The 55,087-nt window shown below is 36.7% G+C and overlaps 1 protein-coding gene across 1 annotated transcript; it reads left to right on the forward strand.

Annotated features, from left to right (window-relative positions):
• The first annotated feature begins 6,453 nt into the window (after positions 1–6,453).
• On the forward strand, positions 6,454–30,865 carry LOC128529781 (Fc receptor-like protein 5). Its single transcript, XM_053503302.1, has 17 exons — positions 6,454–6,484; positions 12,929–12,964; positions 13,112–13,360; positions 13,493–13,765; positions 15,678–15,938; positions 17,546–17,731; positions 18,359–18,673; positions 18,839–19,114; positions 19,206–19,523; positions 19,843–20,109; positions 22,713–22,961; positions 24,199–24,306; positions 25,837–25,923; positions 30,013–30,054; positions 30,175–30,249; positions 30,597–30,674; positions 30,779–30,865. Exons 1-17 carry the CDS (start codon positions 6,454–6,456, stop codon positions 30,823–30,825), a joined length of 2,898 nt encoding a protein of 965 aa, XP_053359277.1. The 3' UTR covers positions 30,826–30,865.
• Positions 30,866–55,087: the final 24,222 nt, after the last annotated feature.

Here is a 55,087-nt window from a genome sequence, read left to right on the forward strand (position 1 = left end):
GGCTTCGGCCCTGTTTGTGTGTGGTGTGTGTGTGTGTGTGTGATGTGTGAAATTAGGCTGAATTGAAGGTCGGTTCTTGGTGAAATGTGCTGCTCATACTATACATGTACATGAACCAAATAGGTACCATAAGCTAAAGCTATTCAAAACAAAGTGAAATACATTATAAACATTTATACCACAGCTGATACAACCATCTGTAATGAAAATAGTGTGTGGGCATGTCCTGTCTCAGGTCATTATCAGATAATGAAGTGTGGTAGAAAGACTGTATGTCTCTTTAGATTTATATGGGTTAAATAAACTCAGAATATTTATTTTTGATTAAGCTTGATTTATTTAAAATTAGACACTTTAAGCTTTCTATATATATATATATATATATATATATATATATAGATATGTGTGACCCCATGATGCTGGTGCTGGTATGCCAGTCACCCTGTTGATGCTGGTGCTAGTGACCAGCATTATAGCACCATGATGCTGGTGCTGGTATTCTGGTCACCTTACTGATACTGGTCCCCAGCATACCAGCACCAAAACACAACATATACTGGTGACCAGCTATGATGGTCTATGCTGTTTTTTCTTTTTTTAGTTTTTAAGTGATTTCAATTGATTATTTTTTTTAATATGCATTTATTACCAGTGCATTTATATAAAAAGGTTTGTGTTGTGTGTTTAGGCAACCAGCAGATATTTAATAAATGTAAAATAATGTATTTACATGTTTTTGGTGAAAGGATTATTTTTGTGTCTTGTATGTGAATGCATTTAAAGATAATACACAGTCCATGCATTTACATCACACACTATTTTCAGTACTAGCTATTAAAAAACAAGATAATGAGTTAAAATGGTAACCAATTTTAACTGCAAAAAACATTTCTTGTGGCCCAGTAAAAGTAGCTATATCTTGTTAGAACTTCAACTTCTAAACCAGCACCAAACCGTCACTACTATTTCCTGCATTTGATAAACATTCCCTAATCACAAACCCAAATAGGAAATATCTATTCGCAAAGGACGAACCATTACCGGTGTCAAATGCTGTAAATGTCAGCCCAAGATTTACCTTAGAAAGTGTACTTGGAAGTGTAGTCCCCGGGATCGTCTGTTCCCGAACTCAAAAAAAACTCACAGCTGCTGCACAGTACTGGGGGTACTGACCTCACAATGGGAGGCAGTCCTTTTTTATTTTATATTACAATCAATTACAACTTCAGCAAAGAAAAGCAATATATCGTAAACAAGTATAACTAAGCAAAGGGTTCAAAGGAAAATAAAAGAACACAAAGCCATGTGAACTTAAATTACCAATGCCTGGTAGGACTGCCAAAGAACATTATTGAAGTACAACAGAACTTTTTTATACTCTGGTCCTGTGACACATGTTCTAACAGCCTTACCCTACTAACCAATTAGCAGGTTCTAACCTTATAACGTAAATACTGATGAACTAAGCTGCTCTCTACTGGCTCTAAATAAATTTAACATAATCAGCAAAATACATTTCCTTGTATTGTGTCTTACTAACTGCCAGACATTACACCACACAATGCATATTAGGTGTGAAGAACATCGCTGATAACATTAGTCTCGCTCCCGGCAGCCTTGCATATGTCAACTGATTCTTTCTTCACAGATGTTGCAGCAATGTCTGGTAGAAGGGTCTTTGCAGCATTTCCTCTTGCCTGTGCTTTGCGCAACTTCTTAAGATGTCGTCATTTTTGTCGAGCTGCGACTCACCCTGCTTTGATGTCTAGAACATTTTTAGCTACACCCATTACATTTCCTATAGTGAGCTAAGACATATGACAACTTAAACATTAGCACATTCCATAAAACCACCCAGCAAGACCGATGCTGGTGGTAAAGTTTCATCAACGTAGATATGCTTCCATCAGCTATACTGGTTCACCAGCTAAACCAGCATCAGACCAGCACTAACCAGTATTAACCAGCACAGACCAGCATATAAATAATGCTGACCTATGATGGATTTTTCAGCAAGTGGGCAAGTTTTCTTAGCTGAGCTTTGAAATGTCATCATGGTTTGATTCCAATATGTCACGAATGAGTACCATTTTATCAATAATAAAGTCTGTAAGAGAGAAATTGTATGCCATCCTGTCTGAGCCTCTCAATAACGACATTGAAAAACTGTTACTGTGTCTTGGCATTCATGAACTGTCGCTACGGGACTGCATGCACGAGCTCCATAATTCCAACTCTTACTGAGAATTAGATGTGATCTTGCAGTCTTATTTGTTGATGAAGACAAATTGTACAATTGTGCATATTTAAGCACTTCTCAATTTTACAATGGAACAGTATAAGAGGAAGACATTATTGTTTTCCTTGCACACACACTGTTTGCTGTCCTACTCTTATACTACTTGCTTCTATCTGGTTTCTATTTGCTTTTGACTGAAAATAAGATGACACTGGAATTCTTAAATAAACCAAGGATTCAGAATCACAAAATACAACTGAGCCACATATCACTTTAATGAAATTAGGCACCTTGAACCAAACAATAAACATGATAACTATTCACGTATTGTGATGGTCACTAATTATAATTGTATCACACATGTTTTGAAGCTGTACAGTACATGGTCTACATTTCAAGTCTCCTGATCTCATATGTTTCATTTCAGTAACCTGTACTAATTAATCAGCATGTTATGCATCCTAAGCACAGAATGTCTATGGTATACTATAGCAAAGAAACTCCAAAATTAGACCTCATGTTAATCTCTTCTTTGTCTCCTAGACAGAAATGAGCTGTCTTTGAGACTTGAATCAGATTTAGGCGTTTTTTTGCATCTCCTCAAAGGTGTCTCAAATGTGGTTCATTACCTCTAAATCTCAGAGATGGTTTATATTTGTCTTCTGTGCCACTCAAATTTTTTTCCCCAAAGCAGTGTTTCCCACACATAAAGTATACAGTGTTTGTGAACTGTTCATGTACTGTAGGTTTTCTGATATTAATATAAAATTTAACTCATTACTTAAAAAAATACATTTTACTACCATTGGAATGACAATGCAAAAATGTAGAACTCACAAATGCGCATAGTGATATATATTATGTCCTTGATATAAAATGTACATTTTCATCACAAGAGGGTTTTCATCACGTCACTATATTTTAGACTTTATAGTTAATGCATGCATTCTTCTTCTTCTTCTTCTTCTTCTTCTTCTTCTTATTATTATTATTATTATTATTATTAATATGGTCAATAATCTTATAAATCTGTTCTATTTCTTGCCAACATGATTCTTTAATTTTTCTTTGCTCAGTCATGTGTGTATAGCTAGTTAAAATGAAATAAAATTGAGTTCTTTATATTAAAAAATATATTGTGCTAAAAAAATGGCATTCTATATTTTACAATCCTTATCCTTTACAGTATATTTATTAAAACATAATACTGCAAAGAATGGCTAAAATGGTTTGGGGTTTAAGGGCTAGAATTCTCTGACAAACAGTGCTATCTACACTAAAGAGTGTTTAGTATTTTTTTATATACTTAATCTTACTCTTCACATACGAGTAGATGGAGGGGAGGGTTAGTAGGTTGGATCTTTGGAATGTGAAATTAATAGAAAATATAATAAATCAAAATATTACGTTAAAGGTCATATATATTTGTTGTTTGTTGTGTACAGTAGACCACTTTTGTGCTGCAGATACTGCAGCCTGCTCCACTGGCTACCGCCACAGGTATATTTCACACCTGTGGGAAACACTGCAATGTGCAATTTATTTGAGCTTTCTGCTTTAGATGAAGCTCTGAAGGTGAATGCATACTTTCACTCTAGGGGTCAAACAACTAAAAATCAAGTCAAGAAACTTGGGGTGATTCTGGAGACAGAATTTAGTTTCAGTAGCCATGTCAAAGCAGTAACTAGATCAGCATACTATCATCTTAAAAACATTGCAAGAATCAGATGTTTTGTTTCCACCAGCAGGGTGGATTATTTTAATGGTCTCCTCACCGGCCTTCCCAAGAAGACCATTAGACAGCTGCAGCTTATCAAGAACGTTATGTTCCAGATATGCTCACTGAATATAAACCTAACAGACCACTCAGATCGTTGAGATCGAGTCAGTTAAAATACCAAGGGATCACACAAAACAAGGGGAGTCCGCCTTTAGCCATTATGCTGCCCGCAGTTGGACCCAGCTTCCAGAAGAGATCAGATGTGCTAAAACTTTAGGCCAACCCTTAATTGGCCAACCCAATTAAGCCTACAGTACATGTAGATTTTAATAAAGACATCATTTCCCACAATTTCTCTCACACATTCTCTAAGCCTGCAAATGTTTAAGTGGCCAGTGTGTTAGAGAAATGTGCAGGGCATCGCCAGGCCTCAGTGTCAAGTCAGAAAAAAAAACACTTAACCAAGCATAACCAGACCTTTAGGTGGCGGTAGCGCACCACCTACTTTGCCTGCCGCAGATCAAATGAAAAAGAATACCAAGAAGAAGACAAAGCAGGAGGTGAAGGAACTTTTTCGCGCCAAATTTAAAATGAAGTGCGTAGTTATTATTGACAAGAAGTCAGAATGTAAGTTAAAACCACAGAGTCTGTGGTAAAAAAAAAGTCTGTGGCATGTTTTAGCTGAAAAATACACAGCTTATGTTTATTCTAAAATTGCAAAAAGTTAATTTAAATGTTACCTATGGTTTAGCATGTGGATTAGCATGTCTAGGTAACTAGCACAAGTGAGGTTGAAAGTTGTAATTTTTTTTTTTAAATGTTGTTGTTGTTTTTTTGTTTTAATGGTAAAAATCAATTAGCTGGTTACAGTATTATTCTTAGGCTGGTCCTAAGTTAATCAGTGTAGTTCGACATATTAAGTTACTTTTTACCTTTTTTATAGTATGTTAATGTTATCGCATAATCAGTTTAGAGAAAACAGTAGTTTTATTATGAAGTGTATAGTGTTTAACAGTACTTACCAAAACATCTAACTTTAGAAACATTAGTTATTTTCTATGAATAAAGACCAATATGTTTGTTTGTGGAATGGTTATCTTGGTAAGTATATACACTTTAACTGGGTTCTTTTTAGAAGCATGCCACCTCAGAGACCTTTGAGGAGAACAAGAATCTCAACAATGAAACTGCAGGAAAATGACTCAGGAAGGAGTCAGCACCCCATCATCAGTCAGGTATGCACCAGCTTCTTGAACAAGCTCAAGCCCACCTCGCAACCTTCAGAAAGTTGTGAATGGAGCAGCTGAATAGTGTTTTGGTAAATCTTAAATGCTTGAATGTTTTTTTTTTTTCATTAAATACTAAGCAACTTCAGGAGTTTGGACAAACTTGTTGGACATCTACCACAAGAGAAGACTGATGTAGCTGGTGAGAAGGAATGTTTCCAGGCATTGACCCATTCTTGTAGCCCTTACATACAGCAAGCAACCAAATTTCCTTTAAAATTTTCATCTCCTTTTTGACTGATTCTTTTCACTGGAGGATTGTCACAATGCTGTGGACTTTGTGTAACTTCTGTATGAATCATACTTTGAGTTAAGCAGCGTGACAATTAATATCTTTGTCTGGTTGTGTGACAATTTGCCAGATTTTTCTGGAGTCTGTTAAATTACACATTAACAGACATTAACAGTAGTACATATATTACAAATTAGTGGTAATAGTAAACTGTAATATTTTTAATATTGCTAACCTGCTGATTTTAATGTTGTGGTGGACAGAGGTCAGTATGGACACTGACTAGTCTCAGGTAGTGCTAGTTGTGGCTTATCACTGTATGCTGTTAATTGAGGATTTTTGTTCAATGTTCAATAAAACTATAATATTTCTTATTTATGTTTCATGCATCCCATTTATATCTGACTTTAAACTTTTAATGGTCTTATATATGGCTCATTTGCTTGTCCTTCAAATGTGAAGTACTGTTTCTCATGTACATCTCAGAGTTATCAAATGTTTCTTAAGTATGTCTTGGTGGTAATTAATTTAATAACAAATACGTTAACCAAATATAATTAACTAAATTATCTAATGTTAAAAAAATGTTGATTCTTTTATCATGTTGTTAATATTATATTATTTTTCTATTGTACAGTATTTTATTTTTATTTTATGGCATCTAGTATCGTATGGGCAATACCATGAATCTAGTTCATGGGTGTAGTGCCCGGAAGTGCACTGGAAAGAGCATGAACATAACCTCTACACAGCAAGGTGCGCCTCAGTGCAGCTTGAACAAAGTTGAATAAAGTTATGCTTTATATATTGTTATTTGTTGTTAGAATTTTTAGGCTAATAGATGTAGAGTTCACATGACAAATGTACATCAACGTGGACATAAAGGGAAGTATTTCTGTCTGCATGTAAGAATGCAGGAAGTATAGTGGCTTTAACTTAGACCACTAATCAGTCAGTCAGTCATCAGTGTGACAGGATGGAGATGCAACCAATTTGTGTGATGATTTGTGAGTAAATGTTTTTTTTTTGTCTTTACTAACTCAAGTAGTAAGTTAAAACATTTATTTAAAAATTAAATTTTATGTATTGTGTAATGAGATTAATATGTGTTCAGGACATTGACTTTATCAAGATCACTTAGTCATATCAGCGTTTACCCATATCAGATAAGTAAAGCAGATCAGAAGAAAAAGAAGTCTTTAAAATTAGTTATTGAAGTTAAGGCTTACATGTGTATAAAATATCATCAATTATCTGCATTAATAAAGTTATCAGTTCAAGTTTTTTAAGTTTCTTTTCTGGCTAAAGTGTAACACGCAAAGTGTACCCAGATAACTCAGACACAACTCTCCACTGCAGAATGGAGGCACCAGTATATCATATACTGCTTTTCCTGAATGTATAAATGTAGTGCCAGTAGGGCACAATCCACTAATATTATTGTCTTACATGTTCAAGTTTTCAAAAGTACAGTGCAATGACACTAGTGAAACACTGGTATAAGTGCATCAGTGTAGCAAGGGATTATATAGAGAATTAATATAATATGATATAACAGAGCATCCTGGAATTGATGGAGCTGGAAAGCTTCATTGTATTAATAGTAAAGGTCTTTGACATTGTTCCTCTCAAATGGAACCCTGTACAGCAGATCCATTTTTAGTTATTGAAACAAAATGCAGCAGAGTGGTGTATGATATGTGATAATTTGCTCTAATAGTTGATTTAGACAGATGGTTTTGTTTGCCAAAACTATATGGACAGATTCATTGATAAATAGACACATATTCCACACCAGGAGGTTGTTTGCTGTGTCTACACTTTTAAAATACTGTACCATCAAATACTTGTAAAATACTTGTAACATCAAACCTTTATTGTGAGTGTGTTTATAGATTTCTACCTTTTTCCTCACTAAAAAGCAGTCTAAATGTGTAACTATATTCGATTCCAAATGATGTGTAACAACTACACAGGTACAGTCTAGTCTAGAATAGAATGCTCAAGATTTAACTGTTATTTTTGGTGCCTTTTTAAATAAAGGTTTTGATGCTTTGAACAAGCATTCAGTTTTTTATGTTACTAAGAGTTGACTTGGCAACAATAATTTACATTGAAATAATGCAAAGTAAAACTATAGTAGTTTTATGTAACCTTATTATATGCTGTGTGTTTATTCAAATAAACTGGATTAAACATGTATGGTTAAATTTATTGTAATTATCATAATCTTGGAATTGCTTTGACTAATCAAATCTAGTTTGTATTTGTACACAGTACAGAGTGTAGCATCTTAACTCCTCATGGACAAAGGCAGACAGTCTGTGTTTGTGTGTGTGTGTGCATAGGTGCATGTGAGTGTGCATGCATGTTTGTGTGTGTGCCTGCATGTGTGTTTGTGCATGTGTGTGTGCATCCGTGCAGGTGTGCATGCATGTGTGTGTTTGTGCATGTGTGTGTGTGTGTGTGTGTGTACATGTGCTTTGAGCAGTTGTGGTTTGTCTTTGTTAGTTCTTCCTGGAAACAAAAATGCCTTAATGAAACTGTCTCAGCATTACCTCAGTCTCAATTCCAAAGTGCGATTTTTGTGACTATTATGGGCTGTGTAGCAAAGAAAGAACCTTACTAGCCTATTCAACTGCCTGTTAATGGTAAATGTTTGGACATGTGGACATGGTCAAGAAATTCTGCCAAGTTCAAGCATCAGAATGAGGAAGAAAGTTAATTTAAGTAACATTAAATGTGGCATGGTTGTTGGTGCCAGACAGTATTTTAATGGTGTGGTGGATTTCTGAAATTGCTGATCTATGCTCTGGAGTTTACAGAGAAAGATCTAAAAAAGGTTCTTTGGGTGAAAATGTCTTGTTGATGCTAAAGGTCACAGGAGAATGGCCAGAAATGGGACGGGGTGATAGGTGGGCAACAGTAACTGAAATACCATCTCTTTACATCCAAGTGCCACACCAAGTGTCGGTTCTGTCAGCTAAGAACAGCAAACCGAGGCTACAAATCACAATATTTAAAATAGGACAATAGAAGATTGAAAAAAATGTTGCCAGGTTTGTTGAGTCCTGATTTCTGCTGCAACATTTGAATGTTAGGGTCAGAATTTGGCATAAACAACATGAAAGCATGGAATCATCCTACCTTGTATCAACAGTTCAGGGTGGTGGTGGTGTAGTAGGGATGGTGGAGTAATGGTGTGGTGGATTTTTTTTTTGGCACACTGGGCTCCTTAAGTTAAGTACCAATTAAGTATCATTTAAATGCCACAGACTACCTGAGCATCATAGCTGACTATGTCCATCTCTTTATGACCATAGGAAACTGTAACTGGTTTCTTCAACGTGACAATGAGGTCACTGTACTCATATGGCCTCTACAGTCACCAGATCTAAACAGTGCACCTTTAGGATGTGATGGAATGGGAGATTTGCATCATGGATGGATGTGCAGCCGACAAATCTGCAGCAACTTTGTCATGCTATCATAAGACCAAAATATCTAGGGAAGCATTAAGGCAGTTCTGCAGGCAAAATGGGATCCAACCCAAAACTATAGCAAGGTGCACCTAATGAAGTGCCCAGTGAGTGTATTCTTGCACATATTCATATTAAAGATCTTTGACTTGTACGCTTTTCCTCTCAACTAGAACCTTGTAGAGCTTCTGCAACTTCAGTTGGTGTTAACTCAAGACACGGCACAGAGTCAATATACTAACAATATATGTAATGAAATTTTGTATAATCTGATGTTAGGATTTTTTTTCCAATTAAATGTAAAAATGTTGTTCTTGATTTGAGTGTCTAAGCAATGTGCAGAGTTTTGCAGTATTGTGATGTAGAATTGCAACAACAGAAAAAGTATAATATAGAATATAGAAAAAGGTATTAAGTAGAAAAAATGCATAAACATTTAATGCCTTTTTTGACTGATAATTCACTTTCAGTGAACTTTCACCTTTTGTGAGTAACATACTTTTTTTTTTACTTCTTCTTCTTCTTCTTCTTCTTCTTATTCTTATTGTTATTATTATTATTATTATTATTATTAACACAATGGGATGTTTGACAGGACATTTCTGGAAGCAAAAAGGATACCCTTTTGCTTATTTGGCAGAGTAGGATTTAGTCTATTTTAGATTATATGTGTAAAGTCTATGGATTAGCAGCTGAAAGTCTGCCTTAACAAGACTTGAGGTAGTACAATCAAATGCACTGCATATATGGAGTGGTAATTTTAGGACCATGGCCATTCCTGCTGTATGCATGCAAATAGGAGAGAAACATTTTATTGTGTGAAATATTCAGCTTGCTTTAAGCATAAACTGAGAGAGAGAACCAGTGTTTGCCCTGCTTACATGAATGTAAAAGAAAACTGAAAAGAAAGGGGTGCTATATTGGACAGTTTTTTTTTAAAGTGTCAATGATTTCCTATTATTAGATATTGCCCCTTCTAAAAGCTCAAGTCACTTTGTTATTTTTATAGATATGGATTGTAATTTACATCAGGATATTCATGATGGAAATGCTGACATTTCAAAAAATCTTCTAATTATTTTCATACATTTTGTTGCTCTTCTGATTTACAGATGACTTTGTAGATCTTGTGCCAGGTAAACTGTGGATTGTATGTCTGTGGTTTAAATCTAAAACCTGTAGAAGATTAATTGATGGACTCTGTATTTACAGCAGATATAAAAGCCATTTTAGGAGGAAATGAAGCACTAAAAAGTTAATTACAACCTCTGGTACTTAGATCCTACACTAAATAAACAAGCAAACAACTAATGCAAGGTCAGATGTTCTGGTCATGATTTCTTATGCCCAGTTCATAAATGGATAACTGGCAATAAAACAATACAGATGATTACAAAATAATCTTTAAACAAGAGAAAGTTTCAGGGTCAGTTATGCCAGAAGCTTGTTAAGAAGTACGCTAACAGAGGGAATTGTGGAATTATGCAAGAGTGGGAAATAACTGTTTTATTTGTGCAATACTCTTTCCTTTTCCCTATTCCCCTTGCAATATATGTCAATTCAGTCACGACTCACATGCTGTACCTACCTATTATTGCAATTTACCTGTTTACAGTTTTTTCTCTCTTCCCTTCACCTTTTTCTAAGTTATTCTAATTTCCCCTGTTTAATTTATTACTCTTTTGAAACAACAGAATGCAACTTTAAGTAAGACAAAGCACTTTCCCTCCGGGATTAATAAAGGTCTTTAAATCTTGAAAGAGGGAATGAAGGTAGACATCTTTTCTTCATACAATTTTTAGTTAAGATGAAAAGCATTTAATTAAGGAGCAGATTTCAACAAGGCAGCATAGCGGTGTAGTGGTTAACACTGAGGCCTTGAACTTTCAAGGTCGGGATTTGATTGACACCTTGAGTCTGTGTAGTTTCATATTCTCAACTTCCTGGTGGCCTTCCTCCCACATATCAAAGACAAGCAATGTAGGCAGATAGTAGTGTGTGTGTGTGTGTGTGTGTGTCCTGTAATGGATTGGCACCCCGTCCAGCATGATCCCTACCTTGTGCCCTAAGTGACCTTGGATAGTCTCTACAGTAGGCCTCCCTGTATAGCAGTGTTGTCAAAATGGATCCAGAAAGAGCCATGTGGGTGCAGGCTTTCATTCCAACCAACCAGACGCTACACCTGACAGTCCAGTGAAAGCCTGGCTTCTGTTTGATTGGAATGAAAGCCTGCACCCACACAGCCCTTTCCATATCCAGTTTAACACCCCTGCAGTACAGGATAGTGATATAGAGAATGAGTGAGTGAATTATCAAGTTAATTGGTTAAAATACATAGTGGGCTAATGACAAACATTTCCTTGCTTAAAACACTAAAGGCAGTTGCCCTGAGTGAATGGTAACAACAGCTATTTTTATAAATCATTTATGGCTTAAAAATGCAAACTTGTGTTCTTTCACTTCACTGAAAGGTTTCGAGCAGTGTTTAAGATGTAAAACCTGAGCATAGCATCAAAACAGGAACACTGGAATTGTGAAACAGAAAGTTCCCGACTGCACCACCATACCTCGAGTGCCACTAATATTTAAATATTAGATGAAACGTTCCACCGTGGCGCAGGGGTTAGCAAGGTTGCCCTACTCCTCCAGGGTTCAAATTTAGAATTTCTATATTCTAATTTTTTTTTTAACTGGCCATGTATTTTTACACGCAAGTGGTTATGCACTTGTGCCACACAGTGGGTTGGCACCCCATCCAGGATGTCTTCTTCCCTGTGCCATGACTTCCCTTTGTTGGCCCCGTGACTCTACACAGGTTACTCTGTATGTGGGAAATGGAAATAGGGGAACTTGATGAAACAGGTTTAATTTAGATTTCAAGTAATATCTACTTTCTCGAGTCTATATATTCGGGTCCTGACATCATCGTTACTCAGTAGTTGTTTATCTCCAGAAAAAAACACCTCTTGTAGGTTTACAGATGTATCTTTAAAGATGTGTTCGTCTAAAATACAGATAGTCCTGGGATTTGGTTTTAAACGAACCATGCACATGTAGTCTAAAGAGTTTTATATAATTGTATATGTCATGCGATTATCCCCTAAAAATATATTAAATAATGCATTTTAAAAAATATATATATTTTTTTCTCATTTCACTAATCACATGTAGTTTGTAGTTAGTAAATGTTTGTAAGATCAAATAAAAAAATTACACACTGTAACATTTTATTTCTATATTGCCTTGCAAAAAAACAGGCTCACATGTATATTGACAAAAGTATGTGTATGTGCGGTTGTGTGTGTGCACACATGCTTTTAGCAGTTGTGGTTAGTCTATACTGGCCTTTCATGAAACTATCTAAGCATTACCTCAGACTCACTGAGGCTCCTGACTCAAACCCAAAGTGCTGTTGTTGTAACTGTTGTGGATACGTATATCTAATAATGGAAACTTCAACACACATTTGTAAGTCAGTCTTGATAAGTGATTCTGCCAAACGCCTAAATGTAAATGATTATTATAGTCTGTGCAGCACATAATGAACCTGAATATCAAAGATGCAGTTACACTAAGCATCATCTCATTCTCTCTCAAACACACAAACACATACACACATTTTATTAACCTACTTCACAGACCTGGCAGCATGTGTTGTTTTGAGGTGGGAGGAAACCAGGCAACCCAAGTAAAAAAGCTCCTCACAGACAATGATCAAGCTCAGGATTGAACAGGGGATAATGGAGCTGCGAAGGTGAAAATGCTACCTCAGTGCTATTTAAAGAGACACTGCTATGCATTTTAACATGCTGTAATACAATAATTTCACAGAAGTGTAAGGTATCTGTGTAGAATACGGCTGCTAATCTTTATTAATTACAAATTTTAATGTTAAATTGAACTTTCTGAAAACTCACAAATGTGTAAACTGTCAGTGTTAATTCAAACTCTCTGTTCCTCTTCTCTTTTTAGTGTTTTTTTCACTTATCCCAGTCAGACAAGCTCAAGGTGACTTATACTGCAGCCTCCATATTTTATTTCATATGCTGTGTAGATGTTGGATGTTATTTAGTGGAAAAGATTGTGTTTGCAGATTGTCCTGCAGAAAGTAAGATATTTTTCACTGACACTGTGAGTGTTTGACTTTTCCTGCAGAGTTTAAACCAGTTCTGTCTGTGCAGCCGAATTCAACACAGATATTCAGCGGTGAGACGGTTACATTCATGTGTTCTATATTTGGAGATAGTGAACATTACCACTGGGTCAAAGATGACGTTACTGTTCACAGCTCTGCTGAAAACTCCTACACTATAAAAGTAGATCAGAGTCACAAATACAAATGTCAGGTGAGTAAGGATGGAGGACAAGTGGCATGGAGTAATGAAGTGACTCTCTCAGTGATAGGTACATGTCTGATCTTACACCCCTGTAACATGCACTAATACACATCATCTTTACAAAACACACTAATTAAATAACAGATGGTTGGAGAAGGGTGTGTGTGACTGATTTAATGTATTTGGTGTAACTGTACAGAGAGACCAAAAGCCGTTCTGACTCTGCAGCTTGATGGACAGATATTCAGTGGAGAGGAAGTCACTTTCACATGTGAAATACCAGGACATGCAGACACTGAGTGGACGTACAGCTGGTATAAAGATGGTGTCCAACTTTCCTCCTACAGTGTGAACAGGAAATATTCATTCAGTGCTGTAGAGTCTTCCAGCTGTAAATACACCTGCAGTGGACGGAGAAAAAACGACTCTCAGACCTCAGAGACCAGCAACACTGTTACACTCACTGTGTCAGGTGTGTGTGTGTGCGCGTGTGTGTGTGGCATTCTCTTTCTCCCACAAATGTTTGTTAACTCCATCATGCCTATGTGCAGTGTGGATTAATGTCATAATTACTTATATTAATTAATCGTTGATTAATTATGTAATACAGTTTTTCCCCAATATAAAATATTGAACAAAATTATAAAAATTATTTAATAAATTATGTGTATTTACATACAATTAGTGTTTTTGTTCAATTTTGAACAATTAATTAAATTGATTATTTCTAAAGTATAGTCATATCCTCCTGAGACCCGAAAGAAAAAAAAAGTTTTCATATTTACATTTTTTTAACATAACATAAGCCTGTGAGATGTCAGAAACATGTCTCACAGTTTTTTTTTTTTTAACTGTTATTTATTTATTATTTATAACATGTCCCTTGTAATGGACACTGGGTCTTGCTTTGTCGAAAGAAGTACAATAAATTTTAGTTCTGTTTAGTAATACTGTATATAATATAGTTATATAATTATAATATAATATAATAAGTAATAAAGTTGAAAGCAACAATAAGCGGGCCCTAGCACACTGCGCCATCACCACCCGGGCAAAGCTATGTCACTCAATGTGATGTCACTGAACGTGATGTCACTCAGTATGATGTTCAACAGAAGGTTCTTAACCACTTTTTGGTGTATGTTTAAGGAATCAGCACAGCTGACCAGTTCGGATCCAACTGTTTGTGGCAGCCAGATCAAAGCAACAACATAGGATGGTGTGGACAGTCGATTTCCTTGTGCAGCTTGACAGCGGATAGAGGCTGATCATGTGGTCCACTCCCCCCCATGTTTTTATTAAACTCTGTTACAACAGATCTAAAAAAGATGAAGACTCCTTTAAGCGATCTGGCACTTTGATAGAGGTGAAATACCGGTGTAGGTATAGGTGGGATCCTCCTGGTAGTGACCCTGCCATGCAAACAACAGCATTTCTTCCAATCCCCACCTGCTTGTCTTGAAATGTGTTTTGACTCCTGTAGACTTAAAAAATTAAGCACCAAACCACTGGGACTGGCAAACACAAAGGCCCTGCAACCTGTGAGGTTTGGTTTTCCAGGCTAACATTGGCGCACAGGACACTGACCTGTAAAAAGAATCATTTGCTCATTTTTGCCACCTTTGAGGGATCTTGATCAATTGAGGCAGCCTTGTTAACTGTTGGTTTCTGTTTAAAAGAGACCTGACCTTCCAAAGAGCATCCTCTTTTTTTCTCGTCATCCAGGATGGCAAGGTCATTTGATGGATCTGTCCCTGATTATTTCATTGGCAGTAATGGTCTTTCTGTAATGGCATTGTCTTTCCTGCCCAATACATATAAAGCTTAGTGTATTTGAGGGCAAGGGTTGAAAATGGGATAAAGCAAGTTCCACTGCCCCCTACAAAGGACATGGAGTAAAATGTGTATTTTGAAAACCTTAAAATTAGCATGCCCTTATAAAATTGTAATATAATGTAGTTAAAATCTTCACAAGTAAAAAACAATACCATAAGAAAAAATAACTACATGCTATATTAAAAAATTTAATTACTTAAACCTCATACTGCCATAGAATGCGCTTGCTACAATCGCCGGCAATTTAGAAAGACAGAACATGTGATCTGTTGGCCACACCCCCACTTGTGTGACATTAATAGAAAGCCCAATATGTATTCTTTACGGTACAGTACATTAGGAAACAAACACATTGCATGCATGGTGTTTTAAATAAAGACCACAGTATCATGTCCCCTACAGAGAAGAAAAAGGAATTGCTGGATCTCAGGAGGTTATTATAAGATATGAAATGTCTGTGTAATAAAGTGGAATAAACTGTAACTGCTTGAAAATTTAGTTATGTAAAGAAAACAAACTTTGATCTCATCATCATTTCATATCAACAGCAAAACTCAAACCGACTGTAAGTGTGATGTCTCAGAGCTCCATCTACACTGGAGACAGAGTTACTCTGAGCTGTAGTCTGCAGTCTACTGGATGGACTTTTCTCTGGTACAAAGATCAGCATCTTCTATCCCAAGTAGCTAAAGACACCAACACACTCCATGATACAGTCTCTAATGCAGGAGTAACAATGTATCAGTGTAAAGCACGCAGAGGAAACTACGACTCAGAGCTCAGTGATCCAGTTACAGTTACAGTCAGAGGTACGTCATGATCTTTACATAACACACAGATTAAATATCACACTGTCAGAGAAGGGTGTGTGTGACTGATGTGATGTATTTGGTGTAACTGTACAGAGAGACCAAAAGCCGTTCTGACTCTGCAGCCTGATGGACAGATATTCAGTGGACAGGAAGTCACTTTCACATGTGAAATACCAGGACATGCAGACACTGAGTGGACGTACGACTGGTATAAAGATGGTGTCCAACTTTCCCCCTACAGTGTGAGCAGGAAATATTCATTCAGTGTTGTAGAGTCTTCCAGCGATAAATACACCTGCAGCGGACGGAGAAAAGACGACTCTCGGTCCTCAGAGACCAGCAACGCTGTTACACTCACTGTGTCAGGTGTGTGTGTGTGTGTGTGTGTGTGTGTGTGTGTGTGTGTGTGTGTGTGTTGGCTTGTGGTATTCTCTTCCTCCCACAAATGTTTATTAAATCCATCATCACATCACTGCATGCAATGCAGATTATATTTATGAGATTGCTTTAACCCCCTGGCCTCTACATATACACAACAGTGTTTTATTTTACTAATTTTATTAATACTTAATGGTGCAATGCAATTATAATTGTCCCCAATTTATAATATTGAACACAGTTATGAAATTACTTAATAAAAAGTGTGTATTTATACAAAGTACAGCTGAGTGTGTGATCATCAGGAAGAGAATAATCGTTATAAGAGACATAATCTATCATTCGTGTTAGTCAGACTGGTATTTAAGTAATATCAGACTTGAGGTCATGCTGCTCAGCTAGTTATCATGTCAGCTGTGATGTGGTTGTACGACTAAATGTATAGTCAGAATGCCTGTAGGTTTTTCAGTTGTGATAATATTCAGCACAACAGCACGACCTTGATTGTAATATTGCTTTTATACAGCAGTTCCACAAAAACAATTTACAAATAACAGATAATCATTTATTTGTTTATTTAACCAGATATTTTGCTCTGCCAACACATATCTTTCCAAGAACAGTGGAAGTACTGTAACTAACCGAGACTGGCTTGGAAAATATTTCTTTAAAGTCTTAAATTTATACCGGTACTATATGTAGCCCAATGGCGGGGGGGGGGGGGGGGGGGGGTAGGGGGGAGTGGGGGGACATTAAGGTATTAAACAGTCTGTGCTATCTCATACATTTCTCTTTATACTTCCACCTACAGTATGCTGTTTTAGAATATCAGCCTTATTGTCTTCTGGGTTCTGCAGTTAAATCCCATATAGCATTTAATGGAAAGCTGGTGCACTAGAGTGTACAATCACTTGTTCAAAGAACAAAGTAGTGCCCTTGGTTATGGGTTACAAAAGGATTTGGGATTCAGCCTTCTGTTAGAAGTTAGATTTCTAGCTCGTCAGGGAATTCAGAATGACTTAAAAGCAATTATTAAGTATAATTTTTTTAAATAACATACAGTTACCACATGTATTTTCTTGCTAAAATGCATCTGTGACTGTTTTCAATGTGCATTTTAGTATGTAACTGCCATTTAGTGACAGACAGTGCTGAAACACTCTGTACAGAATATTCAATTATAATAAATATATAAATGTACAGTGTATTTCCTTCTCTTTGTACAGAACTCCCAAAACCTGTGGTGTCCATAGATCCAGATAAATGGGTGTACAGAGGAGAGAATGTCACTCTCAGATGTGATATACAGGATGAAGAGATATCTTACTGGAACTACAGCTGGAATAAAGATGGTTCTGGTGTCAGTAGTGAACAGGAGTACAGAATCAGTAGTGCTGAAATGACACACACAGGTAAATACACCTGTAGAGGAAGAGAGAGAGGAGGCTCACACTCCTCACACACCAGTGATGCTGTTACACTGACTGTATCAGGTGAGTGTCATCATCTCTTCAGTACTCATTAACCTCAGAATCGCCTCAGCAGTCAGTACTGATGTACAAAACCTAGAGATAAAGTGATAAAGTTGTGGTGATCAGTTTATATGTGAAAATTATAATGAAGTGAAAAATATATTTTTTCCCCTAATTAGCTTGAAGAAAATTCAAATCTTTTTTCGGATTAGTCTCACTAACAAGTGGTTTTCTTTTGAAATTCCAGCAATTTTAAATATCCTTCCTTTTTTGGGGTGGGAAAATTTTTGTTCTGGCCAATAATTTGACTCTCCTGCAGTAGTGATTTTTATTGTATAATAAATAATTAATAAATAAATATTTAATAAATAAATAAGGTATAATAAACTTTTAGTGTATAGTGTAATTTAACAGCTCTTCATGAATATTTTTTCTTCACCATCTATCTAGATACATATATATATATATATATATATATATATATATATATATATATAAATAGTTTACTGATTCTATGCAGCACATGAACACTGAATATCCTGAACTATATTTTAAAACCAACTGCAGAAAAAACAAAACCTGTGATCACATCAAGTCGTAAAGGAGACGTCCTGACAGGAAACTCAGTGACTCTGACCTGTACACTGAATGTGCAGTCTGCTGGATGGAAGTTTTACTGGATCACACCCACACAGAGCACTGAGACTGAAACTGCAGCAAACTACTACTCCTACTACTTCTCCTCCTACTCCTACTACTACTCCCATCACTACATCACACCAGTTAGTGTCTCTGATGGAGGTCAGTACAGGTGCAGAGCTGGAAGAGGAAACCCAGTCTACTACACACACTACAGTGATGCACTCTGGGTAAATGTTACTGGTGAGTAAATATGACTATTTCCTAACAGACTTTAGATTTTATCACACACATATACAGTATGCTGCTGTACAGTATCACTGATCAATTATTGCAGCAAGTTTAATATTAGAATGCTGGAAATGTGTTTGTAATTGGTATATTAATAATAAAATTATGTTCCTTCAGAGAGTCCTAAAGCTGTGGTGACCATAAAGCCTGAAAATCATGTGTTCAGAGGAGAGAGAGTGACTCTCAGGTGTAAAATACAGGGAGGAGGAAGCACTGAGTGGACATACAGATGGTATAAGAATGATTACACACAAAACCCATACCGCTTATTACAGAACTTCAGCCTCAGCTCAGTTAGAAATGATAACGGGGGTAAATACACCTGCAGAGGGAGGAGAAGCAGTGACTCTCAGAGCTCAGAGATCAGTGATGCTCTTACACTCATTGTATCAGGTGTGTGTGTGAGTTTGTTTTATCTTGTCAATAATTATATGTAACAAAATTACCACTATTTAAATTTATTTATTTATTTGTTATTCATCAGACCCAGCAGAGACAGTAGTGAGTGTGTCTCCACTGAGCTGGCTGACTGAAGGAGACTCAGTGACTCTAAGCTGTGAGGTTAAACACTCCTCTACAGGCTGGACATTCAGCTGGTACACAGATGTTCCCTACAGAGACAGTCAGGGTTCCCTCAGGTACAGGACAGCGCTCCTCTCAGACAGCAGCAGAGGATCTGGAGGCTCCTACACTCTCAGTCCTGTTACTCTGAATCACACAGGAGTTTATATGTGCAGAGCAGAGAGAGGAGAACCAGTCTTTCACACACACTACAGTGAACCACAGCCACTGTGGATCACTGGTGAGGAAATACTTCAACAACAATGTTTACAGTATATGGAGTCTTGCAAATGTGTATGCATGTTTAAATCTCAAATGGATAAATCGAACATTTAAGTTAAATATTATTTACTAAATATCTCTGCTAATATGTTGTGTAAGTAATATTTACATTTCAACTACATAGAGATGAATGTGTAAAACAGCTGAATGAGCATCTGAAAAAAATATTTTTATCCTTTTTTAATGTTTACACATTTATTTAAACTTTACATTGACAGAAAATCTTAATACATTACAATTCTCTGAATAAGATCTGAACAATGATGTGTATGTTTCAGCTGAATCTCCTCCAGTGTCTCTGATCATCAGTCCCAGCAGAACTCAACACTTTACTGCTGACTCTCTCTCACTGAGCTGTGAGGACCAGAGAGACTCTACTGGATGGACAGTGAGAGGATACACACACAGTAAGACACTGTACAATTGTCCATCAGTTTCAGGATCTACATGTAACATCAGCTCCCTCTCTACATCACACACTGGAGTTTACTGGTGTCAGTCTGAATCTGGAGGACGCAGTAATTCTCTCAACATCACAGTGCACAGTGAGACTTTAATGTTTTAATGAGTAATATATGTACAAAACACAAAATATATATTACAAAAAATATTGTTGAAAAGAATGTATGATATTTCTGCATAATGCTGTTTTTAGGGTGACAGATTTAAAGTTGGTTTAAAACAGAGACAAACTTCCCTTAGCTCGTGTGTGTAATGACTGATTAACATAATATCATACACAGAGCAGAACAAGCGTTACAATGTACGTAGTTCTCACAGTAAACACCAACAGTACTGGGAGTGAACTAACATCAGTAGACTGTACTGAAACATTACCATGAAAACAGACAGCAAGCCGAAATGTCTAGTCAATACTCGCACTTGCATTATTTCCAGCTAGGCTTGCAGCAGTATACTTTTTACATGGTAAACTGTGGTATGAAAACTGATGGTTATCATACCATGAACACTTGATTATTGCTAGTATTAAAGCATCTCTTTACCTCCTTGACTTCAGACTCAGTGGCACCACAGATACACATTCAGCAGAGAGAATAGCAGAGAGACTTGAGACTGAGATTACAAATCTTCATCCCTTGAAAAATAAATAAAAATCAGAAGCGTGAGATTACTTTTAAAAATGTGGATGGAAAGTGACTGCCAAAGGTGGAAACACATAAAAAATGTTTATCCCGTCCTCGATAACAGCATCGCTTCCTGCAGATCAATGGGATGTTTGCCTTTCATAATTTAATCCTTAATGAAAAAACATGCGAATGATTAGAATGCACTATCAAAATAATTTTCCACATCCCTGTTGTCTGTCCGTTTGTTAACATGTGACTACAGATGTTGCACATACTGTAAAGGAAGGTTGCAAACTTTGTATATTTTTTTTCCTAAGCAATTGTCAAGTACTTCAAGAATCGATAATCAATTAATCATTATTAAAAAAATATATATGGTAGTCTGATGTACATTTTCTTTTCAGCTCATGTTTATTTAAACAGTTCCACCTACAAAATCCAATGTTTCCCATACACTGATTTACTCATTTGTGGTGGTTCATCATAATATCAACAATGACCAGTACATTTTAAAGGTGCATTAATTGATTATAATAATGAACTGGGGATCTCTCCTCTTAGTTTGCTAGCTGTCTGATCTGTGTGTGTTGGCAAAAGACATGTCCTCTGCACAAGCCCTCGCCCTGTAAATGGAAATAAACATTCTATTCTACCCGAAAGGCTAAATGTTGTCCAGCCAATCAGCACTTGGGGGAGTACAGCACAGGACATGGAGAGGGGAGGGGGAAGTGAGAGAATACCCAGCAAATCATGAAATTACGTTTTGAGCTTCAGTCCCCACTGATTGTAAAGACTGAGAAATGGCTGAGAAACAGCTAAAGAGAAGGAAATTAGAGTGGCAAAAATAAGGAAAAAGTTATTAGATTAGTAGGAGAGACATTTCAATGATGGAAAGACCTCTGTTTCAGCTTCACATGTAATTTTAACTTTGTTTTTTTTCACATATTCCATAAGTTTGTAATATTTTTTCACTTCTTGTACAAAAATATCTGCATCTAGCAGTCACAAACTCAAAAAAGTGACCAGTAACTAGAAACTAGCAATACTGAATTGCACTCCACCTCAAGCCTTACCGCACAGAGCTGCATTTCTCTTGGCATGAAACAAGGCTAGCCCATCTACTTGAATGGTGGCATACCATTGTTAAACCATGTCTCAGTGACAACAAAGATGCCAAACAAAACAAAGACACAACAGTACCTAGGCTCTCACTCTCTAAACCCTGACCAAGTGCACGATTTGGTGTGTGGAACATGGGACCCTACATAGCGCTCTAGCTTTCCATTTAACACTATTTGGGATCTAGCCTCAAGCCTGAAACTTATATTCTAAGGCAGAATAAGTGTAATAAGTAAATCTTGTATGTTTTCCAGAACTGACCAACACCTGCATGGTCCATTCTCCACACATTTTGACTACATAGTCCCAGTTAGAATTTAAAACTCTTTCACCTCTGTTAATTACTCTAACTGTAGCCCGCTAAATGTCAGTTGCAAGCTCTTCCAGCCACAGTGAGTTTGTTCTCTAGTCAAACAAATCATAATCTGTCGATAATAAATGTGAAACTGTGGCATAAAACCAATATCTCACTCAAGATCAAGCTGTTGTGTTGAATATCAGCATGGCTGTGTAATATCAATATCTTCAGCACTTGGGTTGCATCCCTGTGCCTACCATCCCATCACAGCCATGCTGGCACAAAAAAGCACTACCCTAGCATGGTATTTTTTAATTTAATAATTGTTAAAGCATTAACACTTCATTCACTAAGAACTATAGACATTTTGACAAATATAACTAAAAAATAAGCTACATGCTACAATACCAGCTACATTATTTACAATAAACAGATTGCAAATGCTTTTCTCAGAATGTACACACGTTCACCCTACACCCCAGCAACCATAAACAGTTATCATAAAAAGACATGTACAAAGTTGACATGGTGACTTGGTTGAAATGCTTTCAACTCTTTAACGCTTTTTCTAATATCAACCACTTATAGAACATTCCATTTAACACACTTAGTGTTTTCCCTGTCATCTTTCTCTTTCCTACAGGTGGTGATGTGATCCTGGAGAGTCCTGTCCATCCTGTAACTGAGGGAAATCCTCTGACTTTACACTGTTTATATCACAACACAAAGATCTCAGACTCTGGTGCTGATTTCTATAAAGATGATTCAGTTCTCCAGAAGCAGACTACAGGAGAGATGACCATCAGTAGTGTCTCAAAGTCAGATGAAGGTTTCTACCACTGTACACACCCAGAGAGAGGAGAGTCACCGAAAAGCTGGGTTTCTGTCAGAGGTGAGAATTTCATTCCTATTGTAACAACATCATTAAACATATGCACCATTACTACTACTATTATTATTATTATTATTATTATTATTATTATTATTACACATACCATTGATGTAGCATGTAACACCTAACACTTCAACTGTCTGTACACATAAAAAAGAAAAGGCTAGCAGTAAGGGCAAGCAAAAATTATCAGCACAGAAAATATACTGTACACTACGGTTGAAGGCCTGGGGTGGATTATGGCACTAGATGTTCTGCCAATTCTTGTTGGTCTGGACTTAGAAACTACTAGTAATGACTGACTACAAGAGAGTAAGTAGATTGTTAGGGCAAAGTCATGCATTGCTTCATGTGTGTGATGTAAGAGTTTATTTGTTTGACTGTCTGTGAGATTAGTAACCAGTATTGATGTTATAACACATGAGCAAATATCTTCTCAAACCTATTGTAGATTTTTAGGCGTTTTCCCTAAAATGAGATGGGGAGAAAATGACATGAATATAAACGTGAAATAATGAAATCATTAAGCAGGATTTCAGCATTTTTTAAAATAATTAAGAGCCATGCAAAGCTTATTTATAATTATATAGCTTATTATAAATGTGGTTAAATGTAATTGCTGTGATTAACCTACAGTAATACAGAGTTGATATTTATGTGTGGTCAAAAATGATAGCTAAATGTTAAACATTGGTTTCATGATAATGCCATCACTAACAACGACAAATATTTGGAATTTTAAACAACAGAGTTTTTGTTTCAACAAGTTCAAATTTCTAATCAGAGTATAATGTATGAAGTTTCAATCCTGTATGTACACAGTTAATGGTGTGAGAAGAAGAGCTGTGGTCTACCTCATACTGAGCTTAAATCAGTAATTAAAGTATTATCTGCTACAGATGTTTACAGATATTTTGGAATCATCTGGGCAAGTGAATGCATATATACCTGTAGTAAAAAGGAGGGGGCAAATAAATATCCAATAGTAGAGCAAAATACAAAGGAAACATGAACCAAGGCAGAAATACAGAGAGATAAAAATCACCATAATCAGCTGAACAGTGCAAATTATTAGTGACTCTTGGAAATCTGATTAAAAGAGTGATTCCTGGTAAACACTCTTAAAATATATTGAATTGGAAGACTAGACATTGGCCTATTATGTTGTGCATTAGTGACAAGATGTAAATTACTGTAAACTGTAGTGACAGCAGCTTTGTCATTTTTCTTTTTTCAGTCTTAGGTTCTGGATTCATTGTTGTTAAAGTAGCTGTGGGACTGAGTTTGGCCTTGGTGTTTATTATCATTTTACTGATTCTGCTGTGGAGGCACAAATCCAACAAAGGTCTGATATATCTATACCAAATATCTTCTATATTTCTGATATATTAAGCAAATTGTCTATAATTTAACAAGTATGTTTTAAAGTTTAATATTTAAAAAATGGTTTGTTATACTGTACATCTACAGTGGAACCTTGGATTTATAGTAACCCTGTTCACGAGTGTTCTGCAAGACGAGCAAAAATGATTAATAAATTTTTACCTGAAAAACACGCAAGTCTAACTGTTCAACTAACTGGAATCACTGCTGAAACCACTTTATGACTACAGAGTATCATGTAGCACGCATGCGCTTCTTGTTTTAATGCCGAGTGTCACGTGATCACAACTGAGCCAACGTTTGAGCTGAAGAATTGTAGGTAATCGTCTTCCCTGCTCGGTCTTAGTGCGCGTCTCTTACTAGTATAATCATCCATGCATGCCTGTACTGTTTACTATAACACTGGGACCATGTGTGTGAGTAAAACAGATTTTATTTTGTGTCTGTATGGGTGTGTGTACAGTGTGCATGTACTGTTTATTATATTGCGTGTAAAGCAAAAGAAAGTCTCATTAGAGAGGTTAAAGATCAATTTTCTCTCTCTGTATCAGCCTGCTCTTTGTGTCTGTGTGCGCACATCATTGGACACCATGCCACAGACACACACACACACACACACACCACCTTCTTTCGCCTTCACACACACACTCTTTTTTTCTGCTCTACACAGAAACACTGCTCTGTCGCGATTCTTTTCAAAGTAAAGTGCAGGTTAATTTGTTTTCATTTTAACTTTACAGCAGTGATTCCAGTTAGTTGAACAGTTAGTGTGTCGCTTAATCCAGTGTCATTAGGAAGATTTCTTGTTTATTTTCCTAATAAAAGAGTGTTTCCGTTGTGTGCGCGCAAAAGAGTGAAGGAAGGGTAACTGTGTAAGAGGCACACACACAAACAATTGGGTTTAAATGTTTCTTTATAGGACAAACGACAGCAAAGAAATTAATTCCTAACTCAGCTGATTTAGATTTAGTGACTACCACAAAACTATTAAAGACAAAAAAATAATATGATTCTTTTATTCAAATTAGTGATTCTCCTAAAACAGTACCAACAACTTAGACAAACACCATATCCATACTGTATTACACATCCATGTCTCGATTTCAAGACTTAAACACTTAAGTCTTTTAAGTATATAAATAGCAGTCTTTTAAACAGCTCCATGATTCATGAGGTAATCAATTTATTAATTATCTTAAGCACATTTTGGCTGCCATTAAAAAAAAAAAAAAGCAAAACTGTGACTTTTTATGGTATGATTGTGTCTACTTTAAAGAATTCAAAAATATGAAAGTTTTTTGTACTCTTAGTTTTGTTTTCCATATAATTCTAGATGTTATTAAATAAATTACATAAAATTTCAGTATAATTCTACAATATGGGAAAGAAATACAAAAAAAAAGACTTGAACAAGTAGGTGTGTTAGACTGGTACTTTATATTGATTAAAACATAAATATAAGTAAATGGGTCATTTCTGTCTTTTCCTATAGGAAAGAACAGCAGTCAGACACCAGACCAGAACCCGGGTCAGTCAGGAGCTGATGACTCCCAGTCTGGATACACACCACTTCAGACCGGTCAGACATTGTGTCACATAATAAATGTTTTCCTTATATATACAGTAATTTAATGCATGTGTTTTTTCTTACTTATATGCTATGGAACTCCAAAGTGTTTAAAATTAAATAAATAAATAGGACATGATGAAATAAATCACTCTATGAATAAATAAGACACATATGTAATATGAGAATGATATTGTGAAATAATGGAACATATTTAAAAAAAAAAGCTTATTTTTGTGAAATATATTGCTCTCTGATATATAAATTTACTTATTATTATGAAATAATATTTCATGGTCATTATTTTTCCCAATAACAAAGATTATTGCAGAGGCATTTCATTTAATTCATGCTGTTTTTATTTCAAAATGTAATTTTTTCAAAGTCAGTTTTTATTCGAAAATACAGTTTTTCACAATGGCCTATTTATTTCATAATGCGACTTTTTAGCAGAATGAGTCGTTCTGTCAATCAAGAGCGATAGGGCGGAGCCAGCTGTGTGATTGGTTGCTCCTTTATTTAGACGTAAGTAATAGCGCATGAAGTTTTGAGTTACTGTAGGTCTAATAATGCAATACATATTCTATGCAGTAGGTGGCAGTACAGTGTCTACTGGTAAATTATCTATCGCTATCTGATTTGCTAAAATGAGCAGAATTGACTGAAGTTCACACCGGTCCGCCATCTTCCATGAGTTTTGACTTAGCACACAACTTACTAGTATAAAAATATAACTCAATACAGAAATAAATGCTTTTTAAGTATATTATTTAAAGTGAACATACACGACCGTTCAAAAGTTTGGGATCACTTTCTAACTCCATGATGGTTTCTGATTTTTATTTCTTTCTACATTGTAACTGAATGCTAAAGGCGTCCAAAAAATGCATTAATCTTCTTTAAACAGTTAATGGTGAGATGTGTCTGCTACTTACGCTCTGTAAAGACTTCATAACGCCTCTAATCTGAGGTGCTGTTAATTAGTCATTTTTCAGGCTGATAACTCTAAAAGAACTTCTCGTCTGCGGCAGAGGTAGGTTTTGGTCTCGCCCTCCTGGGATGGCCTTCATGAGAGCCAGTTTCATTATGGTGCTTGACGGATTTTGCAAATGCACTTGACAATACTGTTCTTGCAAGAACTATTACAGAAAGGCTGACCTCTGTGTCTTAAAATAACAACTAACTGTTGTTTTTCGTTGTTATGTAATTACCTAATTCCATATGTTATTTTATAGTTTTGAAATCCCCAGTATTGTTGTAGAATGTAGAAAATAAATCACTAAACAAAAACAAAGAAATTTGCAAGTGACCCCAAACTTATGAACGGTAGTGTATATTGGGTCATATTTGTAAAACAAAGGAAAGAACATTAAGACAAACAACATATAAAACTATAAAGACAATATCTTTTTGGGATCATCTTGATGCAGTCAGTGTAAGATACACCACTTATCAGTGTAAGCTGCAAATGCAGCAGGTGAGTGATGATGAACCAGTGCCTGCTGATGATGACCAACACCTCTCCCCTTCTATACCAGAGTAAAAATGATGCCAATCAAACTGAACAGGTAATCTGGAATAAAATCAGTAGCAGCATCAGCTCATGCTAGTAATTATTATTGTAGTCAATATTATTTCAAAATAATATTTTCACAGCCTTATTTTGAATTAATATTATCTACACTAATAATAAAAATGAGTAACTAGTTTACTAGCCCGAGCTAATGCTGCCTCTATTTTATTCCAGTTTATCTGTTCAGTTGATTTTCACTTGGCTCGGGTACAGAAGGGGAGAGGTGCTGGTCATCATCATCACTGACCCTGAGGCTGCTGGATCCAGACTCTCTGTCCCTGACCGTAATGTTAGAGCTGTCAGAGCCTGTGGAACTGTAATTTCCCCTCACACCAAAGGCAGAATCTGTTAATTTGAAGAATTTCACAGAATCTGCTTTTAAAGCTTTTTCTTCTTGTTGCATAAATTTTCAGCTCCACCTTTTCTTTTTTTTTTTTTCAATTTCCATCTATGGCAATTATTCATCCTTTGCTGTATCGAGAAATTATCCATATCTCTCCCTCTGTAAATTAAAAGTGAAAGGGGGCATACCACACGTCCTGTGGTGAAGCACAGACAGGAGGACAAAACACGGGAAAGAACACACCTACTACGCGTGGAGCTGAGACGGGAGACACACACTAGAGAGAGGCGGAGGCACACACTAGAGAGAGGCGGGAGACAGGAGAGAGAGACTGGAGACAGGAGAGACGGGAGAAAGGAGAGACGGAAGACAGGAGAGACGAGAAGAGACTAGAGACAGGAGAGATGAGAAGAGACGAGAGACAGGAGAAAGGGACTAGAGACAGGAGAGACGAGAAGAGACGAGAGACAAAGAGAGGGACAGGACTAGGGCTAAAGACATGGCAATCAGCTAGGCATGGCTTTTAGCTAAACATGGTTAAGCAGTACTTAACCATGGCATTTAGCTACACATTCACCAAGCATGTCTTTAGCCCCAACATGCACTACAGGTAAGCCTAATAAGCCTAGACTTACCTAATAGCTCAACACACACTAGGGAATTGGGGCACAGAAACAAAGAGACACAGGATACCCAGTGGCTAGGCTAGAGGACACTCAAAGGCTAGGCTCACTGGGACACTAGGGAGGCAGGAAACACAGAATAGCTAAACACACAAGAAACAGGAGGACAAAACCACAATACTCACATACACAGATGACACAACTGAATCGGCTCCACACACACACAGAAACAGAACATATACAGAAAACAATGGCAAATTGAGAGCCCAAGTCAACACAACTTAATAAAATATAAACTAAACAAAGAACAAAACAAAATGCCCAGTTTCCCAGACTAAACAGCTATTTAAAGTTAGATTAATGGCTACCTCGGCTCAGGTGTGCACTCGCATCACCTGACCGAGGTGCCTTCTGGGAAACTGAGTCATCCAACAAAAACTACAACTAAACAACAGCGACCTCTAGTGGTGGTTCCTTACAGTAACCCACCCCAAACCGCTCCGGAGCGCTATCGGTGGTCCCTGGGCACTCCCCTGGTGTCCCGAGTCCTTTCACCCGACCCTGACAGGCTAGTTCCCTTAGTCGACTGTGTGGCGGAGGCAGCACCGGATCATTGTTGTAGGCCGGGCGGAGGGGGCAGCACTGTATTGCTCTGAAGAGTAGAGCCCCTGAAGACAGTGCCGAGTTGTCCCCCAATCCAGGCGGCCGATGCAGTACTGGGTTTTCCTCCGCCGTGCAGCTTTGGGTTCTCCACATGGAAGCCGGGTGGTGGACGCAGTGCTGGATCCTTTCCGTAGATCAGTCGGCTGAGGCAGCACCAGATCGCTGTCGTAGGCCGGGCGAATGGGTCAGCACTGTATTGCTCTGAAGAGTAGAGCCCCTGAAGACAGTGCCGAGTTGTCCCCAATCCGGGCGGCCGATGCAGTACTGTTTGTGCCCTAAACCCTGGCCGGTGGATTCAGCACTGGGATGTCGCTCTGAAGGAACAGAGCCTTGAATAAGGGCTACTGGACGAGGTGGGGGGAAAAGGTGGGGCCTCCACTTAAGACTCGCTGGTGATGCTGCAGACAAAACATATACAGAAAACAATGCCAATTTGAGAGCCCAAGTCAACACAACTTAAATCAAAATATAAACTAAACAAAACAAAATGCCCACACAAATGACAGTGGTTGAAACCAATAATGCTCGACCCAGTTTCCCAGACTAAACAGCTATTTATAGTTAGATTAATAGCTACCTCGGCTCAGGTGTGCACTCGCATCACCTGACCAAGATGCCTTCTGGGAAACTGAGTCAGCCAACAAAAACTACAACTAAACAACAGCGACCTCTAGTGGTGGTTCCTTACACATTATTTCACAATATCATTCTCATATTACATAGATGTGTCTTATTTATTCATAGAGTGATTTATTTCATGTCCTATTTATTTATTTAATTTTGAACACTTTGGAGTTCCATAATAAGCAAATGTAAAGAATGTTTGTTTCATTGGAATGGATTTTTATTCAATGGAAACACTTTTTTTGTTTATTCTTTATTTTTACTTTCTTCTATAGGAACTGTAAACATTTATGCAACTGTGGAGAATACAGGTAAAAGTCTCTTTACGTAATATAAAATATTTCCACTTACACTATGAGGTCTGAATATCAAATTAACACCACAGAGTAAATCTAGTAAATCTCCTTTAGTGACTAACAATTGCACTGTGTGATTAGGTGAGACTGCAGCTGAACACAGTGGGGCCGTTTACGCACAGGTCATGAAGAAAAATGAGCTGCACAGGAATAAAGGTGGAATATTTAAAAACTGCAACCTAACTTTTTTATTTAAAAAAAGAATACAGTCTAGAGTACATTTGATTACATACTCACCTGACATGCAAGAATAATATGTTACAAGTGAATATAAGTTTGATCTCACTTTAGGCCAGCCAGTTTAACTACGTGCTTCAGAAAGAAAGAAACCTGTTTACATACAGTAATACTGGGCACAAACACCCAACTGCTGGTGTATAGTTATTGATTAGTGTTGGTTAGTTCATCTGGCAGTGGCAGCGTTGTTGATGTGATGGTATACAGTATCTGTGCGTGGGTGTGTGTGTGTGTAAAGCTAAAGTTGTGTTTCACTGTTATGGTAGGCAAAGATGCTGGAGCCAGTGATGTGACTTACACTGAGCTTGAACTCAAGCCTCAAAAAAAAGCAAGAAGAAACCAAGGTAAAAATAAATAAATAAATAAATAAATAATAATAATAATAATAATAATAATAATAATTTACTTATTATTAATAATAATATTTATGTTTCTTGTTTACACCTAGTGATGGCCAGTGCTGGATCTGAAACTGTTTACTCAGAGCTAAAGTAGAACTCTCAGGTAAGGCAAAGTTTTATTTTCAAATCGAGAGGTCCTTTAGGTTTTAGGTGTTAACCATACAGTATGTGTGAACCTAAAATATTGTAAAATATGTTAATTTAAATAAACATATTGATGTTACATTTGTAAATTGTTTACAGTTTGGAAGATTAATGAGAAAAAAACTGCACACTGTTAGTTATATTTTTGGTATTTATCACATTATTGCAGATATAATTTCTACTAAACTAGTTTAAGCAACAATATGATTTTACAAGTTTTAGCTCAACACTCAAACATCTTTCAGGTTGATTGTAAACGAACTTTACCTGCGATCACACAGTTTCAACATGGCTCAATGCTCATTCATTTAATTAATTCTCATATACAGAAGCTGTAAACACAGTATATATTATTTACATTTACATTTACATTTAGGCATTTGGCAGACGCTCTTATCCAGAGCGACTTACATTTTTTTTTATCTCATTACACATCTGAGCAGTTGAGGGTTAAGGGCCTTGCTCAAGGGCCCAACCGTGGCAACTTGGTGGTTGTGGGGTTTGAACCTGGAATCTTCCGAACCGTAGTCCAATGCCTTAACCACTGAGCTACCCCTGGCCCTATTATTATTATTATTAATCGTATTAATATGCATTGTACAATAAATATTAAAGTAGATTTAGTAAATTCACAACAATTAAAATTTAATATCAAATTCAAATTTTATTTGTTACATACACAGTCATACACAGTACGATATGCAGTGAAATGCTTAGACGACTGCCCGTGACATTAAAAAAAAGACTATTTATAGGGAATATATAAGAAAAATAGAAAGTAAATTTAACTAAGAAAGAATAAAATATCTGTACAGTAAAAAATATACAATATAAGAAAAATATAAAAAAAAACTAGGTGTACAATATAGAAAATATATACAATTTATGGAAATTTTGTGTGGGAATGAGGTTGAGTATAAATAGAAATGTCCAGGGGGTGTGAAAATATGCTTTAAAGTGACATACTTAAAGTGACTCGTGCATCAGGGAAACAGAATAAAATATGTAGAATAAGTAAGTATTGTGCTGTTGTGCCGTGACTACTAGTGTCAATTAATTTCCAAAATATCCAGAGAGTGCAGGAAGCATGTGTGTGGATGTGCAAAGTGGATCAGTACTGTGTGGTGTACTAATTAGAAGAACACATTGCCTGCGGGAAAAAGCTCCACCTCAGTCTCTCTGTATTTGTCTTCAGGGAGCAGAAATGCTTCCCTGACCTCAACAGAGAGAACAGTCCATTGCTGGGGTGGCTGAGGTCCTTCACGATCTTTCTGGCATTGGGCCAGCACCGCTTGCTGTAGATTGAGTGCAGGTCAGGTGCTCGGTGCGGATGATGAGCTTGGCTGATTGCACCACCCTCTGTAGAGCTCGTTTGTCCTGCATGGTGCTGTTTCCAAACCAGGTCATGATGTTTCCCATCAGGATTCTCTCTATGGTGCAGGAGTAGAAATTCCTGAGCACCCTGGATGGCCGTCTGAAGTCTCTCAAGCATCTGAGGTGGTAGAGACGCTGTCTTCTTTACCACGATGTTGATGTGATAGGACCATGACAGGTCCTGCGTGATGTGGACACCGAGCTATCTGAAGCTGTCTACTCTCTCCACTGGGCTCTTGTTGATGACGGGGGTCTGGTAATTCCTCTTCTGCTTTGTGCTAAAGTCCACTATCAACTCTTTTGTCTTGCTGACGTTTAGAAGGAGATTGTTCCTCTCACACCAATTCTCCAGATTTCCAATCTCCTGCAGGTAGGCCATCTCATCGTTATCAGTGATCAGGTCCACCACGACGGTGTCATCAGCAAACTTGATGATGGTGGTAGAGTTGGTTTAGGCCACACAGTTGTGCGTGTACAATGACTACAGCAGGGGGCTCAGAACACAACCCTGGGGAGGACCAGTGCTGAGAGTGAGGGAGGCTGAGACATGTCTGCCCATCCTTACTGCCTGTGGTCTGCCAGTTAAGAATTTGGAAATCCACTGGCACAGAGACGAGTTCTGTCCCAGGTGCTCCAGCTTGGTGGTGAGTGTAAAGGGAATTATGTTGTTAAATGCTAAGCCAGGTGAGTGAAAGATGTATGGAGGAGATGAGAAAGAGCGTCATCTGTAGAGTGGTTTGAACAGTAAGCAAACTGTAGTGGATTCATTGTGTGTCAGGTAGTGAGGAAATGATGAGATCTCTGACCAGCCTTTCAAAGCACTTCATCACTACTGAGGTGACGACTACAGGTCGATAGTCATTGAGGGAAGCAGGATGGGGTTTCTTCAGAACAGAAACAGTGATGGACTCTTTGAAGAATGTAGGGATCACCAACTGAGATAAGGAGGTTGACTATTACCGTGAACACAGATGCTAGCTGGTCTGCGCAGGTTCTGAGGACTCGACCTGAGATGTCGTCTGGTTCTGCTGCTTTCCTGGTGTTCTCTCTCCTGAACGCTCTCCTCACGTCATGCTCTGAGATTTTTTATTTTATTTACCTTTATTTAACCAGGCAAGACAGATTAAGAACAGGTTTCTTATTTACAACTGTGGCCTGGCAAAGGCTGAGCCTTTTGGGAGAAATAGGGGAAAAGATAAAAATAAAACATTTTAAGAAATATAAACAAAATTACAAGACAAATAAAAGCAAAAACAGTAAATAAGTTTGAGGTAGGGAGGGGCATCCCCATAAATACACTGGTGGGTAAGAAGGGCAACCTTGTAATCAACCTTGTAATATATACAGTATATACTGTAAGTTGCCTATATATTAGCCAACTAGTTAGAGGTTCATGGTTGGTTCATGACACAGTAGCTTAATTAATATACAGTAGAGCATTGTTGTCTAATGTGAGGCAAACTCAACAAGCCACACATTGTTCAGAAGCGTATGTGGACATTTTTATTTACTTAGTTCCACAGCTTCAAACCACTCACCCTTACCTCTAACAATGCATTCATGATTTGAGGATAGGCCTTTTTGTTTATGGGTATAATTGTCAAACAGCGATTGTGTTGATGTTATAATTTAATTTGCTTAATTACATTTTAATTACATTTTTAACTTTAGCAATTATGGCCGACTTACATTTATGCCACAACAACAAAATGTTTTTTTTTTTTTTTTTTTTAATGGCTTTTTTCCATTTTCTTCTGTAGGACATCTCACTGAATGCAATTAATTGGGCAACTTTCATCTTCCAATATGCACGTCAATACTTAAACTATACAATACTAATGTATATGTCTCGAAGAGCAGCTCCAGGAAATCTCCTTTTCTGTTGCTGGTACCAATTGCTGAGTATCATGATGTATTCATTGCATATGCAAATGATCCATTATTCAATCATCCATGCTTTATAGCAATAACCAGTAAATAAATAGTGTTCTCCATTACACTTTTCTCTTACATCTAGGCAGTGCCAGTGCAGTTAGGAGAAATTTAAAAGTGTTGTGTACAGTGAAGTGCTGTATTATTTAGACCTAGTATTGAGACTTAATTATTGCTGCCAATCCACACACATGCTTTAATTTACTGTTAACTTGGTCCACTATTAGATGTTGATGTTTAGCAAAAGGACTTATTTTTATTGTTGAAAATCATTTCACATTTCTAACCTCAATAATTTGCAGTTTCCTAAAATATTTATCATATTCAGAGATATACTGATACATGTTGTACTGCAGAATATATTCATTTCCAGCTTTTTGTTCTTTAAAAAGATCATGCATCATTTCATCATAACATCTACAGTGTTTTCATAGTATCTTTGCAGTAAGCATACATTAAATATATGCAGACAACACAAATAACATGAAAAATATCACAAATTTTCCTGTAGATAGAACTTGTATACATTTAATTACAATATTCCACATACAAAATGGGAAAAGCAAAAGGGGAGCAATATCAAAATTGAATACATTACAGTTAAATACAGGTAAAAGTATAGAGATAAGTGGAAATTTTAGCAGTCACAGATTAAAGACATTTAAAACAACTTCCATACAACTGAAACAAATATATATATATACAGGTCCTTCTCAAAAAAATAGCATATTGTGATAAAGTTCATTATTTTCTGTAATGTACTAATAAACATTAGACTTTCATATATTTCAGATTCATTACACACAACTGAAGTAGTTAAAGCCTTTTAATGTTTTAATATTGATGTTTTTGGCATACAGCTCATGAAAACCCAAAATTCCTATCTCAAAAAATTTGCATATTTCATCCGACCAATAAAAGAAAAGTGTTTTTAATACAAAAAAAGTCAACCTTCAAATAATTATGTTCAGTTATGCACTCAATACTTGGTCGGGAATCCTTTTGCAGAAATGACTGCTTCAATGCGGCGTGGCATAGAGGCAATCAGCCTGTGGCACTGCTGAGGTGTTATGGAGGCCCAGGATGCTTCAATAGCGGCCTTAAGCTCATCCAGAGTGTTGGGTCTTGCGTCTCTCAACTTTCTCTTCACAATATCCCACAGATTCTCTATGGGCTTCAGGTCAGGAGAGTTGGCAGGCCAATTGAGCACAGTAATACCATGGTCAGTAAACCATTTACCAGTGGTTTTGGCACTGTGAGCAGGTGCCAGGTCGTGCTGAAAAATGAAATCTTCATCTCCATAAAGCTTTTCAGCAGATGGAAGCATGAAGTGCTCCAAAATCTCCTGATAGCTAGCTGCATTGACCCTGCCCTTGATAAAACACAGTGGACCAACACCAGCAGCTGACATGGCACCCCAGACCATCACTGACTGTGGGTACCTGACACTGGACTTCAGGCATTTTGGCATTTCCCTCTCCCCAGTCTTCCTCCAGACTCTGGCACCTTGATTTCCGAATGACATGCAAAATTCACTTTCATCCGAAAAAAGTACTTTGGACCACTGAGCAACAGTCCAGTGCTGCTTCTCTGTAGCCCAGGTCAGGCGCTTCTGCCGCTGTTTCTGGTTCAAAAGTGGCTTGACCTGGGGAATGCAGCACCTGTAGCCCATTTCCTGCACAGGCCTGTACACGGTGGCTCTGGATGTTTCTACTCCGGACTCAGTCCACTGATTCCGCAGGTCCCCCAAGGTCTGGAATCGGTCCTTCTCCACAATCTTCCTCAGGGTCCGGTCACCTCTTCTCGTTGTACAGCGTTTTTTGCCACACTTTTTCCTTCCCACAGACTTCCCACTGAGGTGCCTTGATACAGCACTCTGGGAACAGCCTATTCGTTCAGAAATTTCCCTCTGTGTCTTACCCTCTTGCTTGAGGGTGTCAATGATGGCCTTCTGGACAGCAGTCAGGTCGGCAGTCTTACCCATGATTGCGGTTTTGAGTAATGAACCAGGCTGGGAGTATTTAAAAGCCTCAGGAATCTTTTGCAGATGTTTAGAGTTAATTAGTTGATTCAGATGATTAGGTTAATAGCTCGTTTAGAGAACCTTTTTATGATATGCTAATTTTTTGAGATAGGAATTTTGTGTTTTCATGAGCTGTATGCCAAAATCATCAATATTAAAATAATTAAAAGGCTTGAACTACTTCAGTTGTGTGTAATGAATCTAAAATATATGAAAGTCTAATGTTTATCAGTACATAACAGAAAATAATGAACTTTATCACAATATGCTAATTTTTTGAGAAGGACCTGTATATATATATATATATATATATATATATATATATATATATATATATATATATATATATGACATGTCTTTGGTCACTTAATAACAAGAAAGCCCCAACTGTTTGCACCAAATGTGTTTGTAATGTTTATGTCTTTTAGAAACCTTTGTTTTACTATTTATTTGTTAAATTTTTCCCTGTTAAATCTTGGATTAATCATTATTAATTTACTTTCAGTAAATTCTAGTCTAGTGGTTTGAAAAAAAAAATCCTTTATTTTCTGTAATGATTTAATTATTTTTATTGTTTGTCAAGAATTTACATTAGTGCCATCTCCTGGGTTTAACAAATTTCATTTAAAAAATAAATGTTTTATGTTTTTTTTTCTTTATTTACATACCAATATCTTTAGATGTTTTATTATTATTATTATTATTATTATTATTATTATTATTAATAATTAGTTTTTTCCTATTTTCCTTTTTAATCTACACATTATCATTAAATTATCATTTAATATACTCTTGAACCTGTTACTAAAATAAACTTTCAGTGCCATGGGTCTGTTATGATTACTTGTCCAAATGTCAGACTGAGAACTACAACTTCCAGCACTTAGATTACGGATCACCAGAAATCTACACCACTTGAGATAATGACGGATGCAGATAAAAGAGACTCACGTACTCACCATATTTGCAAAATATGCATTTTCTGAGACTAGTTTCATTGTCATTATTAAGCCTTTGTGTGACTTTTGGTATTTTTATCCCGTCTGTTTCTATTCTCGAGTTAAGTCTAATCTAGTTTATGCCCATTACACATTCGATTTTAGATTACCTTTGCCTGGTCGGATAACATGTTCCTTGTTCCTTTCATTGTATTTTAATAAAGAGCTTAACTGCACTTGCGTGCTCTGAGACCGAGTTACTAAAAGTACATATACATCTCTTTCTTTTTTTATTATTTCTGCTGTATTAAAAAAATTTAGTTTGCCCTATTTTTTATTTATCTTCATTATCTTGAGAACTAACTGCATCCTTTTGACTAAGAGACTTCACCAGACCGAGACGTTTTACAAATAACACACCATCTATGGGGGGAAAAACATGTAAGGACAAAATGAAAGATTTCCACTTTATTGAAAAAAAAATAAAATAAATTTTATCTGTTATATGGGATTAGATTAACATTTAGTTATTTGTCACACATACCTTACAAAACAGTGAATATCTGTATTTTGAATTTTAATTATGTTTAGTCTGCACTAAGACATTCTAAACTTTTTGTGCGCAAACCTGTACTTGCTGTTTTAGGAATCTATTGTATTGTATTTTATTTTATTATTTTATCCTATTTATTACTCTTTACTTTTCCACTGGATAACAGTGAGCAACTGTAACCAAGAACAAGCAATTTTCCTCTGGGATTAATAAAGTTCTTTAAATCTTGAAATGATTTTTTTTTTCACAGATCCCACAGTTAGAACACTGGGGTCAGCGCCCAGGCTTAGAACCCCTTGAGCAGATAGAATTAAGAGAAATGCTCTAGGGCGCAATAGCGATGGGGCTTGAAACCCCAACCTTCCAACCAGTAACTCATTAACCCACACTTGTAAGGGTTAACCCCTAGAGGGCGCCGATGCGCCCAAAGACTCTTTGTTTGTCGTTTGTTTTTTGTTCTGTTTAAGTGGAAACTTCAGTTTCCAGGTTACACCTCGGTCAGGTGACGTAGGCATTCACCTGAACCGAGGAAGGTAATTAAATCAATTATAAATAGCCTGACTGAACATCAGTCAGGCTATTTATAATTTATTTATCAAATATTGACTGATGTCAATATTTGATAAATAAATTATAAATAGCCTGATCAGTCAATATTTGTTTAACTTAAATTAAATCACTTATTTTACATTGCATCAACATTGAAGCAATGTTAATTCAGTCTTGCTTTATGTACAGCAAGATTCTATGACAGTAAATCATGTCCGTTTTGATTTATTTCTTTAAATCAGAGACCATGTAGGGCTGAAAAGCTTTTTTTTTTAAACCAAAAGTCAGTATCTCAACATCCTCCAGTTTACATGTAAATGTATTTATTTATTTCTGCTCCATACCCATTTAAACAGGAAGTAACATCACAATTTGAATAAAACACCTAAATAATAAAACACACTACAACTTACATACAAATTATTATAAATTAGATGACAAAATGACTAACTATTAAAAGAGATTGTTAATTCTGAATTTATAAAACACAATTTAACTGCCAAGAGAAGAGACTGGAAAACCATAACAGCATATAAAAATTTCAACCTGCCTCAGCAAAATTCAGTCAAATGCAAATAAAAACAACCAAGACAGAAACACAACAGATGACTGAAACATTATTAGTACAGTTGAAATGTATTTACACAGCAAAACAGATAAGACATAAGTCTGAACTTATGGTTTTCCACGAGCAATTCCCCCCAGCCGTTCTGGGGCATAACAAAGCCATTTCTGAAGCAAAGACAAATTCTGAGGCCTCCTTTTTTCAGCTCTCATCTGTTGTTGTTGTAACGATGAAAAAAAAAGTTAAAATGCTCTAAAAATGTGGAGTGGTAGTTGTTTATGAATGATAGAAGGTGGGTCCTACATTTTTGGAAATGTGACTTTTACAAATGTACAGATATACAACATGTTTTGAAATTTCCTACAATCTTCCAAAGATACAATGCACACATTTGATTTTTTTTATATACGTGTTATTTCACAATTTGCAAATGTTGTCCTTCAATGTACATATTCAATGCTATGATAACAAATATACTTTATGTAACAATGTAGTCTGTTATATATTATGTGCAAAAAAAAAAAAAAAAATCTGTAGGACAAAAAAAAAATTATCAATCCGTGGCGACGGTTTTGCAATTTGTCCCCTTCGTTTATAAACCGCACTCACAAATACTTAAACTGTTCCCTCAATTTAACAAATCGTGGCCACGGATTAACAAACCGTATGCACAAATTTCCAATCTGTACGCTCAGATACTTTTGCGTATTTATTCTTAACATGAAGACTTATTTTGGTGATTTTATTATAAGCTTTTTACCCAGAGTTAGATGCATGCTGCACTGTTAATGTTATTATTAAATAAGGCCTATTATTACAGTACATTGCATTTAGTTTGATAGCAAAGTAATGACAACATAAACTGTACATTATTTGTTTTGTATTGCCTTTTACCTTCTCCTCTCCAAACTAATTTTTGGAAAATTCAAGCAATTTCTATATTTTAAAAAATAAAGTTTACAAAGCCGTTTGAACCGCATGATCCGCACTCACAAAACCGTGTTTTTAGCGTTTATTTGTCATTAATCACCAATAGGATAAAACACAGGTGATGGTGTTTTGTCAGTGTTTCATGGTCTCATATAGCCTACTATGAAAAATAAAGTTTAATGAACGCAATACAATACATCCCACACCTAAACAAACCACATTTGGGGACATGTTTGATAAAGGCAGTGGAGTATACTGATTATTAAAATAATCAGTATACTCTAATAATCAGTATGGGGCCAGGGGTAGCTCAGTGGTTAAGGCATTGGACTACGGTTCGGAAGATCCCAGGTTCAAAACCCCACAACCACCAAGTTGCCACTGTTGGGCCCTTGAGCAAGGCCCTTAACCCTCAACTGCTCAGATGTGTAATAAGATAAAAATGTAAGTCGCTCTGGATAAGAGCGTCTGCCAAATGACTAAATGTAAATGTAAAATTATGATATTCTGTACCTATTATACACAACCAGCTACATTTTTATAATTTTTAACTCACAAATGCAACCAAAATATATAGTATAACAAACATTTATCTGAAATTTTCCCCATCCTGACCCTCTCCCAAATTCACTCTTTTTAAAAATTAAGAAAAACAAATAATTTTGGGTGAAAAAAAAAACAAGTCACACATAGGGTACGTAATCTTATGCCATAACAACATTCAAGAAAGTATTCAGTCTTCAAATTCTTATCAAATGTAAAATAATACTGCAGACTCTTCACTGTATAACGTAAATATAGATTACAAAAACATACACAAGTTATTTTTCGTGGAATCTTGCAATTTTTCTTTGACAAAAGCCTTTTTACTATTAGTCTGCTTTCACTTTAAGACTGAAGGCATGGATCCAATATACTTCTACATATGCCTTTACCACCTGAACTGTTTACGTTAATATATAGACCAAACTGACTTTATTTACTAAGATATTCACCAAGAAGTGCATTTTAATATAGTTTTGTATGTATTTCTTCATCCAAGCACAAATAGAAGCAAAAGAGAACTCAAGCATTCACACTGTCTGAGATGCAGCTTTCTGTGTCACATTTCTGGTGCGTACAGTTCCCTCAGCTGTCTTATACACTTGCCCTGGGCCTTCAGACAGCCCTTATTATCAAGTCCTGACAGATGAGTTTAAACAAAATGCTTGGTAATGCATAGACAGAAATTGCATAAAAATGTGAACAGCGCTAAAAAATAAAGGTGCTTATTAATACTACAGGTATCGATTTCTTATGTGTTTGTTTCATTGTATCATTTGATTGATGTATTGATGCTTATGAATGGATTGTTACTGTACACCCCTTAAGATATGTGTGTTGAATGATAAACTTAAATTACCATGACTTGTCTGGCATCTTTACTTTAAAGAATCTGTTCAGCGTTTTCCAACTCTGTCAAGTTTTTTAAAGGGAGTGATATAGGTAATGGAGTAGAGACCGATAGCTGCTGTCTCATAAAACCCTGGACCTCTAGACGGAGTTCTCTCACTTCAGACACTAGTACAGCCAGGGTTTCGGAAACTTTGGAATATGCAATTTCTTTTGGGGAAAAAAAGGAAACAGGTAGTAAAAGCAAAGGAAAAAAGTAGCACTATGTCAACAGTTCTACTTTTAACTGGAAGTGATAGAATGTACAGTATTAATTTTTAAATGTTATGATACACATTTTGTAAATTCCTTAGAGTGGTCATGAAATGGAAAATAAAACTATTTTTGGTATTTACACCTTAGAAAAGTTACTCTACAATAAAAAAACATATTCCAGTCCCCATCCCCAGTTTAAAATATAAGTTAGTCTTATTTACCCTTTTGAAAAAGCTGAATTGAAATTGAGAAAATTGTAGCATGAAAGCTCTCCTCACCTTAACAGTGAGTAAGTCACCATGGTATGCAATCAAGAAAATGTTTGCAAACTTGAAAAAAAACTATCTCTGAGAAACATTAGAATATTAAACTGCATTTCATGACCCCTTTAGTTACTTGCCTTTGATGATCTGCCTTGATTCGTGAGATTCTGTCCTCTGACCTTTAGTTAAAAATGAATGAATAAATAAATAAATAAATAAATAAATACATAATATTCACACCTGTTGCAGGTACCAATTAGCAGAAATTTATTCTTACTATATTCAGACGACCCATGAAAATGTCCCTCTGATGGGCCTACAAAAAAAGCCAAACATGTACCACAATACGAAAATAATCCATAAAACTAGTAAGATTAAAAAAAGGAAAAAAAAAAAAACTAGACAATGCAATCCAAATACGTTACATGGCAATGCATGGATGGTATTTTACAACTGCTTACACCAGTGGTACCCAATCCCAGTCCTCACGTCCCCCTGCTCTGCATATTTTGCATGTCTCTCTCTTGCTGTCTTTACACTTGGTATTAACATGCAATCACTGTGATCTGATCAAGCAGATCGTATGCTCAATCAATCAGGATATGGTGTATTTATACTTGGCAGCATCAACACACTCTTCTACTTGGATGACTAATGGAATTGGTCTTTCCCGTGCAATATTTAAATAAGTCTGCAGAGGATGACCCCTGAATTGGTGGGTTTTCAAAGTCAACCTAAAGTGGTGGGTTTTTATTTGAAAATCATTTTCACGGGAGATTTAACAAATAAAAAATAAAAAAACTGTGGTCTCACATGGCCTCTAACTTCTGACAGTTTAAGAGAGAGGGGAAGTGTTTTGCGTGACGTTGACCTGCGAATCCAGAAGCGATGGCTGGATTGCGTTTACATTACAGATCCGGACCAGGACATGCTGATTGGATAACATTTCAATCAGAAGCACGTTTACACTTGTCTTTTTAATGTGGACAACATCTGTATACAGTTTGCATGTTAATGCCAGGTGTAAAACGCAGCCTTTGTTAACACACCTGATTCAGATCATCAGCTCATTATTAGAGCAGGGGAAATCTGTTGAAGTTTCCTTCACTTTAGAACATTCATTCACTAATTTGCGTTTCACATACAGACGAAACTTATGTCACACTTCACACACACACGGTGAAGTGTGACATAACATATCTCTGTATATAAATACATTTCGAATTTATTTTGAATCTCGCACACTTTAATGCCCTTTGTATGGAACATATGCTCGTTTCGAACTAATCATGGCAGAATATCCAGTGATGTCCACTTCTGAGGGCACTTAGGGTCGAATAGAACAAATATTGCACGTGATAAGAGATACATATAAAATGTGCAGAGCGTGAGGAGCAAGGACTTGAAAGCATTACCCTAAAATAAAAGACCAAGACAAGCAATTGAGGTTAAAAAGTATATATATTGTAATTTTAAAAGGTCAAACTCAATGCACTATTGAAGTCCACTATATGGAAAACAATCCTGAAATGTTTTCCCTAAAAAAATATTTTTTTATGACTGAAGAAAGACATGAACATCTTGGATGGGGGTGAGTACATTATCTGTAATTTTTTGTTCTGGAAGTAAACTTTTCCCTTTAAAAGGTAACGAGTCTCATCATTGTCAGCAATTTTAAAAAGTCTTTCTATTGCCTCTAATGCTTTCTGTAATTTTATGTCAACTCACACCTCCTGTTTCTAAAGAATGGCATAAATAGAAAAAATGATGAAGCTGACGTATATTAACAATGTCTGTGAAAAAATCTGTATATATCAAAGAAAAAAATAACAGACCTTTCATTAGATGAGTATAATGAACATGAAATACATGTATAGCATATCCTCTATGTTGTTGCACAGCAATAGCATTTCTTTCCGAGTTATTGATAAAAATGTTAACAGAAGATTGATAACAATAACAATCATGTAAAACTCATTGGGATCTTTTTACTCAGCCAAGAGTTATCTAGCTGTATCATTAAAGGTTGAATAAATACCGTTTCTGTCATTCCATTAAGAGTTCTATGGTTTGCAATACTGGAGATAGCACTGCCTTGCTCCTTTACTGAAACAAAAAATGTGTTATATATTTTTAAAAAAATTGGTCTTTCCCGTGCAGAAAAAAATCTGTACATGGTTTTAACTTACTATTAAAGACACTCTTGCTTTCATACACTGGAACTAAATACAAAAACAAATAATGTTTAAGGACATTCTACTGAATATGTATTAAATATTGTCTTTGTAATTGATTATTACCATTATATACAGGCATATTGTAGTATTCTCCCATGCTGTGTGAAGGTGCTACTGAAAATAAGCACACATTTCACAAATGAAAAATTATCCTATACGTTATGTATGCTGCATCTGTAATAGCTAGTGGAGCTACTCACAGCATGATGGCTGCCTTAGATTTGTCCATTATATTCTACATATTGCTAACCTTGGTGACTATTGCTATGCTGCATGTAACATGCATACTGTATGCAGACTGACTTTCCACATTAGCAAGTAAATACATTTACTTGTCCAACATATGGATGGCCAGTATGGAAACTGCAACAGCATCTTTTATGAGTATTTCTTACTTGCAGACAATGACAATTTAAGTATCAAACCGAATACATGTAACACTTAACACCTTAATCTTAGTACATTTATATACATACATACCATTTTGTAGCATCTTATTGAAGGGCTGGCATGTTACTTGCTCATCTGCTGAAAACAGATATTAAGTTACATAAAGTAAAGTATTTCTCTGCATTTTGCTTATAATACTTGTTTAGTCAAGTCCATTTATACAGAGTACATTTAAAAAACAACAGTTGACCAAAGTAAGTACAATAAAACTAGCAGAAACCGTAAAACAGCACAATAAATCACAAGTGTCATTTTAGCTACAATCTGCTCAAAGAAAAAGAAAAAAAAGACAGATGAGTTTTTATTTAAATTAATAAACAGATGAGTATAATAAACATGAAATACATGTATAGCATATCATCTATGTATAAAATGTTAACAGAAGAATGATAACAATAACAATCATGTAAAATTCATTGGGATGTCTTTACTCAGCCAAGAGTTAGCTGTATCATTAATGGTTGAATAAATACCATTTATGTCATTCCTTAAAGTTCCATGGTTTGCATTACTGGAGACGGCCCTGCCTGGCTCCTTTACTGAAACAAAAGATGTGTTTTATATTTTTAGAAAAATAGTCAAACCCCCGTTACCCCTGCCAACATTCATAAGTAAAAACAAGATAACCATGTTATTAATTGGCCTACCAGCAGGTAAAAGTTGATGAAGAAAGGGCTTGGGGTGATTCATATCTTTCTCTAGACTGAGGGCAGCATCAGAAGAACAAAGAAGGGCACCAGTAGTGGAAGGACTTAGATCTTTAAGGCAGGAAAATGTCATAATTAAAACAATTAATTACTTTAGTCAAGTCAGTCAGGGTTGTTGCTTATCCATTTACTGGAGTTAACAGCTTCCCAGTAGTGATGTGACATTTGAACCAAAGCTTCGGACCTTGTGTCAATAATAAAAGAACTTGCAAGATAAAACCTTAAGTCAAGGCTTGTGTTAACGTAAAAATTATGAAACCAGTGACAAATGAAGCCTCACTTTCTGTCCAGTCAGGTCTGTGATTCACTTTGCGTGTGAAAATGTTCAAACTCTCAGATCTTATTTTACTAGTAAGTTCAAATTCAGACTTTCACTTACAATTTTAAGTTTCCAGTCATACAAGTAATATGAATGGTTTGAATTATAATTTTTTAAATTAAATATTTGCCATATTCAATTCATATACATGTACATTATTCATCTACTACATCATATTGATATTCATACTGGTATTAAATGCTACAGATTAATGGGCATATTAAATTATCACAGACAGAAATTCAAGAAATAAATACATACTTGTTAGACTTTAATGAATTTCTATGTGTGATGTGTGATAATTTAATTACCCATTAAACTGTGGCATTTAATACCATTACAAATATCAATATGATGGAAGTCATACCTGAGCGGACAGAAAATTAGTTTTTTTTTTTGTAATTGTTCACATAAAATCTACATTAACAATACAAGCCTCAAATCAAGGCTTCATCTGGCACGCCCCTTTATTAACAGTCAGCTAAATTAAATATAAGATGATGTACAGGTCTGGGGACATGGCCAGCACGTCATATACACTCTAAAAAACGCTGGGTTGTTTTTTCCACCCAAACGCTGGGTTGCCTCTTTTGGGTCATTTTTCTGGGTTATTTACAGAGAGTTGGGTAGTTTTTGTGTAACCCAGCTGCTGGGTTAAAGTTTGGTGGCCCCTCCCCCAAAGTTCACCGGTGGATTCAGCGGCTGTCAGTCAGAGCTTCGTGTCTCTCTTGAGCTCCCACACCGCTGATGACGGGTTATTTAATGGAAAATGGCGTTAAATACATGGTCTGTATACACATGTTCACTCAACTAAGTCACATATGACTGAAAAATTATTACTTTATGATTTATTACTGTTACCGTGTTAAGGTTACACTTAAACTTTCAGGCTGGTCTGAGGTAAGATAATTTAGCTGACAATAGCTGCTATAGTTAGCCAAAGAACCCCACCTGTGTATGAAGGAAACGGATAAGATGTCTGAGCTTTTTATCTTTCTCTGTAGAATGTTTGCAGGGTGACGAAACTGTAACTGTAGTATTAGCATGACGCTAGCATTTAGTTAGGTTACTAGCGTTAGCAACCACATTAACATTAGAACTTTATTAATCTCACTGTTTGAGACAATAAAATGCTGGGGTGTTACAAAACACTGACCCTCTCACAAATATACACACCTGCTAACCTCCTGTTTTTCACTAGCTAGTAATTTACTCCGCGGTCAAAAGTCACCCGCGTTTCTCCCGAATTATAACAATATTTTACACCTTTCCCCCTTTGGCAAGTAGTATGCAAATATGACTGCTGCATGTAAGCTAACCAGGTAGCCCTCTTTAACCAAAGTTGCTTGTGACTCAGACTTAATTAACTATCAGTCAGCTGTACAGATAACTACTAGATGGAAGTATTAACATTTGGGTGATTATAATGTGTCAGTACTGTATGACGCCAAATATGACAATGCATCTCCTCGGTAATTAGCTTAAAATCAACGCAGACCACAAGACCAACTAGTCTAATAAAGCTCATATATATATGAGCTTTATCCCAAAAGCCATGCTTATTTTGCTTATTTTATTTTTGGTAGTAGCTGTCTCCATGTTTTTGTTTCAGGTTACCTATACCCTAGCTTTGTCATTTTTTTTTTATTTAGTATAAATCCTATTACACATTAAATTGATAGTCTTATTCAGTTTAATCTTTGTTATTTAACAAATTTTTAACTTTCTTTCATTTCTTTCTAAGGTTGGCACCAACATGGTGGAATACCTCCAGCAGGCTGAAGTGTCAAGGCCGTACCCATACTGTACATCCTGACGTTGGGAGATAATGACCAGCGCTGCTCTCAGGCATGTGTCAATCTGGTGGGACAGGCTGTGGAGCAATGCACACTACTTGGGGCGGTTGATGTGTGCTTCAAGGCATTTTATATTTTTGACATTAACTATTTAAAGTAGTGTGCACCTGTATAGGACTTCTTGTAATGTTGCTATGAAATAGCAAAGCCTACTTGAAAAGTCATTGACAGTGTTTGTATTTTAAAACGGAACCATGGCTGGATAGTTTTGTTCTACAGAAAAGATATCTAATGTCACAAAGAGATCCTGTTCTGTAGAAGCTGCCTGAGCCTATTTGTGTTATCACTCCATTCTGCCCTTATGAGTAATAGTATAGTAATGATGTCGCTGTTGATTATCTGTTCTTGTGCTTTTGAAAAATAAAGTTTTTTCTATGAACATTTAATAGGATGTTGTTTATTGCATATATGTATGGTTTACAAAACTTTTAAGTTTTTTTGTTGTTGTAATAAACCAGTATATCAAAGTAATTTAACTGTTTAATAGACGTGGGTAGTTTTTTTTTTTTTTTCACTGTAAAACATGAAAATAATAATAGCCTATTTGTAAGATAGGATTAACTCAACATTCCAGTTAAAATTAACCAACATCTGGGTAGAACATTTAACCAATTTATGTGGTAGAATTAACCCAGCATTATAGTTAAATATGACCCAGCATTTGGGTTGAATATTTAACCCATTTTGCTGGGTTAAAAAAATAACCCATTTTGCTGGGTTAAATTAACCCAGCATTTAGTTAGTCCAATAGTTACCCAGCAGCTGGGTTAAAAACAACCCAGATTGGGTTGTTTTTAACCCAACATTTTTTAGGGTGAAGAGTAGCGAAGGGGGCTATTTTGAAGAAACTAGGATATACTGTAAAAAACATGTTTTCAGTTATTTCACCTTTTTTTGTTAAGTACATAACTCCACATGTGTTCATTCATAGTTTTGAGGCCTACAGTGACAATCTACCAATGTGTGTGTGTGTGTATATATATATATATATATATATATATATATATATATACAGTGGTTAATCAATCGGAATGTAGGTCCTACCGTCGCGGCGCTCGGCGGTACCGTTTGGCTTTGTGCGTTTGCTGGCTTTTACCATTGAGTGGCGCTATATAACTACAGGCTGACGCCTCATGCCTTAGTTCATTCTCTGCTGGATTAATGAGACACAGAGTTTTAGAACTGCACGTAGTAGCGGATAAAATCAAGTAAAACATTGTAGTTAAACAAATTTATAATCACAGAACTAAAATGACGATACAAATGTAGAATTTAAATTAAATTAAATCTTATTAGGATCAAATTTAAACAAAATAAATGTTAACACAGTGAGCCTTTAAATTTTATCACGTGTAATTAGAAAAGACGCGTGTAGGGTTTTGTGTCGTCTTATATCTTGTGTTCTTTAAATTTATAGTAGATTTATTAACTAAAATAAATGACCATAAAAATTATAACATTGTCAGGACGTTCTACTGCGTCAGCTGATGTTGGTCATTCAGCCCCGCTTGTGTTTGTGCGTTATTATAAGAATGAAATGCAGTAGACTGTTATGATCTGTAAACGGGTTCGACCCATGTTGCACGGGCGGCACCATAAAGCAGGGACACGAGGCGAGGTCTTACAGGATAAGGGTAATTTATTTAGGTAAAATGGGGAAGGAAAGTGTTGAAGGAGGGAGAATGGAAAGAAAGGGATAAAGGTTGTGCATGTGCAGTTCCGGGGGCTGTGTCACACTGGCATGCGGGCACACAGCTGATGCTAAGTGTTGGTGCGCGGAGTGGCAGAACTGAGCACGCGGAGGCAGCGCTCCTGCACGCTCCCTCGTGACGGCGCTTCTCCCGCTGTCGATGGCCGGCGCGAGTTCTCGCTGACGCAAAAACCTAACCACACTTTTCCTCTTCGGCAGCGGGGCTGCGAGGGCGGGCACGGTTCGGGAGTGAAGGTGCCGCGGGAGCTCGCGCAGCTCTTTCTCACGCTGTCCTCAGCGCGGAGATCAAAGGGCGGAATTCTAGTGTCCTTGTTTAAAGCCCCTCGGGCGCGTCACATCTCCCTACTGACATGCTTTTTTTTTATATTCTCCATTACATCACGTACTTCCCAGACCTCAGACAAACCTCCGCGCCTTGCTTTTATAATGCGGAGCAAGCCCGAGATCATATTAACGTTAATTATCGCCAGCCGGCACAAATAGGCGGCTCCCGTCCCTTTGCTGCCTATTCAGGGAGCCTACGGAGTGAGGGAGTAGTTATAATAGATTTGGGCGTACACCCATCGCACGCGCACGCCGTGGCAGATCATCATAATTGTCCTAAACTTGTATTTCATAAGGTTTTCCAAACAGTGGTACAGCGCAACGGGTGTCATTATTTACTATTAAACATTAAACGAATTTACAAAACTTTATGCGTGCGATTAAGCGCTGATTCCACGTAGGAAAGTAAAGAAGAGGATCCTGATGCTCAACATTCCGGAGACCAAACCCCATTTAAATTAAATTAACAAATATTGCATGTAAATAACAATAGCCCACGTTTAAAAAAGCATTTTTATTTAGATTATAAAAAAATAATCCTGCATCTGTTTTAGGTGTTCCAGCTGCCACTGTTCTAAAATTCAAATTAAATCAAATCTTATTAGGATAAAATTTAAGCACAAAAAATGTTCACAGTGAGCCTTTTGATTTTATCACTTTTAATTAGAAAAAAAGCGAGTATGGATTTGTGTCATCTTATTTCTTGTGTTCTTTAAATTTATAGTAGATTTATTAACTGAAATAAATGACCATAACATTAAAACAGTGTTAGGACGTTCTACTGCGTCAGCAGATGTCGGTCTTTCAGCCCCGCTTGTGTTTTTGCGTTATTATAAGAATGAAATGCAGTAGGCTGTTATGATTTGTAACGGGTTCGACCCATGTTACTCAAACAACTCAGTTCAGGTGTAAGTAAATGTCTGTGCTGTTTGAGGGAGGGACGTGCTAATGATTTGGTCGGCTCTGTGTGTGTGTGTGTGTGTGTGTGTGAGAGAGAGAGAGGGGTGTCGCGGTCGTTTTCAGTGAAACAAAGGCTCAGCTGAAAAATGTTAGGCACATCAGTCACTTAACCCCCAATAAAAGGTATTTGAGTGTTATGATAGTTGTAATATAACAGATGCGCACTGAATACTAAACCTAAACCAGGCACGGAGATTAATGAACCAAGATAGCCCCCATACCCGTTTAAAAAAAATAAATAAATAAAAATACCAAAGAATATTATTGTGTATAGACTGATTAAAAACAATGCAATTTATGCTATCATAAGGAAAATAAGTTCTTCCATTCCAATGATTAAAAAAGGTAACAATGTCAACTTTAGAATCTAGAATCCAGGAGATTAAAATTACACAAATTGAAATCAATGAAAGTCTCCAGAAGAGCCTCAGATTCAAGAGGTTTTTAAAGTGGGGAGAAGTGCATTTCAGTTCCTCTGAATGTATAGGTGAGAACAGCCGATTCACACCTGGGGAGGGTGAATAATTTGCATTTGAATGTTGTCTGGCATTGTAAAGCACTATAGTGACACTAAAAGAACAACCCAGGATTAATAGGAATTCTTATACTGCATAAACATTATTTAGCACAAAAAAATTCCTCGCGCTCGGGAAAACTATGCGTGCGGTTGAGCGCTTTTTAGACTATAGGAAATTAAATCGGAGGGGTTTTATTTAGACTATTAAAAAATAACCTGCGTCTATTTTTAGGCGTGCCAGCTGCCACTTTTTAGTTAGAAGTTTTCAATACAAAGCTTATAATGCCCACATGACATGACGGAATAAGGCACGGCTGGTGATGATTGGGATGATTGGGAGGAGTGGATTTTACTACGCGGTGTGAGTGCAATGGCCATCCGTCTGCTCGCGCTGACTCTGCTCTCCGCGGATGGCCGGCCCGGCCCCTCCCACCTCTCGCTCCTTTGAAGTCCATGGGGCGCGTTCCATTTGCCCTGCTTGCATGCCGCACTTCCGCGTTGTTGCACGCGCGCTGCATACACAGCGCGTATTAAAATCCACTGTAGCCCAACAAACCCCAAGTATTTTATAGCGCAGGGTGCAAGCCCGGGCAACGATAGCAACGATAGCTCACCAGTCATGTGTAATTCTGCGGTCCCGCTGCTTCGCATGTCTGAAGGGGAGGCCGCCTAACTAGTGCGCGAGGAGCGATATTGATTTGGGCGCACGCCGTGACAGGCTGAAAAAACTGTGTCAGATTAATGTGCAAAAACTATATAATAAAACTATATAAGACTACATGCCTTTATAAGACTCAACTTTTATTTAAGCGCACTCACAATAACGAAAAAACGTTGTGATTTTGTAAGTGTTGTGATTTTGTAAGTGTTGTAAGCTGCGCTGCTCTGTATTGTTTTTGGTGAACTTGAGCGCGTCAGAAAATGAACGCAAACGTTTTTTTAAATGGTCAGAGTCAGTCTGCTTGCTGTTTTCCCGACGCGTTCATAATCATTAGTCTACTTCTGCCGGTGCGCTCTGGAAAACTCCATGCATGCGGCTGAGCGCTGATTAAAACTATGGAGTAAATTAAAGAGGAGAATCACGATGCCAAGTCGAAGTCCTGAGCCCAAACCTCATTTAAATTAAATTAACAAATATTATAAGTAAAAAACAATAGCCCATGTTTAGAAACCGTTTATAAATTCTTTCCGACATGAGTTGGCCCGGTGTTATGCGCAGAGCGCCAGGAGATTTCCTGAAGCTCAGAAATCACTGGGCATGTTTTCTAAATAGCCGCTATCTTTAATAACTCATGGAGGTTTTGAGCTGTATACACACGCATTCCTGCCTATACAACTCTTAAAACTACACCTGTAACACAATAAACAGTAATATTTCAAACATTCTGCAGGCTGATATTTGGAGAAAGGAAAGAATAATGAATAAACCAGTTGTTGGGTCAAAATAACCCAACCAGGTGTTCATTTGTAAACTACATCTCATATGAGCCAACATGAGCAACCCAACAATGTGTTTAAAGTACCTGAAATAATGCAGAACTTAAGTAACAATAAACCGATACAGAGATACGCTGTATAACGGTCACTGTTGTATTTACGGCAACGAGCGAAAATGTCACTTTGCGCCACCTGGCGGCCATTTTACGAATGACTTTGAAATGCAACTGATTTATTTTGGCCGCTGAGGTTTTTACGCGGCGGTGAGTGCGACGGTAATAACCATTCCAATTGATCAACTACTGTATATATATATATATATATATATATACACACACATGTATGCAGTATGTGTGTATATATATATATATATATATATATATATATATACAGTGGTGTGAAAAATTATTTGCCCCCTTCCTGATTTCTTATTCTTTTGCATGTTTGTCACACAAAATGTTTCTGATCCTTAAACACATTTAACTATTATAACACAAAATGCAGTTTTTAAATGATGTTTTTTATTATTTAGGGAGAAAAAAAATCCAAACCTACATGGCTCTGTGTGAAAAAGTAATTGTCCCCTGAACCTAACAACTGGTTGGGCCACCCTTAGCAGCAAAAACTGCAATCAAGCGTTTGCGATAACTTGCAACGAGTCTTTTACAGCGCTCTGGAGGAATTTTGGCCCACTCATCTTTGCAGAATTGTTGTAATTCAGCTTTATTTGAGGGTTTTCTAGCATGAACCGCCTTTTTAAGGTCATGCCACAACATCTCAATAGGATTCAGATCAGGACTTTGACTAGGCCACTCCAAAGTCTTCATTTTGTTTTTCTTCAGCCATTCAGAGGTGGATTTGCTGGTGTGTTTTGGGTCATTGTCCTGCTGCAGCACCCAAGATCGCTTCAGCTTGAGTTGACGAACAGATGGCCGGACATTCTCCTTCAGGATTTTTTGGTAGACAGTAGAATTCATGGTTCCATTTATCACAGCAAGCCTTCCAGGTCCTGAAGCAGCAAAACAACCCCAGACCATCACACTACCACCACCATATTTTACTGTTGGTATTATGTTCTTTTTCTGAAATGCTGTGTTACTTTTACGCCAGATGTAACGGGACACGCACCTTCCAAAAAGTTCAACTTTTGTCTCGTCGGTCCACAAGGTATTTTCCCAAAAGTCTTGGCAATCATTGAGATGTTTTTTTTAGCAAAATTGAGACAAGCCTTAATGTTCTTTTTGCTTAAAAGTGGTTTGCGCCTTGGAAATCTGCCATGCAGTCCGTTTTTGCCTAGTCTCTTTCTTATGGTGGAGTCGTAAACACTGACCTTAATTGAGGCAAGTGAGGCCTGCAGTTCTTTAGATGTTGTCCTGGGGTCTTTTGTGGCCTCTCGGATGAGTTGTCTCTGCGCTCTTGGGGTAATTTCGGTCGGCCGGCCGCTCCTGGGAAGGTTCACCACTGTTGCATGTTTTTGCCATTTGTGGATAATGGCTCTCACTGTGGTTCGCTGGAGTCCCAAAGCTTTAGAAATGGCTTTATAACCTTTACCAGACTGATAGATCTCAATTACTTTTGTTCTTATTTGTTCCTGAATTTGTTTGGATCTTGGCATGATGTCTAGCTTTTGAGGTGCTTTTGGTCTACTTCTCTGTGTCAGGTAGCTCCTATTTAAGTGATTTCTTGATTGAAACAGGTGTGGCAGTAATCAGGCCTGGGTGTGACTACAGAAATTGAACTCAAGTGTAATAAACCACAGTTAAGTTATTTTTTAACAAGGGGGGTAATTACTTTTTCACACAGGGCCATGTAGATTTGGAGTTTTTTTCTCCCTTTATTATGTAAACCTTAATTTAAAAACTGCGTTTTGTGTTTAATTATGTTATCTTTGACTAATAGTTAACGGTTTTTGATGAGCAAAAACATTTAAGTGTGACAAACATGCAAAAGAATAAGAAATCAGAAAGGGGGCAAATAGTTTTTCACACCACTGTATATATACACATGTATACAGTATGTGTTATTTGTTTTTTGAATTTTTATACTATTAGACGTAAGGTTAATATGAAAAAAAGCACATCAACTTGGACAAAGGGTCCAGTCTTTGATTATCACTTTGTGTGACACAAACCACTGATCAGTCAGTCTGTCATCAGTGTGACAGAATGAAGCTGTGTCCATTCCGTCTGATGATCTCTAAATAAATATTTTCTATGTGGCTTCATAGCTTAAGTAGTGAGTTAAAAATGAAAATATTTTAAACAAAGTTTGATGTCTTGTGTGATGAGATTAATAGGCGATTGAGACATTGTATAGACCAGATCACTTAGGCATTTTGGGCAGATCATGAGGAGAAAATATTTTTTTTATTAAAATAATTTAATTATGGTTACTGAGGGCCAGGCTCGATTCCCGTCTCTGTGTGCATGAAGTTTGCATGTTCTCCTCCAACCCCCCACCCCTTCCCGACCCAATCAAATTCAAATTCAAATTTCATTTGTCACATACACAAACATACACAGTACGAAATGTAGTGAAATGCATTATACGGCTGCCATTGACCCTAGAAGAGAATTAAAGTTTACAAATAAGAAATAAATATGAATAAAAGAAATACGATAGAAATTAAATAAAAAATTAAATTAAACTAGGAAAAATAGAACTAAAAATAAAAATAGAAATGTGCTAGGAAAAAAATAGAACTAAGAATAAAAATAGAAATCTACTGTGCAAAAATAGAAATCTACTGTACAAATTGAAATATACTGTGCTGTGTGTGCAAATATGCATAGAACAAAGTGACTTTGTGCAGAGGTTATTAAAGTGTCTTTGTGCACTGGTCCAGGATGTAAACGTAAAACTGTAAAATGTAGTGTAGTTGTGAAGGTAGGTGTGCAAAGTTATTAAAGTGTCTTTGTGC

The sequence above is a fragment of the Clarias gariepinus genome, chromosome 1 (genome assembly GCF_024256425.1).
Source record: "Clarias gariepinus isolate MV-2021 ecotype Netherlands chromosome 1, CGAR_prim_01v2, whole genome shotgun sequence".
NCBI lineage: Eukaryota > Metazoa > Chordata > Actinopteri > Siluriformes > Clariidae > Clarias > Clarias gariepinus.

Bases quoted from the DNA above. Each gene is read 5' to 3' on its own strand.
- LOC128529781 (XM_053503302.1), top strand. From the start codon at position 6,454: ATGGAGATGCAACCAATTTGTGTGATGATTT. The intron at 15,939-17,545 runs GTACGTCATGAT...CTCTTTGTACAG, and splicing joins AGTTACAGTTACAGTCAGAG to AACTCCCAAAACCTGTGGTG. The intron at 17,732-18,358 runs GTAAATACACCT...AACCAACTGCAG, and splicing joins TGCTGAAATGACACACACAG to AAAAAACAAAACCTGTGATC.